We start from the raw sequence: 62,043 nt of genomic DNA on the forward strand, positions 1-62,043 counted from the left end.
AATGGGCCTCTCACTGCGTTGAATCTCCGTCTCTGTTTCTTTCGTCTCTCTCTCTGCATCGATGGAGCAACCACCAGATCGAACGAAGCGACCATGGAGATTCACCACGTTCGTCTACACTTCTTCAATCTCATTCCTTCTCCTTTCTATACTCATACTCTCCTTCACCACGCACGATCTCTACAAAACCCTACCTCTGAGATTCATCTCCACCTATCTTCAATCTCTCTCCTCCAATTCCAAATCCGATACTCTTAAAACTCCGTCCCATTGCGTGTTATGGATGGCTCCTTTCCTCTCGAGCGGCGGCTACAGCTCCGAAGCATGGTCCTACATCTTATCCCTCCACCACAACCTCAAACCCCCTAAGTTCCGAATCACAATCGAGCACCACGGCGATCTCCAATCAATCGAGTTCTGGAACGGTTTAGCCACAGAGACGAAAGAGCTCGCCATCGAAATGCACAAAACAGAGTGTAGACCCAACGAGACGATCGTCGTCTGCCACAGCGAGCCTGGCGCGTGGTATCCGCCCTTGTTCGAGACGCTTCCTTGTCCTCCTTACGGTTACTACGGAGACTTTGCGGCTGTGATCGGTAGAACAATGTTTGAGACTGATAGAGTCAATGACGAGCACGTGGAGCGGTGTAACGGAATGGATCGTGTTTGGGTTCCTACTGAGTTTCATGTAGCGTCGTTTGTGAAAAGCGGTGTTGATTCGTCTAAGGTTGTTAAGATTGTGCAGCCTGTTGATGTTGAGGTGTTTGATCCTTTAAAGTATGAGCCTTTGGATTTGGTGGAGATTGGGGATTTGGTTTTGGGTGGCTCTGGAACGAGGAGTTTAGGGTTTGTGTTCTTGAGTGTGTTTAAGTGGGAGAAGAGGAAAGGTTGGGATGTGTTGTTGAAAGCTTACTTGAGAGAGTTCTCTGGTGAAGACAATGTTGCTCTTTTCTTGTTGACTAACGCTTATCATTCAGATAGAGATTTTGGGAACAAGATTGTTGATTTTGTGAAAGAGTTGAGTCTTGAAGAGGGGGAAGATGGTTACCCTTTTGTTTATGTGATTGATAAACACATAGCTCAGGTTGATTTGCCTCGGTTGTACAAAGCGGCTGATGCGTTTGTGTTGCCTACGAGAGGGGAAGGATGGGGACGGCCGATAGTGGAAGCTATGGCGATGTCTTTGCCTGTGATTGCTACGAACTGGTCTGGGCCCACGGAGTATCTGACTGAAGAGAATGGTTATCCGTTGGTGGTTGAGGAGATGAGTGAAGTGAAGGAAGGTCCTTTTGAAGGGCATCAATGGGCAGAGCCTTCTGTTGATAAGCTTAGGGTGCTGATGAGGCGTGTGATGAGTGAACCTGATGAAGCGAAGGTTAAAGGGAGGCGTGGAAGAGAGGATATGGTCAAGAAGTTTGCTCCTGAGGTTGTGGCTAAGGTTGTTGCGGATCAAATCGAAAGAATCTTTGAAGAGAAAATAAGAAGATGACAGGATCTCACACTTTGGTTTAGATCAAATAAGGAAAGTGAACAGTGATTGTATTTTCTCATTCAAGGATTATTCACCAAACATAGTGTATATCAAGGACAGCTTATTCTCTGAGTTTGTGTTTCTTTTTCACTGGAGATGAGAGCGAAACAGGACTTGTTTGTATACTGGCTTCTTGAAGTTCACTGCCTGAAATAACTAGAATAGTAGATGAATGAGGTAGAATCTACTAAACTAAAGGCAAACTGTTTTGAGTTTAATTTGGAGCAATGCAACAACCACTTTATTCAAGAAATATAGACATAAGTGGTGAGTCTTTGCCACACTATTTTGAGACATTAGTTTGTCTAAAACTTGACAGCAGTATATGTTAGTTTAAGATTGTCTTTTGTGAAGAGAGAAGTGATTTATCAACAAGCACCAGTGGTCTAGTGGTAGAATAGTACCCTGCCATGGTACAGACCCGGGTTCGATTCCCGGCTGGTGCATTTTTGTTTTGTGATTTTTAAGTTAAATTGTTTTAATTTTAACTTCACACAAATAGTTGAGTCAGCTTCCAAGCATTAAACGGCTCTAGATCATGTCTTGAGAGATGTGAAACAGAGATTTTCCTCCAAAATTTTTAAGCTAAAACAGTCAGTGAATGGATATACGGCTTTTCGCTTCTGAGCTTTTCCAACGAAGGCTTTAACAAGAGCTTTGTAGATGGAAGTCTCCAAGAGAGTGTAAGGGATCTTTGTACCGCCCCAATGACTCGTCTTGTTAAAAGTCAATAAATCATATGATTAAAAGAGAGTTTTTTTCCGTTGACTTGGATAGATTTCACATCTATGTAATAGTTATCCTCCCCTCGTTCTCTTGTCTCCGGGATTGAGACAAGAGAAGTGGAAACCAATAACCTTCTTACATCTTTACGGTTCGGCGGGCCGATGTAAACAGGCCCGAAATCATTTCCGGGCTTAGAAGGCAAACAAAGAGCTACTTTAAAGGGAATCTTGTAAGAAGAGACCATGACCTTAACGGAAGACGTTGAGCTATTACCGAGTCCGAGAATGCCCTGAGTACCATACGGAAGCCCGGCCACGACCTCTGAGGCAGACATGCAAGCGAGAGGCAGCCTCGCCGCGAGTTTAGTTGACGGTGACGTGTAGCTTAGGACAACATCGTCTTTAACTAGAGAAGCGAGGACAGTGTTGTAGGTCATTTGGGTTTGGAGGTAAGCGTGACAAGTGTCATTTCTGCAAGGTGGTCCGTAGGTGCCCATGCAATGAAGTGAGGCACTGATTTTTAGTTTGTTTGCAGCAGTTGGACCCACAGAGAATAGGGGTGTAGTTGGTTGAGTTATAGCCAAGCTTGTCGCACTGGAACCATAAGGCTGAGCCTCTAACGTCCACAGCTAGGTTAACCACAAGCGATGGTTTGCCGACGGTCACGTTGGTGTAGTAGATACCGGTTTTGGTGTCTTTAAAGACCGGAAGTACAAAAGCATGAGAGTTTTGCTTTGGTCTTGGCTTAGGCTTTTCGGGTTGTGTTCAGTCAGAGATGTGGTGGTTGCTACTAAAACGAAGAAGACGTTTAGAATGAAGAGACGAGCCATAACTGCTGATAAAAGAAAGGTTGTGATGTTTATCTTTAGAACTCATTAGACATTTATATTAGAGTACATGTTGTAGTATTATTGACCTATTGTATTAGTATTAAACTATTTATAAATTAGGGTTAATCTCACTGGTGATGGATTTGTGAAGAAAGGGGAAGAGATAAATTCATCCGTTTTGTAAAAAGTTAAAAGTTATCGATTTTGTAAAAAGATAAAAATAAAATTTCGGTTTTGGTTAGTTGGGTTGGGTAACAAACCAATAATATAAATGGTTAAGGGCAATAATATAACCCCCAGAAAGTTAGATATATACAGAAGTTCAACTTCTGTTTCTTTTTTAGTTTAGAAAATTGTTTCTATGAGCTTTAGTTAGAGTCTGTGATCGTCTTTGTATTTACGGAGTTGAACTGGAGGCGCTGTTGGACAGGCCAAATTCTTTTTTAAGAAATTATATTTACTGTATTTAACTAAAATAGTGTAATAATAAGCTGTTTCAAAAAAAAGAAAAAGTGTAATAAGAAGCAGATGTCTTTAGATCATCTCCAATGCTTAATTTCATTTTTTTTTCAAAGTATGAAGTTCTTCAAAAATTACATTCTAAGTATATTCTACCATCACTCTATAATTAATTATTAATAACACCTTATACTTTTTAAATTTACTAATTTAACCCAATTATTTTATTTTAATAATAATAATTAAATTATAATTTAAACATTATTATATGATACAATTACTACAAATAACATAAATAATAAACATAAAATATTAGATTTATAAAGAAACATTAAATACATAAATCTCTTAAGTGATTAATTCTTCAAAATTTGAAGAAATGAAAAAAAATAAAGTGTCTTTAAAACAAATATTGTGCAGAAAGTGGAAATTGAAGAACCATTGGAGATGGTCTGATGACCATATCTATATCCAGTGAACCAGATAGTAGAATATGTGCTATGCTTTAAAGTGAATTTTTCACTAAATATCATTCGAAGAAGGAAGTCGAGCTGCGGCCAAGTCAGAGTGTTCAAGTAGCCAATAAGAAACTCTCTCCGGATGCTGTTGATTCCTAAGTACACCGGCATTTTTTGCTTCTTCGACTTCTCAGCATCGACATTTTTTTATCATGAATATTGGTCGCCATGCCAAAATTAACTATAAATATTAATCCATATTGAGGTTTAAGCTTCCACATATGATTTTTACAAAACACAATAGTATTTAAATGAGAAATATTGCCTAAGTATTTTTCTTTTAATCTCTTAATACAACTCAAATTCTTATTATCGTTATTACATCTTATGATGCTAACATAACTTTTAATTTTAATGTTGTTGTCGTACATGAGTATGTATGAATATGATGGATATGTGTTTGTATGTATAAGACAAAATAAATAAATAATTAAACAGAATTTTTTTCTATTAAAAATAAAATAATTGTATAAAACGAAAAGAAAATTAATTATAAAATATTTAATTTCCTTTTTAAAAGTATAAATAAAATAAAAATATAAAAGTAATCTTATTTTTTCTTATAATTAACTAACTCACTTTTTAATAATTTTGTGTAAAAAAATATAAACCAAAATTAACTTCAAACAATTCACATCATATGATTGTGACATCTGTCAATTAAAAAAATTAGATCGTGAATGTGTCAATAAAAACTGTCATTATCTGAAAATAACTTTTTCTTTTCCTAAAATCCTAAATAAAAGAGATTTCTAAAAAAAAAAGTATTTTCTAATCGTAACCAAGTAAGATTTTTTTTTCTTTTTTTTCTAAATCCTGACGAGAGAGAATGTAAATTTTTATTTAATAATATTTTTTACTTAAAAATTAATGATAAACCTGTTAGTACAATTATTTAATTAACAAGAAAAATTGTAAAAATATTAGTGATATTGAAAACAACAAATTTTGAAAATGCAACTTTTAAAAATAGTTAATATTAAGTGGTAATAATTATTTGATAAAACTTTTATTTTTCTAAAACCTAGAAAAAAAAAATTGTAAAAGATTATGTAATATTTACTTCCTTTTCTAAAATCCTAAAAACTGTAAAAGAATATTTGATAGTTTTTTTCCTTTAAAAAAAAAACCAAAACAATAGAAATTTGTATCATATTTTTTTGGTCTTAACCAGAAGAGAGTTGTAAAAATTTATTTGATGATATTTTTTAAGAGAGTATTTGATGATGAACATGATACTAAAAGTTATTTAATTAACAATAGAAGTGTAAAATTTGTATTCATACGAATTGTAGAAATAATACTTTTAAAATTATTAATTAATAACTAAAAATAATTATTTGATAGCGATTTTTTTTTCTAAAATTCTAAAGAGAATATAATTGTAATAGGTTATATGAGAGTAATTTTCCTTTTCTAAAATCCTAAACAAAATTGTAAAAGAGTATTTAATATTATCTTTTTTAATTGTAAATAAAAATGATATTTATAAAATAGAGTGTTTTCATTTTTTTTTTTAAATCCTAGAAAAATAAATTTTAAAGGCTTATATAATAAAACATTAAATTAGTACATAAGAAGATGTATAATGTTGTCATTGACTCGATTGGTGTATTTGACTTTCATTTCTTTTCTTTTTTCATTCAATTTCTTATTTCGGGTTGTGTTCAGTTTAAACGTTTATGTATAATATTTTCTTTAATTTTAAGTACAAAGTTTATAACAATTAATCTATACACCATGATTATAAAATACAAATATTAACTTAAATTTATGTGTGAAAAAGGTGATTGTCTTGTTACTTGCTCCTTCTCCAAGAACAAATAATACATGTAAATAATAATAATACTAATGATTACTTCTTCTTCTTTTTTAAGAAAGTTAAATATTCCATCCCTCCGTTTCATATTTAGTGTCATTGTAGAGAAAATATTTCGTTACAAAATAAGTGTGTTGTCAATGTAAACTTTATTAATTTTATTCGGCAATTTATTTTTCTTTTTTTTTTCATTCAATTTCTTATTTCGGGTTGTGTTCAGTTTAAACGTTTATGTATAATATTTTCTTTAATTCCAAGTACAAAGTTTATAACAATTCATCTATGCACCATAATTATAAAATACAAATATTAACTTAAATTTATGTGTGAAAAAAGGTGATTGTCTTGTTACTTGCTCCTTCTCCAAGAACAAATAATACATGTAAATAATAATAATACTAATGATTACTTCTTCTTCTTTTTTAAGAAAGTTAAATATTCCATCCCTCCGTTTCATATTTAATGTCATTGTAGTGAAAATGTTTCGTTACAAAATAAGTGTGCTGTCAATGTAAAGTTTATTAATTTTATTCGGCAAATTATTTTTCTATTAGTTGAAATATAGTTAGGTGTATAGGTAATTGTGTTTTTACGTAAAAAATATACAAAATTAATTGTTTCCTTAATCTGTATGCACAGACCCAAAACTATACTTAAAATGAAATTAGTTTTCTACGCTGCATTTGTTCTAACTCTAGATCGCATCCACACTTTTACTTGATCAAAATCCGATTTTACAGAGCCACGCACAGAGGGTGTGAGAGATATAAAAAGGACAGAGAGACACATCACACTACACTCATATTTTAAAATAGAAACAATTAAACAAATCTAATTTGCATTGGTAAGAAAAAAGGAAATCTAATTTGTTGTTTTTTTTACTGAGGAAAGCCAAAGCATAATAGCCTTGACTTAGGCAAATGTACGTAACTGTTTTTAAAAAAAAACATGTTTTTTTGTTTTCTTAGGCAATGTACGTGACTTTTTATTGAAAAAGAGATTGCTGATAAAATTGCAAGTTAAAAAAAAAAGCCAGAGTACCTGCCGGAAGCATTTTGTTAAAGCTTTTTTTGACTGTAGCCAATAAATTTTCAATACCTCCAAATTGCTTTTGTAAACCAATATTACGCAATAGTAAGTTATTATTATAGCGTCTTGTTTGTGATTTTGCAACGTCAAACATTTTCTGAAAATGTGAGGTTATAAGAAAATCACATTATGAAACTAAAATGAGCAAACAAAAGTAAAAGTTCAGCGACCAATAGGCTCCCTTAGATGAGAGTCTTTTGTCGATTTATTAATAATATGGCGTTTGAAAGATATTGAGCTTTATAGTAGAACTCATTATTGTGGACTACATGATGTGTTGTGACGCAAAAGAGAAGAAGTGAAAGAAAACTTTGAAGCCTCAAGATCAAACTCAACTAGATTATCTTCCATTTGATACCCTCCGATCTCGATTGGAAACAGTGACTCAAACTCGTCAGCTTCCTGAAACGCTAGACACACAACATTTTTGTTTACCTTTACAAGCGAGTTTGGTCCGTATATATCCCACTTTGCTCCTTCTCCCAACACCAAACTAATCACCGGAGTTTCCTTGCCCAACAGAGACTTTTCTCCAAAACTTTTATAGCTAAAGCAGTCAGTGAAAGGATACACAGCTTTTCGCTTCTTGGTTTTCTCCGAGAAGGCTCTGACAAGAGCTTTGTAAATGTACGCCTCCAAGAGAGTGTAAATCTTCGTGCGTCCCCAATGACCCCTCTTGTTTTTCAACAAATCATGGTCGAAAGAGAGCCTCTTACCGTTGACTTCGATAGATTTGACATCTATGAAATAGTTGTAGTCCTCCCCGTGCTCTTTTGTTTCCCGGTTCGAGATAAGAGGAGTGGAAACCAATAACCCCGTGAGGTCTTTACGTTTCAGGCTGCCGCCGATGTAAACGGACCCGGGGTTGTTTCCAGGTTTGGAAGGCAAACAAAGAGAGACTTTAAAGGGAATCTTGTAAGAAGAGAGGAGGCTACTAACGAAAGATGTGGAGCTATTACCGAGACCGAGAATGCCCAGAGTACCAGCCGGAAGCATATTCATCATGCCCTCGAAGTAACCTCTACAAGCTATACGCGCCCTCACTGGAAGTTTGGGTGCAACGTAAGCTGATGATGGAGACATGTACCTTAGCATGACATCGTCGTTAATAAGTGTAGCGATCTGGGTGTTAAAGGTTAACTCGGATTTGAGGTAAGCTTGACAAGTGGTGCATTTATCTTTAGTTTGTTCGCAGCCGGGGGACCCGCAGGGGACAGGGGTTGACGTGGTTGAGTTATAGCCCACCGTATCGCATTCAAACCATAAGGCTGAGCCTCTAACGTCTACGACTAGGTTAGCAACAACTGGTGGCTTGCCAACCGTCACGTTGGTATAGTAGAGACCACTTCTGGTGTCCTTGAAGACAGGAATTACAAAAGTATTAGGCTTTGGCTTTGGCTTTAGGTTGTGTTCGGTTAAAGAAGTCGTGTTTGCGATTAAAACGAAGATAATGTTTAAGAAAATGAAAAGACGAGACATTTTTTGATGGTGGGGAAATGGTAGAGATGTGCGAGTTATGTTGTTGCTCTGATATCACTAGACACTAGGTATTTGCATATATAAAGTTTCAATGTTGTATGGGATGTATTTTGATATGGTATATAAGAGATAAATAAATGAAATTATAAACGTGACAAAAAGTTTTTTAACTGAATTAAAGTAAACTAAGCAAACGAGGAAGACTGAAGCTAAAGATTCGTCGGTCTGCTTTGGATCCATAAAAATTGGAAAACAAGATTTTCTAACGTTTTATACATATTATATGTTTTTAGTAATTTCTTTAGAATTTTGTTTTAACTTTTGATTGCCAAGAAATAATCTTCAACACCTGCCGTACAATAAGTATATATAAACTATTAAAAACCTTCTTCATGAAAAACACTTATAAAATCATTTTAATCAAAGGAAAACTATTTTTTAGGCTAATAGTATAGTGTTATTATAATAGCAACGTCAAGAGGCCAAACAAACTCATGTATATGTGCAGATCACTAAAGAGTAACGGACACCGTACATAAAGTGCATAATTGATATGGTCGGTGATGTAGGAGACGTAACAAAAATAGAGTCGATGATTTAATTTTTTTTTTATTTATGGCAGCAAGTGATTAAGCTTGAAATCAAAGACTCGTTGGCATATGCGATGGATCCATAGCGCACCTCAACCCTTCTGCCAAGTGTCAGTTGCAACAAAATATGTAGTTAATTTTCCTTGCGTTTCATACTAAGTATTTTTAAATACATTTACGCATATTAAAAATATTAGTATATGTATAGTAATTTAAGCTATTTCTGATTTTCGTCTGTAAAGTAATTTTCAATGAATCGAATATATATATATATATATATATTAAAGCAGAATAAAATTAGTATTTATGTGTAGAATATATTAATCACAATTATTTTTAAAACAAAAATGAACTCCATTTTCATGAAAAGGATGAAATATTAGTTTTAGTATCAGTAATTATATAACAATGAAGAGTTTATTATAATGAAAATGCTAGGAGGCCCAAAAAATTCTTGAACTACCAGAAATTTATGAAATCTTTGATATAAATACATAATTCATTTTCATCACAAAATAAGAGCAAACACATTCTAATTGCACCAGCAGGTTAGATATATACAGTAGTTCTACTTCTGTCCGTTTGTATAGGTCAGTTTTATTTTATGAGCTTTGGTTTGGGTCAGTGATCGACTTTGTATCCACGGAGTTGAATTGGATGCGCTGTTCGACAGGTCAAATTCTGTTTTAAGAAATTGTATTTACTGTATTAACCTGAAATAGTGTAATAAGAAGCACCGATGGTCTAGTGGCAGTAAATACGGACCGCCACCAATGTAAGCATTCCCGGAATAGTCCTTTCCGGACTTGGAAGGTAAACTAATGAGATAACTCCTACTTAGATTAGGATAACTCTATATTTCCTGATAATGATGTTTCTAAGTTATCGTTATTTGTCCTTATCATGTTAGGACTTACATGTATAAATACCGAGCCTCTTGCTCAGAGATGGGGGACACTTCTATTCATATCTTACAAACCATTACATGGTATCAGAGCGGAAGATCTTGACCTGCTCTAATTCTTAAATTTTTTTTTTTTTTTTTTTTTTTCCTAAAACGTGTTTCTAAAGAAACATGGCCGATAATCCAGCATTGGCATCTCAAGGCGCCATCATAGAGGCTGCCAGAACCTCTCCATACTATCTTCATCCTTCGGATAATCCGGGGGCTCTTATCACCTCTGTTCTACTTAAAGGAGATAACTATACTGAGTGGGCAACAGAATTATCAAATTCAATCCAAGCAAAACAGAAGCTAGGCTTTATCAATGGTACCATCGCAAAACCGACGACGGAACCAGACCTTACTCGCTGGTTGGCCACAAATTCCATGCTGGTAGGATGGATTCGAACCTCCATCGATCCAAAGATAAGATCAACTGTGACGTTTGTCCCTGAAGCTCATAAATTATGGGAAAACCTACAACGCCGCTTCTCTGTCAAAAACGGCGTACGTATACATCAAGTCCGAGATTCTATCAACACATGTCAACAGAATGGACAGAGTGTTATCGAATACTATGGTCGTTTGACTAAACTCTGGGAGGAACTTGATAATTTAACGACAACGCGAGCGTGTACTTGTGAAGCAGCGACAGATATAGAGAAAGAAAGAGACGAGATCCGAGTACACAAATTTCTGTTTGGCCTTGATGAATCACGTTTCCGCAACATACGCTCTCAGATAATAGACGAGGATCCGTTACCAGATATCAACAAAGTTTATTCTCGCGTGATCAGAGAAGAACAACACAACAACTCCCGATCTGCAGAGACAAAAACAGAGGCCATTGGATTCTCTGTTCAAACGGATTTAACTTCATCATCTTCATCAAAACCAGATCCTCTCCAGGCTGCAGTGGTTCGCAGTCGTGATCCTAACAGAGTATGTACTCATTGCTCTCGTACCGGTCATGAGAAATCAGAATGCTTTCTGTTACATGGTTTCCCTGAGTGGTGGAATGAGCAACCAAGGAACAACTCAGGTGGAGGATCACATGCTCAGCGAGGTCGTGGAGGACGGTTTTCTAACAATCGTGGTCGTGGGGGTCGTTCCAATCCAGCTCGAGCAACAACCAATAATGCAACATCATCAACCATCAACAACGATCAGATCAATCAGATCATTCAGCTGTTGCAGTCCTCTCGTTCGAACATATCATCTGAAAGATTGGCTGGTAAAACAAAATTTTCTGATATCATAATCGACACTGGTGCTTCTCATCATATGACAGGGAATCTATCACTTTTAAGTGATGTCTCAGACGTTCTACCCTCTTCGGTCAAGTTCCCAGATGGTCGTTTTTCACAAGCTCTCAAGAAGGGCACACTTGTGCTCAGCCGTGATTACAGTTTGAAAGATGTTCTATATGTCCCGGATTTCACCTGCACCTTAATCTCAGTGTCTTGCTTACTAAAACAAACCGGTTGCATAGCTATTTTTACTGATACTTTGTGTGTCTTGCAGGACCGTTTTACGAAGACCCTGATTGGAACGGGTGAAGAACGAGAGGGGGTTTATTATTTCACGGGTGTTGTGGCTGCTAGTGTTCATAAGTCTGCATACAAGAACTCCTCTACATCAGAATTGTGGCATCGCCGGCTGGGACACCCTTCCTATAGAGTGTTATCGTTTTTACCTATTTTAGACAAGTTGTCTTTTGATTCACACCAAACAGCATCTTGTGAGATTTGTTTTCGGGCTAAGCAAACCCGCAGTGTTTTTCATGACAGTTCTAATAAAGCTTCCGATATTTTTTCTTTGATTCATTGTGATGTCTGGGGTCCTTATCGTACACCTTCCTCATCTGGCGCAAAATATTTTCTTACCATAGTTGATGACTACTCTAGAGCTGTCTGGACATATCTTATGCTTGAAAAATCAGAAGTCTCAACCTTACTACAGGAATTCTTTGCTATGTGTGAGAAACAGTTTGGGAAATCTGTTAAAAAGATCAGAACCGACAATGGATCTGAATTCATGGTGCTGTCATCCTTCTTCCGTAAAATTGGTGTTGAGCATCAGACCTCCTGCGTTGATACACCTCAACAAAACGGTAGGGTTGAACGCAAGCATCGTCACCTGTTAAACGTTGCAAGGGCATGTCTATTTCAAGCCCAACTTCCATCTACTTTCTGGGGAGAAAGCATCCTCACTGCCTCACATCTGATTAATTACACACCATCTCAAGTCCTTGACGGTCGCACTCCTTATGAGCTCCTGTTCGGCAAGAAACCTGATCTTGATCAACTTCGTGTCTTTGGCTGTCTGTGTTACGCTCACCGCAAGTCTAGAGACAGAGATAAGTTTGCTGATCGCAGCAGACGATGCATTTTCGTAGGTTACCCCTTTGGCAAGAAAGCCTGGCGTCTCTATGATCTTGACTCTCAGGAATTCTTCTCTAGTCGCGATGTAGCATTCTCAGAATCTAAATTTCCTGGCGTTGAAACAGAGGAGTATGTGACGCCACCAACAAACTCTTATGATCCGGCTATTGATGATTGGTTACTTCCTGCTACTGCATCAAGGGGGAGCACTTCTTTTCCCATGCCTGCAACGACTCCTCCTGTCACAGAACCTACTTCTACAAATCCTATTCCTAGTACTCAGTCTGAGCCCATTATGAGCTCTTCACCGGAACTGCCATCAGCACCTACTGCGATATCTATACCTGATAACACAGCACCTCCTTCTCCGACACCTCAGGAACCTTGCATCAGTCCTCCTCCGGAACCTTCTTCTCCAGGGATACCTGAGATTCTTGGTCGTGGTCAGCGAGTGAAGACACCTTCTGTTCTTCTAAAGAATTATGTCACACACTCAGCACACGTTGATAATAAACCCTCTCTTTCTCTTCCCACGACTGATCAGTGTCTTCTGCGAACATCCTCAGGTATCACTCCGTATCCTATTTCTAGCTATTTATCTGACCATGTCTTTTCAGATGGTCACCGTGCCTTTCTGGCCGCCATTGTTACAAGTGCGGTTCCTCGGTCGTATAAAGAAGCAGCACAACACAAAGCCTGGCGTGATGCTATTTCTAAAGAAGTCAATGCGTTTGAGGACACTGATACATGGGACGTCACAGACCTCCCTCCTGGCCGCACAGCTCTTGGTAATATGTGGCTTTTCTCCGACAAATATGATGCTGATGGGAATCATCTTCTCCACAAGGCTAGACTGGTCGTCCTTGGAAATAATCAGATAGAGGGAGATGACTTCAATGAAACTTTTGCTCCTGTAGCGAAATTAACTACAGTTCGATTTATTCTAAAAGTGGCAGCAGTAAAGAATTGGCTTGTGCATCAGATGGATGTTAGTAATGCTTTCTTGCATGGGGATCTTGATGAAGAAATATATATGAAGCTTCCTCAAGGATATAAAAGCGCGGATCCGAACAAAGTCTGTCGGCTTAAGAAGTCTCTGTATGGGCTTCGTCAAGCTCCTCGCTGCTGGTATGCCAAGCTCACAAACGCCCTTCTACGGTTTGGGTTTTCACATGACTACGCGGATCAGTCCTTATTCTCTAAAGTCCGTGGGTCTATCTGTCTTCACATATTAGTTTATGTTGATGACTTCATCATCGCTTGCAATGATACACAAGCTCTTCAAGACTTCAAAGACTACCTCCACAAATGCTTTCGAATGAAGGATCTTGGCAAGTTAAAATACTTTCTTGGTCTGGAAGTTGCTCGCAGCAACTCTGGTTTTTACTTGTCACAGCGCAAGTATGCTCTTGATATTATCGCCGAGACTGGTCTTCTTGCATCTAAGCCATCTCCGGTACCAATGGAGCTTAATCATAAGCTCGCCAAGGCTGAGGGTCCTTTGGCAAACGCGCAACAATACCGACGTCTTGTAGGTCGCTTAATTTATCTCACTAACACTCGGCCTGATCTTGCGTACTCGGTTCATATACTAGCCCAATTCATGCAGAAGCCACTTCTCCCACACTGGGATGCTGCAATCCGAGTTGTACGCTACCTGAAAGGAAGTCCAGGCCAAGGCATCTTCTTCAAAGCTGATGATCAACTTCGTATTAGTGCATTTTGTGACGCTGACTGGTCGGGATGTCCTCTCAGTCGTCGTTCTCTTTCTGCCTACATTGTCTTTCTTGGTGATTCGCCTGTTTCCTGGAGGACTAAGAAACAAGATGCAGTGGCGCTCTCTTCTGCCGAGGCTGAATACAGGGCTATGTCTGATACGGTTAAAGAACTGAAATGGATGAAAGGTCTCTTCTTATCATTTGGTCTCTCTCATCCTGATCCTATGCGTCTCTTTTGTGACAGTAAATCTGCTCTCTACATTGCTTCCAATCCAGTTTTTCATGAACGTACTAAACACATTGAGAGGAATTGTCATCATGTTCGGGATGCACTCAAGGCAAAGCTTATCGCCACAGAGCATGTCTCGTCACGCAATCAGCTAGCTGATATTCTTACTAAGTCACTTCCTCGCCCTCTCTTTGAAGAATTGTTGTCCAAGTTGGCTGTTCGCAATCTCACACTTCCAACTTGAGGGGGAGTAATGAGATAACTCCTACTTAGATTAGGATAACTCTATATTTCCTGATAATGATGTTTCTAAGTTATCGTTATTTGTCCTTATCATGTTAGGACTTACATGTATAAATACCGAGCCTCTTGCTCAGAGATGGGGGACACTTCTATTCATATCTTACAAACCATTACATAAACAAAGAGCGACTTTGTAAGGGATCTTGTAAGAAGAGACGAGGTCACTAACGAAAGACGTGGAGCTATTAGCGAGTCCGAGAACGCCGTTAGCACCATCAGGAAGCTCTGTCAAGGCATCAAAGAAAGATATGCAAACGAGACGAGTGAGACATCAGCAGATGTACACGTCTCGTTTCTGCATGTAGGTCTGAAGGGGCCGTAGCAAGTGTTATGGAAGCATTCGTCTTTAGGTGTTGGGCAGCAACGGGACCCACAGAGGATAGGGTCATAGGAGGTTGACTTATAGCCGGGTTTGCCGCATTGGAAGAATAAGGCTGAGCCACTAACGTCTAGGACTAGGTTAACGGAAAGTGGTGGCTGCCCGACGGTCATGTTGGTGTAGTAGAGACCGGTTTTGGTGTCTTTGAAGATTGGAATCGCAAAAGTAGGAGGCCTTTGCTTTGGTTTTGGATTTGGCTTTTGCTTTGATATTGGATCTGGCTTTGCGTAGTGTTCAGTCAAACCTGTGGTGTTTGCGATTAATATGAATATGATGTTTAGAAAAATGAAAAGACGAGACATTTTTGCTGGTGGGAATAGTAGAGATGTTTATAATTAAGGTGTGTGTTATGTGCACCTTTGGTACTCATTAGGCATTCATATAGACTTACAAAGTTGAATGGGATGTATATTATTTATCTGATTAAGAGATAAATAAATGAAATTATAAACGTGACAGAACGTAAAATATGCAAAGCATGTGAGGAAGACTTAATTGAGGTATGCATCCAGGTACAGAATTATTAGATCGCATATGCAGATTACTAACGTGTAGCACTAGCATCCACCATATATAAAATGCATAAAATATATGGATATCTCTCGATTTGGACAGTGTGTTTGAATAAATAATTGATTATATATGGCATTGTAAGAGATTAATAAATGAAATTATAAGATTTTCTTAACGTTTTTATACATATTATGTTTTTAATAATTTCTTTAGAATTTTATTTTAAATTTTGATTGCCAGGAAAAAACTTCAACATCTGCCCTAAAATGAGTATATATATATAAAATTATATACCATATGTTTCATATTAATTGTTATTTTGACTTTGTGCACACAGATTAAGGAAACAATTAATTTTGTATATTTCATATATAAAAACACGATTACCTATACACCTAATCATATTTCAACCAATAAAAAAATAAATAACTGAATAAAATTAATAAATTTTGCATTGAAAATCGAAAACCACATTTATTTTGTAACGAAAAAATTTATACAACGACACTTAATATAAAACGGAAGGAGTATAAAATTTCAAACTTATTTTTGCATTATCATATGCCCTGATAATTTTCTGAGACCGTTAATCCCTAAAGTGTTATATTTTCAATACTGCGGAGAATTTCGACGAAAGTCAATTCTTCTATCAGAAATCCGTCGAAATAAGTCATTTTTTAGTTTCCGTCGGGAATTTTGGAAGCCAAACTTTTTTTTTTCCGATGGAAATCCATGAAAAAATAATTATCTACGAATTTGTTTTCCGTCTGCCGTAGCGAATCAACTTGTTTGTTTTCTTGTAGTGAATATTTGAAATTTTCTTTTGTTGTCAGTGCACTCCATAACATAGGTAATAAAAACAAAACTTTTTTGTCTCCTAACTACTCCTTGTGATTCAGAATGATAAACTCAAAAGCCTTAGAATCTTCTTCCAGGGCGGCCAAACACATTGCCTGGTGCCAAAGCTTGTGGCTCCACTTGAGAAAACCCGGGGATATCAGACATTCCAAAAGAAGCAAGCATCTATGGAGTCTCTTTGTCGACATTAACCTCAGTAGGTTCTAATGGCTGATTCGTCGCGTCGGGACAAAGTCCATTCGCCGTTCACGCTCTTTCTCTTGTAGCTATACGGAGATTCCACGCACTGGACTTTTTTGGATATGTTTGTTCAAGTGGGTGGAGAATCAGCAATCTTGTTGCGTCGTGAAGATTTCTTCACAGTTTTGGTACGAACATGACCATCTTTCACCACTTTTTTACTTAACTACCCAATATTAAGATAACAACACGAACAGCAATAAAAGGGTCAACTATCTACAAGTTCCTTAGCAACGACGTACATTACAACTTAAGCAGAACGTACCTGCACAGCCTGGGCGGAAACTTTATGTATTAAATATACGAATCTTATTAGGGTTTCTTGCAAGGTTGACCATTATAACACGTCAAAACGCATTTAACAAACCCATTTAACCAACAAGATTTAATAAATAGGCCTTAATGTTAGGCCCATTATTTCTGCTTTAGTTCTATAAGACAATTGTATATTTGGAGTTTTATCCTTAACTAAACCCACAATAGTTAGACATTGTACGTATATAGGCTTTCATGTGATGTGACTAACAAGTTGATTACATTGGGGCCATGGGGAGTAATTCTCTAATGCAAGTTGATGACTCTTGGAAGAGGCCAAGTTCTACTTCGAGAGGTATACATAACAAAACTAACAACACTGAATTTACAGTATTTGTAATGATGTTTCTTTCTTTTAAGTCCCAATTGAGTTATTAAAAGCCTGTATTAAGAGGCTTTTCGTGGATGTTAAAACACATTATACCATATGATATATATAGTTGCACGACTTGACTTATAACTAGGACAGCTACTTTTCGACGTAACGAATGGAATAACTTTCTTTTACTTTTATTGGTGGAGTATAATTTCATATCAGATCTTGCAAGTGCCAACACTTGTTGCTATTTTAAGCATTTAATCAAAGAATCCTCAATTCTTAAAAATATTGTGGAGGAAAACAAAATTCATTTTTGTACAAATTCTATTGCGATCTTTTCTGCTATTTTACATAGAAGAAAACTTACGCATGTACATAAAAATATAGGAGTATTGATTGAGATTTTTTTTTTTATTATTATACTTGGGATTGTTATACTAGTCCCTTTCGAATAATTTTTGTTTTAGTAGGAAACAGAATATTCTACTTCTGTAAAGCGAATGTCAAAAATACAATCTCTGAGAAAGTAAAAAAGGAGGTCAATGGAAATCAAGAGACACACAGTCAAAGTGTCGACATCTTGAAAGTCATGACAAGTGGAGGCAAGCCTGTGAGTCTGTGACTATGACTCTGACAATTGACATTCACTAGTTTCTTTTTGCACAGCTTGCCTTGATTGCTACAAAAGTCGTTGATCTTTATTTTTGTCAGCGGCTTTGACTTCAATTTATATTTTACATAGTATTATTTTTTCTTTTTCTTTTCTTTGGCTAAAAGCCTAAAACACATACTTCATGGGGATACAGTTGTGAGATTATCACTGATCACATATTTTCTTGCGTTCTCTTGAGATAACATCAGATTCACCTACATACGAGTTACTGTACATATTTAAATTTAACATGATGTCAAGTAACAGCAATATATATACTTCAAACTTCCCAATGTAAAATGTCTTATATCTTATGTACCAATACGCCCTCGAGTCCTTCCTCTACTTGCCAACAAAATAACATATTGGCTGTTTTATTCATAAAAATAAACTTGTTAAACAACCCCTAGAAGTTTTTTAGACCATAAGCTTTCACCAAGTTTTGTCTACTAAAGCATTTTTCAACTCAAAATTCTGTTAATTCCTTCAAAACTTTCCACGTCTTTGAAATCAAGAGATCCATCTCCTTCAGCATCATAGCTCGCATGAACACTATAAAACACATACACGAGCACTGCCAACCCCGAGAAGAACCCGAATCTTATATACGAAGGAGCATCCAGCGATCCGAGCAAAAATATGTTCAAAAATATCGAAACGCAAGGAGTCCACGGCATCAACGGTACTCCCCAAAACTCAGGAGTTCTAGCTTGAGGCACAACACAATGGAATATCTGCACGATGGCTATAGCCGCCACACCACTGGCTCCAAGCATGAACCATTTTGGTGAACCGGACGGTGCGAGTTTCCAGACTAAGGTGAAGACAGTTGAGGTTATAGAGAATAGACAAAGGAAGGAGAGTGTAGGCCAGGGTCTGGTGTATCCAACCGCTACGTAACGCCGGAATATAACAGCGTTTGCAACCATGTAAAAGACGAAGAGGGTTCCGATTGAAACGAGGTTTAAGAGAACGTTCAGGTCTGTAAAGAGTGCGAGCGCCGCCGTGAAGATTCCTGAAGAAACAATACAAAATTAGTACTTGTGAAGAAGGATATGCTAATTAAATCCATATTCTTTAGTTAGCTCAATCATTCATATTAGTATTTTGATATAACGCAGATATATTCTAAGATGTATAAAGCTGATTATGTAACAAAAACAATCTGAAAATACTGGAGGAATTTGTTCCATTAGCTTGGTGGATAAGAGCATTTTCTTTTTCTTTTAGTAAAGATTAGAGTTTAGTTCCACGTTCAAGATCTATCCTTATGTGCTATGTCCTAAAAGACTAGATCAACGTCTCAAGATTTATAAAATTTAAAACAAAACACTTTCTCTTAAAAGACGGCTTATAGTATTTTAGAAAGTCTAAAACATAAGTATATTTGGTTTCTTAATAATTTTCGGTTTATATAATATAGTATCCAAACTCGTTAGATCAGTAAACAATGCTTACACGAACGAATATGCAAACAAAAGTAACTTGTGGGTCTAAATTCGCTACCACGACACGACTTGACCATTTCGGGAAACTTATAATTTAAATAATGATTCATCAAAGATCTTACACAACAATAATTAGCCAATTTTTATATTAGTGGCCAGACCAATGACCTGACCTAAAGATGTCATGCACATAAGTTTGTGTAAAGTTACGAAACAGAGAGCTTCAAAAGGTAACGTTAAAGGACAAAAAGAGACCAAAGAGACCCAACAATATGTCACGATCAAAACCGTTGAAAAGACTGAACTTTTTGAACCCAGTTGATGATAACACGAGCACGACATTTTGTCGGATTCTATGTTCTAAATCAAGAACCAACACCAAAACAATCACATAAGAACATAAGATATGGCCTACATTAATATAGTCACACAGTCAGAGCTAGATGACTACAGCCACAATCACAATCAAAAATTAGTTGGGAAATATTTTTTTAAAAATTTGATTTTTTGGTTTTGTTTTCTTCTTGTGTACACGTATATGTATGTAATCACGTGGAAAGTGTTGATCTACACATTACACTCAAATCCAAAAAAAGATCATAGAAACAAAAAAAACAATTGTTTTAAATTGGGTCCCCACTCATTGTCTGTTTATCACTTGATGAAAATAAAACAGAGAGGAAACATAAACCCGATCTTGACGAAAGGAAAAATCCAACGTAACGTTATATTAAATTTCACGGGATTTACGTTGTTTTTTAACCTTTTCTTAAGATTTTATTAGATTTGTTAAATATTTAATTTAATTAAATAAAAGGTTGAAAGAGTTTTAAGACAAAACCTGTTTAACTTACCAAGAAAAGCGGAAGCGTTGACTGGTGTTGATGTCTTGGGATGGACCTTAGCGAACCAAGTGGGGACCACTCTTGACCGTCCGATGACGCACATGTACCGAGCCTGACCCAACATCGCCACCAACAACGACGTCAGTATCCCAAAACTTGCTCCAATCCCAACCACCTTCGTCACCCATTCCCAACCTTCCGATTTGCTAAACGCCGCCGCGTACGGTGCTTCAGGATCTATCTGCTTACACACACACACTTGATCATTACCGTCAAATCAATTTTAAAAAATAAAATTATTTATTTTTCAACGGACCAGATCGTAAGGGAGGAGCATGGACATGGAGATAGCCATTAAGCAGTAAAGTACAATAACGATAGCGACCGAGCCGGATATTCCCATGGGGATGTCTTTGACCGGGTCTCTCACTTCTTCAGCCATCGTCGAAACGGCGTCGTATCCTATATAACTCAAGTAAACCATCGCCGCTCCGTTAAACACCCCCGAAGCTCCGAAAGGGAAGAACCCGGACGGATTCTCCGGGTTAGCGGGTCGGGTTAAATTCTTCTTGTCTCCTTTCCAAAACCCCATCACGATCACGAACACGATGAATGCAATGTGTAACGCCGTCAACACCATATTCACCTTCGAACTCTCCCTCGTGCTGTAGCAGATGATGAACGTGACGGCGAGGACGACGAGAACGGCGACGGGATCAATTTCGTTGAATCCGTTAGGGAGACCGGAGACGACGAATCTCCACTCGGAGGTGGATAGTCCGAATGCGGATCCGAGATAGGCCGTGAATCCTCTCGAAACGGCGGCGTTTGACATGACGTAGTCCATTATAAGATTCGCTCCGGTTATAAACGCCGGGAACTCGCCTGTAACGGAAAAAAACGGTTACGGATTTTGAATTTTAACGGTGACGGAGGTTTTTGAGAGTGTACACTGACCGAATGTGATACGGATGTAGCTGAAGGCGCCGCCGGCGACGGGGAGGTGAACGGCGAACTCGGTGTAACAGAAGGCGGAGAGGAGAGCGCAGAGGCCGGCGATGGCGTAGGAGACGACGATCGAGGGACCGGCGAGGAGTCGGCTAGCGCGGCCGGTGGTGACGAAGACGCCGGCGCCGATCATGCCTCCGATTCCGAGTCCGACGAGGTCGTACCAGCGGAGAGTGCGGCGCATCTGCTCGCCGGAGACGGCGCGGACGCGGCTCATCTCGTCGTACGAGGTGGAGACGGAGATAGCGCGGCGGGAAAAGCGGGAGGGAGTGTGGGAGAGAGAGTTGAGGTAGACGCGGAGGCTTGAGAAGGAGGTGTCTCCGCCGTGGTTGCGGTAATGGGCCTCCATTGCGGGTTCGAATCGGGTCGGGTCGAGATGAATCGGATTTACAGAGAGGTTGAGAGTAGTTTGAAAGAGGTGGTTTTATAATGGAGATGATAGAGTTCAGTGGCTTTTTTGTGTAAATACGACAAACTTTAGGGACACTGATTAGTCAATAGTATATTAAAATTATATTCACAAATGATCACATAAGCATAGATTAAAATAAACAAATCAGGTAAGCATATAGTCTACAAAGATACTAACCCAAAAAAGATTTGTAATCTGTTAGGTTTAGCAACTTTTATTTATATTATTAAAACATGATCACTATTTAGCCTTAGTTTTGATTTGTTGGATGATGTTACTAAATTCAAAACCTTATATTAATTATGTATGTTAAAATGTTGCCTAACAATTTAATTATATTTAACTAAATATTTAAATATTTCAAAAATAAAATAAAATATATAAATTCACACTGATTTTTAGATGTAATCTAATAATATCCTGCTATATATTTTTATAAAGACATTATAAATATCCAAATAATTAGATTTTGTAATTATTATTAATTATTATTATAAATTTATATTAATTTAAATTCTACTTATATACACAATATAAATTTTATAATATTATATGTATATATATTATACAATTAAATATTAAATTAAATAATATATATATATACACACATAATAACATTATTGTGTATATATATAATGTTATAACAATATAATTTAATTTATAAAAGTAAATATTAAATAAAAGATAATTTATAAAATAAAACTGTAGATATTATTACTTTATAAAATAAATATCTACACTTAATTAATAATATTGTGTATTATAATCGAACATGTTACAGTTGATTTCTTTTACGATTATAGATTTTTATAGGTCGTCAATTATGCAATATGTTAATTACATATGATAAAGTTTTAACAATATATTAAATTTTTAATAAATTTGACCAGTGCAACTATTTTAAGAAATGTACTAGTCCGTTTAAAATAAATAAATTATTATATAGTTTTTAAAATGATTATTATGTAGTTGTAGTTATTTTAACTTTAATTTGATTATAGAATACTAAAACACACAAACAAAATATTTTATGAATAATGTTATTCTTTAAAATAAAAATATTTTAAATCAATGCAGTACATATTAAATTTACAATGAATTTTTCTTACAAGTGAGATATCTCTTAAATTTTTATGATATTGTATTACAATACATGTTACTAGACTTTGAAAGCGCGGGTTTATTTACGAAATTAAATAAATTATTTTTATATAATTTATATATAATATAATGTATAAGTTTGAATACATTTACCCAGATGCACTAAACCGTACCCCCACTGGAAAAATAAAATAAAATTAAGCTGAATTTTATAAAACCAAGCATATCATATATATTTGGAACCGAAAAATAGAAACCGAATTGAAAACCAAATGAATACTTAAAATTTTAAAATACAAATTATCTACCTACAAATATTAATTATATTTAATTTCTAAATAATCAAATATCCTAAAAATACTATTTATAAACCAAATTATGCAAAAAAATTAATGACTTGAATATTTTTTATTCAAATAATTAATAGTTAAGTATTTATCCTTTTTTTTCAAACAACCTAAACTACCCGATTTAAAATGCAAGATATTTTACATTTGTGAAAATTCAATAAAACGTATCATATGCATTGTTAGAATTTGTAAAATAAATAAATATGTTCTATTTAAACCAGTTTTTTATTACTAATTCCATTTAAATCTCCTGCCTATAAATTCTTGCAATATATTTCTTTTGTAAGTATTCAATATTAAATTTAAGTGACTACCATATTTCAAAATACAACTAATTTATACAAGTGTTGCAATTTAATTGACTAAAAGAGTTATTAATTCTATGAAATAAATACATTGAACTTTCAATAGTATTATATAGTAACATGGTAAGTAACTAAATGAGTGAAAAAAAATACAAGAGAAAGAAATTACAATAAAGAATTGTACACAATAAATCAATATTTTTTAACAGTTAGGCATCGTCCAGACCCCCGAATAATCCGCCTAATCGTTAGTCGTCTATTTAGGTAAAAACTTTAATGGTATAAATTTTTTCCTTGCTGTAAATTCTTGCAATATATTAATTTTGTATGTATTCAATATTAAATTTTATTGACTACCACAATTCAAAATACAACTAATTAATACATGTGTCACAATTTAATTGATTAAAAGCATCATTAATGCTATGAAATAAATACATTGAACTTTCAATGCTATTATATAATAATATGGTAGGTTATTTAACGAGAGGAAAGAAATTCAAGAGAAGAAATTATAATAAAGAGACTGTACACAACATAGCAAAGTAAAGAACTCACCAAATTAGAGAGAAGATAAGCCTTATATATATTTTATTTGAGCTGGTTATTCATGACATGCATAATATAATTCTCCAAAACTCACAATACCTCTCGACTTCGTGATTTCTTATTCTGTTTTGGCAATTATGGCTGCGAATTCATGGACACAAGAAGAGAACGAGCAGTTCAAGGATGCAGTGCAGAGGTTCTCTGCGTTTTTTCCCGATCGGTTCGAGTGTATAGCCCAGCGTCTACAGAAATCGGTGGTCGATGTTAAGGAGCATTACCAGGAAATGGCCGATGATCTTCTAGAGATCAGATCGAGTCAAATAGCTTTATCTAATGGGATGTTCGATGCAGTTGAGCCGAGTTGGTGCCGGATCGAGAAACCTATATGGGACATAGAGGAACATGAGTAAGTATACAATATAATGAGTAAAGGTTTTCCATAGCTGATGAAATCTGCATTTTCATGCACGTATGAGTTTATATATTATATCATAATGTCGATAGAGTATATAATGGTGTTATTTCGTGGATCTATGTTCGGAATCAATAAGACTAACACATTCTCTTATTAGCTGCTACGAAATTCGCGTAGTGATAAAATGTTTTTTTTTCTTTTTTTCACAGCGTAGTGATAAGATGTTAATAGATGTTTTGTGGCCATAAGTATTTTCTTCTTTTAATATCATTTGAATCAGTTATGTCATTAAATAATCGCATGGTGGTGAACATGGTTGAAAGTGGATTGATCTCATACTCATAATTTGAATCTGTTTAAAATAACACAATGCAGATGGTTCCTGATCGGGTTAGAGCAGTTTGGGAGAAACTGTGACAAAATAGCGGTCTTATTGGTTACCAAAACCCCGATGCAAGTGGCTATCTATGCACGTAACTTCTTCTATTGGCACAACTCAAAGAACAATGTCTTGAAGCGGCGGAGAACCATGGACATAACTATGGGGGACCTCAGAGTGGACTCATCTGGCCAACAAAACAGAACTATGAGGGGCATCAATAGGGACTCAACTGGCCAAGAAGAGAGACCTATGGGGGGCGTCAATGTGGGACTCAACTGGTCAACAAGAGAGCCTAGTTCCTTCGCAGCCGCACGACAACAAGGGCTAGGCGCGCTGGAAACCGGTCAGGATGCTCATTTCTGATTCTGAATCAAATAACCTTCCATGAGTGTAAACAAGAACATACAATTTCGTTGTGAAACTATTTAAAGCTCAAGGACTTTTAGTGCATTTTGAATTTTGTTTTGCAATTTTTTTCTTTTATATAAACCTCCATGGTTATATATTTCTGATTGTTGAATCTGAATTCCATTTATCATAATATAAGTTGAGGTTAAAAAACAAAGACGAAAGGGAGTATAATAGGTGGGTTAGATACTAAATAAAATATAATTGGGGTCTATTTACTAAATTAAAGAAAACACGAGGGTAAATCTTGTTATTTCCCCTATTAATATCACAATAAATCCTAGAGAGAAAAAAAAAAGAGAAAACCCTCGAGAGATATCAGGTTCCCTTTGTTTTTTTTGAGATCAGAGTTTTCCCAACAACTTTCTTGTTGCTTCTATCGCAGTCCTTCTTGAGAAACCGCTTGCAAATATAAACCTTATCGAATCGGGTCGATGTCCTATTACAAATTATGCGGATGGGAGCCCATCTCAGACCAAATATATGGAGAAAGAAAAAAAAAAGAGGGGAAAATCTTGGACAGAAGAGGAACACAGGTTAGTCTTGACACTGATGATTTAGGGTTTATGTTGATTGGGGGGGGGGGGGGGGGGGGGGGGGGGGGGGGGTAGGTATGAATTAACAACTTTAAAATTTTGATTGTGGTGAAAATTTAGTTTGTTTTGGTTAGGTTAGGAGAAAGTTGATAAACGGATGATGAACTGTTAGGGTTTTATTGGTTAAGCACATCAGCATGGATAGAATACAACATATTTTGCAACTCATTTAGTTTAGATTACGATCTTCTATATATATTATATAGTTCCTGGTTTTGTGTAACGTTTATGGCTATATATAAGTCATAGTTGAATGTTAAGAGAGAAACTTCAATAACTTTTATACATTGATATCAAACTTGGTTATGGGCTTCGGTTGATTGTTTTCGATGATATTTCAGGCTTTTTCTGGAGGGACTAGCGAAATATGGGAGAGGAGATTGGAAGAACATATCGAGAAAGAGTGTGAAGACAAGGACCCCAACCCAAGTCGCAAGCCATGCACAAAAGTATTTCCTGAGGCAAGAGGCCCAGAAGAAGGCAAAGAAGCGCTCCAGTATCCATGACATAAATTCGATAGATCATGCTGCTAACAATGTATCCGCACCTCCATCCGACTTGGACTCTACGATGGGCCAGCCACCTTCTGATCAGCAGGTGCCTCAAGACCATCATCATTCCGACGAGGACTATTGGACTTCGGTGATGAATATGTAAATTCCAAACTACGCTAACTTTTTTATTAATTGGCTTTTGGTTCTTAGTTTTTCTTCTTCTTCTTTTTGTACATCTAAGTTATTAAACAATCCTAATTTGTTTATAGCCTTTGTTACTTTTGTCTAACCAGAATTTTGGAAGCCACACTAGTCATGTTCATTCTTGAGTGTGCTTAGAAAATCTTGATGTGAAATATAGGATCAAGAACACTTTCGAACGGATGTAATCTCTACTCTGTAAATATCACATAAACTACCCTCAAGCGATGATAGAGGAAACTTATTTCTTGTTTGATAACTACTCAAGGATTTTGATACAGGCATACAGCCCGTGATAATCCAAGAAATAAGTTTCCTCTTTCATCAAAGTCTTCCATTTACTAGTTTGATAGGATCGTACGTATAGTAACAAATTTCTTGGATATTATCACCGGCTGTATGCATGTATCAAAATCCTTGAGTAGTTATCGAACGATAAAGGATCAAACTAGTAATTTTTCTTATATCTTTTCCAACACAACGACACATTTACATAAATATGTTAGTACTTAAGTAATTCCATATTAATAATTAACGAGATAACTAGCCGAACTAGAGTTTTCATATGTCATTTTGGCTTTTGAATCGAAGAGTACGTGATAGGAGAGGCTAAATAGAATCTGTATATTGTTTGGAGTTTTATTCAAAAACAGGATTGTCATTTTGACTTATAAAATTTGACTTAAATGAAAACCATTTTGTATGATATTGTTAGATCCGGTTCTGTAAAAATCTAATCTATGTTGGCTTGTTTTTCAGTATACACTTAAACCAATGTAAACCAAAATAACATTTCAGTATAAACTGAATTTGTACTAAATTGAATGTGACAACATGTTCAAAAATGTAAGCGGTATCTAGGCGCTTCTTTACGCAGTAAAACAGTTATAGCCGCAACGTTTTTTTAAATCTAATTATGCTATTCAAATCGGTTTAAATTGTTTAAATCCATCTAATCGATTGTACATTTGTTTAGTCAAACAACAATGCTAGTGCAAATCCATAAATTTGTTTAATCTTTTTATTTGTATATGTTATTTTAATAATTCATCAAAATAATTTTATAATAAAATAAAAAAACTAAGATATCTAATTAAATTATAAAATATATCAATATTTGTTAATGCCTACTTACCTAGGCCTAATCCTGAATAATCCGTATAATCTCTAGTCTTCTTTCATTTAAGTAAAAAATCTTAATGGTATATATTTTTTTCCCTGCTATATTTTTTGCAATATATTTGATTTGCAAGTATTCAATACCAAAATTTAAGTGACTACCATATCTCAAAATACAATTAATTTATACATGTGTTGCAACTTAATTGATTAAAAGTATCATTAATGCTATTAAATAAATACATTGAACTTTGAATAGTATTATATAGTAACATGGTAGGTTACATGAGTGGAAAAAAATTCAAGAGAAAGAAATTATAATAAAGAGATTGTACACAACATAGCAAAGTAAAGAACTTACCAAAATTAGAGAGAAGACCCATAAGCCTAATATAAATTAATGTTAGTTGAGTTGGTTATTCATGACATGCATAATATAATTTCTTCAAAACTCACAATATTTCCTCTCGACTTCGTGATTTCTTAATCTGTTTTGGCAATTATGGCTGCGAATTCATGGACAAATGAAGAGAACGAGCAGTTCAAGAACGCAGTGCAAGTGTTCTCTGCGTTTTCACCCAATCGGCTTGAGCTTATAGCCCAATTTCTAGGGAAATCGGTGGTCGATGTTAAGGAGCATTACCAGGAAATGGTCGATGATCTTCTAGAGATCAGATCGAGCCAATTAGCTTTATCTAATGGGATGTTTGATGCAGTTGAGCTGTGCCAGATCGAGAAACCTATATGGGACAAAGAAGAACATGAGTAAGTATACAACATAATGAATAAAGGTTTTCCATATTTGATAAAGTCTACATTTTCATGCTGATTATATTATAACATCGATATAAAGAGTATATAGTGGTGTTATTTCGTGGATCTATGTTTGGAATAAATACGACTAACACATTCTCTTCTTAGTTACTACGAAATTCGCATAGTGATAACATATTAATCATAGATGGTTTGTGGCTATAAGTTTTTTTTAAATCTCATTTGTATCAATTATGTCATTAAATAATTGCATGGTGGTGAAACATGATTGAAAACGGATTGATCTCACACTCATAACGAAATTGAATCTGTAAAAAAATAACACAATGCAGATGGTTCCTGATTGGGTTAGGGCGGTTTGGGAGAAATTGTAACAAAATAGCGGTCTTAGTGGTTACCAAAACCCCGATGCAAGTGGCGATCTATGCACAGAACTTCTTCAATTGGCACAACTCACAGAACAATGTAGTGAAGCGGCGGAGAACCGTGGACATAACTATGGGGGACATCAGAGTGGACTCAACTGGCCAACAAGGGAGAACTTTTGGGGGCATCAATGTGGGACTCAACTGGCCAACAAGACACGAGAACCTAGTTCCTTTGCAGCCGCAACAACAACAAGGGCCAGTTGCGCTGGAAACCGGTCAGGATGCTAACATTTCTGATTCTGAATCGAATAATCTTCCATGAGCGTAAACCAGAACATAAAATTTCATTGTGGAACTATTTAAAACTCAAGGACTTTTAAAGCATATTGGATTTTATTTTGCGATTTTTTTCCTTTTGTATAAACCTATGGTTATATATTTCTGATTGTTGAATTTGAATTCTGTTTATCATAATATAATTTGAGGTTAAAAAACAAAGACCGAAGGGAGTATAATTAATTGGGGGGTGGGGGGTGGGGTTAGATACTAATATAATATATTTGGGGTCTATTCACTAAATTAAAGAAAAACGAGGGTGAATCTTGTGATTTCCCCTATTATTTTCTCTATAAATCCTAGAGAAAAGTGTGAAAACCCTCGAGAGATATCAGGTTCCTTTTGTTTTGTGAGATAAGAGCTTTCCTAAACAACTTGGTCGTTGCTTCTAACATATCTTATGGGTTCGAAGCAGTGGACGAGGTATGAGGACAAACTGTTTGAGAGTCTTCTGTTGAAGTTCCCAGAAAATACTCCCAATAGGTTTGAGGCTATCGCCGAACATCTTAATGTACCGCTTGAAGAGGTGAAGCACTACTACAAAGCTTTGGTCCACGATATTAACCTTATCGAATCGGATCAATATCCTACTACTAATTATCCAGATGGGATCCCATCCCAGACCAAACATATGGAGAAAGAAAAAAAGAGGGGAAAACCTTGGACAGAAGAGGAACACAGGTTAGTCTAGACACTGATGAATTAGGGTTTATGTTGATTGGGTGAAAGTATGAATTAACTATTTAAACTTTTTATTGGGGTGATAATTTAGGTTTTTTTTTGTTAGGTTAGGAGAAAGTTTATAAACGGATGATGAACTGTTATAGGGTTTTATTGGTTAGGTAATCACATCAGAATATACCATAATTTGTTACTCATTTAGTTTAAATTATGATCTTGTATTAGATTATATGGTTCCTGATTTTGTCCAACCTTTATAGCTACATACATAAATCATAGTTGAATGTTAAGAGAAAACTTCAATAACTTTTATACATTGTTGGTTTATTGTTTTGATGATATTTCAGGCTTTTTCTGGAGGGGCTAGATAAATATGGGAAAGGAGATTGGAAGAACATATCGAGAAAGATTGTGATGACAAAGACCCCAATGCAAGTCGCAAGCCATGCACAAAAGTATATCCTGAGGCAAGAGGCCAAGGAGAAGGCAAAGAAACGCTCCAGTATCCATGACATAACTTTGATAGATCTTGCTGCTAACAATGTAACCGCACCTCGATCCGACTTGGACTCTACGATGGGCCAGCCACCTTCTGATCAGCAGGTGCCTCAAGACCATCATCATTCCGACGAAGACTATTTGATTGAGAAGATGTATACGTAAATTCCAAACTATAAAATCTTTTTTATTAGTTGGCTTTTGCTTCTTAGTTTTTTTCTTCTTCTTTTTGTACATCTAGTTATTAAACAATCCAAATTTGTTTATAGCCTTTTTTACTTTTGTCTAACCACAATTTTCGAAGGCACACTAGTCTTGTTCATTCTTGAGTGTGTGCTTAGAAAATCTTGATTAAGCGTAGTACTAGTAACACTAACTAAATGATCAATGGTTATATTTAGACAATGTGAAAGGCTCTTAGAGCAGCATTAAAGCAAAGGGGAAGAGGATGGGTTCTAATTTTTTTTTTTATTATTATTTTTTTTGTTTTCTTCCATTTTTTTTTTTTAATTAAAAATGGACCAATCGCGGGCCGCGATTGACGACCCGCGAACAGTTAAAAAGCTTCACCAAACTAGCCTCTTGCAGAAGAGGAAGAAGAGGTGGGTTTTCTGATTTTTGTGGGCCCTCCACCTCTTACAAAAAGAGTGCTCTTATTGTTGTTGGGGACTAGGAACAAATTGCCCATTCACCTTTAGTCAACCATTTGACTTGCCAATGAATTTTTGACCGTGCTTGTTGCTACCTTTTCCTTTCTTATAACCTTTCAAATCTTCAGTTTTCTCGTTTTCTGTACATAGAGCTCTTGAGTAACAGAATCTCATCGTTATTCCCTTCTATCGGTCCTTCAACTATCTCAACTCTGATGTGATCACGATCAATCTTTCTTTCTGTAAGGTTTTCAAAATTTTCGGATGGATCCAAAACAATGATGGCTAGGTCCTTCCACGTATTCAATCCAGTGATCAAAATAATCTTTTTGAAGCATTATCAGAAGGATTTTTAGCTGATCGGTCTACCTGACCACTTGTTCTAGGATTAACTTCTTCACGCTGAGATTTCTGACTGTTTATTGCTAGATCATTCGAGGTGGTCAACACAGGCACAGACACCGTTGTTAATAAAATTCCCCATGTGACTAATCATGACTATTGATATTATGTCCTATCTCAGAATGCTTTAAACCTATTGTCTTTACATCCATTTGTCGTACCATTACATATAGACTCCAAATGCTTCAATCTTCCTTTCTTACAAACACGTTTCTAAAAAATCTTCCAAAGTCAAGAGCATGAATGTCACATAACTCAGTTTTTTGCCACCGTCGGAGCCATTTGATGTGGATATAATAAAGGAGCAAAAAGTGACAGTGAAAGGCAACGTGCAGCGCAGCCAGACGCAGTTGTGCAAACGGAAAAAACAGGAAATAAATAGTCTTTCTGGGACACAGGCTGAAACAGCCAAGGCCTAAAGCAGAAACAGAGCATTTCATGTGACTATTTTTGAATAAAATATGCATGGAATCCTTTTTATTTCTTCTATTTCTGCGACTTGTGGCTGAGCATTTCTCTGTGGAGCTAAATTATTTTAGTCATTGAAGTGCTATGGACATTTTTTAACGAGGCTTATGGTAATTTTCCCCCTGGACATGCTAAATCGGGCATTACCAAGCCTAAGGATTAGAGGATGGGATGACCAAAGACCGTCGTTCATGTTGTTTCGAGAGTTTCAGGACAGGATCAATCTCATTGTTCTTTTCATTATCCAAAGATTTGGTGTTATTTCCCTATAGCGTAAGAAGAATTTTTCTTAGCCTCTCGAACGTTTATTGATTTGAGGAAATGCAATCTCCTCAAAATCCTATGATACAGAGATTTGAGTGTAGCATCTTAGTTCGAACTGATTCACAAGTTCATACACAACTCATGAACGATTCCATAGTACTTGTGGTCTTTCCTCAGGCAATTGCAGCTTCCTCAACCCATGCAATACCTAGAGAGCCACGTTGTTTGTATCTTTCCAAACAACTCTAAATGTATACAAGCTATACAGACTACAGCTTCCATGTACTCATAAATGCTTGTGCCCCACACATGCATGAATCTGAAATACACGTGCTGGGTCCATGCAAGGATTGGACTAAAACGATGCCAGCAGTCATGAAGTTGATGATCAGTAAGAACTTCGTCAGATGAAACATCAACGTTGCCATTGCCAAATATTCTTTTCAGTATGGAGAAAGATACTGGCTCTGATTCTTCATACGAAGAGCAGACAAGGTAATTTTCTCATGGAAAGAAAAACAGAGGATCCCTCTGGACTAAAGTTCCACTCAACTAGGTCCCAGGACATGGGATGCAATCAGAAATAGAGCAGGAAAACAGGAGTGGACGTCAAACATTTGGCTTAAAGGGTCTGTCCCGAGACACTCTTTTAATTTCTAGATTGATTCTCCTCGATAGATTACCAACAAGGCAAAGGCTTGCTAGCTGAGGTATCTTGATTTATGATTCTTGCTGCCTATGTGACATGGTCCAGGAGTCAAGAGACCACTTAAGTTACTTCTTCGCTGTGAGATCAGTGAAAGCATCTGGAAAATGTCCCTTCATAGGCTAGGTGACACAGGTCCTTTTTTCCATACTTGGACTTCTTTTATGCATTGGCTCTCCCACAGAGATTCATCTTTGCCCACTCCTGGTTAAAAGGCTTGTGGGACAAGCTGTTGTGTATGCGTTGTGGACAGAACGCAACCGAAGACTCCATGACGGTATATATTGCTACCACTCCAACGGCAATATACAAGCAAATCGACAGATTTATATAAGGGACGCTATCCTAGGCAATAGAAGACGGAAACATTTCCATCCTCTTATGCAACACTGGCTTCTTTATGAGTAGCTGATCTAAGCTTCCTATTAGCTTCTTTTTGGAGTTTCAACCTTGTTTTTAATGATTTTTGCCTTGGTTCGTTCTAACATTTTTGTAAATTTACAAACTCTGTCTCATATTATTTATGGAATTCACATATTTGGCAAAAAAGAAAGACAAAACAAAAGGTTTTGTGTTGTTTGACTAGCATGCATGCATTGTACGAATTTATTGATATGTTTGACAATAAATGTAAATTTTATACTAGAAGCCATAACTTCTTTTTCACAAAATAATTTTTTCGTCATCCATTTTGAGGTTACGTTCGCCTTGCATGTCTCCAAAGTACTGTAAGAGAATTAATAGTATTATATCTTGTTAATTACTTGCTAATTACGGAATATTTGTTAAATTTTCCCTAGTCTCTTTAATTTCTCGGCGGTTTCAGCAGAGGGGACCTCTGATTGTAAGAGCATCTCTATTGGTTAGAGCCTTTAATGGGTTCTTAAAATTAATTTAATAATTAATTGTGTATTTTATGAAGTTTAGAACCTTTATTAATGTAATTAGTTGTGTGAAAGTCCAATGGGAGAACCCCTATGAAGTTCTTAATTTTTTTTTTTTTATAAATTGAATTATTAAAAGAGAATTTCAACACTAATGAAGAGACCATTAAAGCAAAGAGGTTTAGGAACAAACTTGGGATAGATGCATAGAACGCGTCATCGTAATGATCCTTGTTGTTCACGAGATACGCAGCTTGTCCGCAGTACGATAGAAGAAGACAAGGAAACACAAATAAGGTGAAGGCGAGCTGTATCGCTAGTAACGGGAAGTAAGAAATGTCTGCGTATAGAGCCTCAGTGCCTGTTATGCTGAGAAGAATGCCGCCGAGGGAGATCCAACCATCTCGCCCTCGTCTTTTGAAGTAACCACAACAATGTCTGCAACAACAACAACAAGTAGTAAAGTTAGAAAGAACTAACTAGCATAAAGGTGCAGTGAATGGAGTGATCGAGAATGGAGGGGGAATAGAAACTGATTTCTTTCGCACAAACGCCGACGAAAGAGAGAGAGAGACATTAAGGGGGTCCAATAGAAAACCGCCACGTAAGGATTTCTTACCAATTCTAGTATGCCCAAATTAGACAGCGGTTCTCTGTTATTTTTGAATTTTTCATTTTTTTTTTACTTTTGCTTAAAACTCCTATTAGAAGACTCGCGATGGAGTTGGTCTAAAGGAGATGCTCTCATGTGTCCCCAATTCTACTTACATTAAGAGGACTTGGGGGATTTCCAACTCACTAAAAACCTCACAAGAACATCATTATCCAGAGTTTTTAGGGCAAGGTTCTTAGGAGAATATGAGAAACTATTTCTTAATTTTTAACTAAAAAATTAAGAAACAGTTTCTTATATTCCCCTGAAAACCATGCCATGAGAAATCTTGGATAATGAATAGCAAAAGAGAGAGTGTACATCTCTCTTTATCGCGCAGACAAACTCTTCGGGACATGGCAAAGGGTGGTCAAATTTGCCATATGTACGAAAGGGTGGTAAAATTTTACGCATTTCCTGCGAGCCTTGACTCAGCCAGGTTAATTCATATTAATTATCTAGCTAGTTACTCAAAACTTTGCATCTCACCTATTAATGTTAATATTGTTCTTTCTTTTTGGTCTAAATATTGTTCTTTCTTTCTTTTTCAGACTGATACAATCACTCTTCCCCAAGGTTACTCATTCTAGAACCAATTCATGTCCTAGTAACCTTAGAGCATGATTATTGGGAGGGGTTCTTAAGGTAGAGTTTTTAGCGGAATATAAGAACCCGTCTCTTAACTTTTAACTAAAAAAACTAAGAATCGGTTCTTAAAATTCTTATTTAAGAGCCGGTTCTTAGCTTTTTTAGTTAAAAGTTAAGAGACGGGTTTTTATATTCCGCTAAGAACTCCACCTTAAGAACCCCCGATAATCATGCTCTTAGAGCATCATTATCGCACAAACCCTTAATGGATTTCTTATTTATTTATTTTTTTTTGTTTTTGTCTGATTAAAAAAATAAAAAAAGAATCAATCGTGGGCCGCCACGTGTCAGTGGGTCCCGCGAACAGTTGAAAAAACCCACCGAAAACGTCTCTTATTTGGCGACTTGGGCATACGGTTTTTGTTATTTTGTGCCCCTCTTGTACTTTTTGCTTAAGATACCTTTTTTTTACAGGGATAAAGATGCTCTAAGATGATTTTATTTTTTACCAACATAATTGGTAACCTACCCTTTTCTTGTCTTAAAATTGTTCTTTTTGTTCACTTATATATATATTCATTCACTCTTGTTTTTCAGGCTCCACTCTGAGAAAGCATCCCTTGCATGAGAAAGGCCAAAGATCACCAGAAAGGTTGGATACTCTGTCATGTATCTTTTTTCTGATCCTTATCTTTGTGTTGGATATGTATTTACTATTTAGCTGTCTTGTTCTTTTTTGTGTTGGATATGCCATCGCAGTGAAAGACTTGATATCCAAAAAATAGGGTGGGGCACATGCCACACCCTCTAATACACTAACACTGGGACTGCCCCTGGTTTTGATCTTCTTCTTTTTTTTTCATATTTCCCGTGAGAACAATGACAAGACAGATTTGTTGGCTAAAGAGACCACTTATGGGAATAGTGCTTATGAGAAACTTTTAAAACATATATGGGATTTCCCGAATGTATTTGATACATATTCCAGATTAGAACTCGTCTTTGATGTTTTACAATTTACAACCAAATTTTATAATACGACTGTTAAATATTATTGACTCTAATTTACCGAAATTGTTCGCTCAAAACAAATAAATAAAATAATAGTGATTTTATAAAATCGATACTGAATTAATTTATATTGATAAAAAAAAATATAAACCATATAGGAAAAGGAATGAGGAAAAAAGTCGTATATATTAATCTTGTAAGAGTGAGCAAACGAAAACCCTAAATAACAATTCAAGCCACCATCTTAAGACTCACGATGATGAGAAAAAACACATTAAAGATGTCGGACCTTCCATGTGATTTGATAGAGGAGATACTTTGTCGCGTTCCGGCTACATCTCTGAGGCATTTACGATCTACTTGCAAACAATGGAACTTATTGTTCAACAACCGGAGATTCACAAGAAAGCACTTCGATAAATCCCCAAAGCAGCTTATGACTCTCATGTTGAACGAGTCTATGGTTTGTTCGACGAGAGTTAATCTCAATGGAGTTCCAGAGGTCACAAGCGAACTTAGCCTAGTTGACCCTCTTTATAGTAGTTTAATAGATCATGAGTTCGATAGTTATGAAGTCTTTCACAGCGACGGCTTATTATTATGCATCAACGAAGACAACACTAGACTCGTGGTCTGGAACCCGTGTACTAGTCAAGCTAGGTGGATCCAACCCAAAACACGTGTCAGCAGCCATGCTCTTGGATCCTACCATGGTAATAGCTATAAAGTATTGAGCTACCACCCTGACTTCGCAATCTTTGATGATAACTCTAATTCATGGAAGAGTCTTGATATCACCCCCGACTGCACCATAGCAGATTCTGAACAGTTCATGTCTTTGAAAGGAAAAACTTACTGGTTTGCTTATGATAAAAAAGATGAGCGTCCCATCAGCATATTCTTACTCAGTTTTGATTATACAAGTGAAACGTTTGAACGTCTACGTCTTCCGTGCCAGAGTTTTCTCTATGAAACTATGTCTATGTCCGTTGTTAGAGAAGAGAAGCTTTCTGTGTTGTTACAGCGAGATTATACGTCAAGGACAGAGATATGGGTGACAAATAAGATTGGTGAGACCAAAGAAGTCTCGTGGAGCATGTTCCTAGCACTGGATTACTCGCCAGCTGGACTTCATCTTCGGGATACCGTAAGTTTTTTGGTCGAAGAGGAGAAGAAAGTCATCGTGTGTTGTGATAGATACTTGGAAGATGAATTCCACGGCAAAAAGTTGATTCACATTGTTGGAGAGCAAAATCAAGTCAGAGAATTTGATTTTGGAGAAGCCAAACGGTGCCCGATTTTGTTTAATTATGTTCCAAGTTTGACACAAATCCACCAAGGTGTAGGTGTGGGAGGGAAAAGAAAAAGAGATACAATTAACAGACAATATGCTGGAAGATGGTCCAAGCTTTTTCACAGAGTTTAGTGGTTTTGTTTTTGATGGGCACAAGTTCTGTTGATTTTAGTTTAGTGGTATTTTTTTATACTACGAAATGTTTCAAGTGAGTTATACATACTTGTTGCTATTGCATTACTTTTCATCATTTTTTTGTAACGTTATATGATCAGGATTCAGGAAAGATCTCTCAGGTTCCAGATCTTTCTTTGACATAATTTACATGCAGGTTTGCATGCTTCTTTAGCGTAATAAATTCAAAGATATAGAACACGACTGACCTAACTGAATTATGTACAAGAATTAATGAGACCCAAAATAAAAAAAAAGACACAAAGAACTTTTACAAATAAGTTTGTGGGGTTTCTCTCATAACAGAAAAGTCTACCAAGTGGCAAAAAATAACGTGTGCAAGAATCCAATTAAGAATAACAACAAGTCTAAAAAGAATGATTCTGTCATGAAACTCCGTAAACAACATGAACCATCGTCACTTTGATCATCTCGTCCTCTGCATTAGTCATTAGTAATTTTTTTAAACATGATTACCAAAAAAACATGAGCGAACAGTTTAAACGTATAGATGTGGAGAACTCGCATGTTAAACCAAGACCAGCCCATTTAATTTATGTCCAGCTTTTTTTTTTCTTCCGTTCCATACAAATACGTTGGAAATATGCAGTTTACACGAGATTGGCAATATTTTTGTTCGTGGAATCTATATATATATATATATATATATATATATATTAAATGGATGAGAAGACAATGGGTTTTGAAGCATTCTAAGACATAACGTGAACGTAACATCAATTATCAGTGGACGTGACTGCTGACATACCAATTGTTGATATTGATCTCATCTTGCAGCAACAAAATGATGAAACAGTCACTGCAGGAAGTCTCCCTACAACTTCTGTTAGTGTGCCTCATGTTAACTCTCAACCAGAGTTGAACATGAACATTCAGGATGTTCCACGCTTGCAGTCGGACTTGATAGCGGATTCTCAGGAACCATATGTTTCTACACATGCCCCTATGGAATGCCAAGATATTCAAGTCTCAAAGATCACCACTAGTTCCTCTACCCCACAGGTTCAAGAGGATAACCAAATAGCATCGCCAACTTTAGCCAAGATTTTATCGCCATTAGTAGATATTGAATCTACTCCCATTTCAGCATCTATTATGGAGACTTCTCCATCCAACATTATCAACAAGGAGGTCCAAAAAACTTTGATTGTTGATCCTTTACACACATTGGCTCAAGCAAGTGGATTTGAGAGTCCTTCTCGGTTCACTGCGTTAGGTGATGTGGAAGAGGCCCCAGATGAACCAATGAGCTCGCTCGGTTTGACAAAGGGTTTGAGGGAGATTAGACCTCCTAAAAAGTTCCAAGATTTGGAATGGAAAACTGCACGAGGGAGAGGTAAGCGCTGCTGTCGCGGCCGTGGTAACACTCGCTAGTAGCTCTTTTTCATTTCTTTTTTGGTTTTGACTCTCTCATGCCTTGAATGTTTCATAGGTTTGAGATGTTATTCGTCATGAATTGTATTCATGCAAATTTTTTCTCACTATAAGGTCTACAACCTTATTATGTAAACGTTTTTATTTTAATTGAAAGCCCTTTGTCAAAAAAAAAACATCAATTATCAATAGTTTATGATTAGTCACAGAAGAGGTAACGTTCCATTTATCGGATGAATCTTTTCACAGCTCCAATACATCCCTCGCATGACCTAGCCACTCACAGAACAAAGGAATACAACAGAAAACAGAAAAACTAAGTTAGCGCAACCGTACAACAAAGTTTTTACAAGAACATTTATTAATAAGCATATCACATTGCTTTCGATCTAAAAGAGTTGTGTTCTGTATATTTTTCTCATGTTGTAATTGCTTCTTCTTTATATTAAATACAAAATATTTGAAAAAAAAAATTGCTTGCTTTAATTCATCCTTGATTAAAAAAAACTTTGAAAGTGATATCAGTATGTATATGTTTTACCGCCGTCGCATTAGAAACAGACATCACCACGTGCATCACGTGACGACCTTTATCCGGAATTTTACCGTAGCATCAGGTGACACCCACGTGTCGTCACAGCTTACTAACCGAGTAGCAAACATCGAATCGTACACGTGTCATAGCGGCCACGAAACGGGAAGGTCCTTCTAGTTCCAACAACAGTAACGACGCAGCAAGCAGAGGTAATTATTGCTTCGTGTTTAATTGGAGCTATTTTCGATTCGAAACGTTAATGATAGCATTTGTTGTGAGTTGATTTTGTCATGTGAGAAGAAAACAACTAGCTCTAAACACCTGACACCACAAAAATATAACAAAATGATGTGTTTATATAAGAAATTGTCAAATATTCAGTAGCTGTGTTGGTAAAGTATGGTGACTGAACCCTCAAAACCCAGATTTGAAACTCACCAGTGTCACCCACGAAGTTTTAGTGAGCCCTAGCTAGGACGAAATTTTGAAATAAGATTATGTCCTATCCGTGTACTGCAAACATAGCATATAACATTCTTCAAAGAACATGGTTCCTGAACTTGTGGTGATAGCAAATACATTACCATTCCCAAAACAGAAAGTAATCATTTTGTCCATACAGCAATCAAACATACCAAAAAAAAATGAAAAGGGTAAATGTTTATTGGTGGTCTCAACTCAAGTAGAAAGTACAAATGGACGATCTAATACATAATCTTTATGCATGTTACCAAAGAGTAACAAATAAGATATGAGACTAGATTCTTTGTTTTTGTGTAATTCCAAAAGAAAAGCTTTATTCCCCCGTTTTAGTTGTTGGGAGATCCTTCGTATGAATCGATCAGCTCCTTGAGTTTCTCAAATCCCTGAAATATTTATTATTTAAACAAAGTTACTCTCTAAGCAATCCTAAGAATTCAATAATCCTCTGAAAAGTCTTACCATGCGGGTTGTAAATTCTCCAAATGATTCCTTTGCTTGTCTCCCAAGTTTCCAGTTGTAGAACAATGGTTCAAAGACCTTCTCCAAGTCATGAATCTTCACCTTGTCCATGAAAGCCCTCGCTATCTGCGTCTGGTTCGGTGTTCCCCCTAACCAAACCTGCATGAAACAGCAGCAACACAAAGAACCTCCAATGAGCTTTTTCTTCTTCTGTTGGAACTCATTGAAAGAAGCTAGCCAGAGAAGCAATTAATTTACCTGGTAGCTGTTTGGACCATCCCCTACTAGACCGACCTCAGCCATGTACGGTCTAGCACATCCATTAGGACAACCAGTTACTCTCACCACAACGGATTCGTCATAATCAAGACCAACCTGATACAAGAAAGAGTTTACACATCAACAACCATCGTTATGGCATAAAAAACTGAGTGGATTAATCTTTTTAGCTATCATACCTTCTCAAACATTGCTCTCACTCTCTTTAGAATGCTGGGGATTCCACGCTCTGCCTCGGTTATAGCTAGAGGGCACAAAGGAAAAGCTGGACAAGCCATTGCGGTCTGGTTGAGAGGGTCTACAAACTCTGGTTGCTGCTCAAATTAATAGACTCTTGTCAATAATATCAAAAACTGATTTCGTCTACCATGACGAAAATGAATTACTTACCAGTAGGCCAGCCTGAGCAAGCACTGTGGTGATAGGACGCTTCCATTCACTCTTGATATCACACAACACAATGTTTTGATTAGGTGTAATACGCACATCAAGTTTGTACTTCTCGATGACTTCTCTCAGTGTCTTTTTCATGTTACCGCCAACACGTCCACTGTCTACATGAAGCCCACAAAACCATGCACCATCTCCCTGCTCATGCCATCCCAAATAACTCTTGAACTCCCACTCTGGCAAATCACGTGAAGCCTCAAACTTTTTACCATAATATTGCTCAACCACGTCTCTAAACTTTTCAATTCCCCAGGAACTGAGCAGATACTTCATTCTACTGTATTTGCGATCATCTCTTCTCCCGTGCTCTCTCTGTGTGACAACTATGGCCTTCACAGCATACAAGATATCCTCCTTAGGTACATAACCTAGCGGTTCTGCAATGCGTGCAAAAGTAGACTCCATTCTGTGTGTTCTTCCCATACCTCCACCAACCTGAAAGAGGACAAAAGAGTTATTACCACTAGGCATAACACATTTATAGGTTCGTTGAGGTTTGGATCCTATCAATTAACCGAACGAATCATATATCTCTAGAACGAAAATACTGAAACCAAACCGGAAACGAGAACCGAGTGGATACGAATTTCTATAATACAGTCTATGTACTTATAAATATTAGCTATATTTAGTTTTAAAATAATCAAATAGTTAAAAAATATTATTTATAAATTCAACTACCCAAAAAACCTAATCAGAATATTTTTTATGCGAAATATAAAATTATCCGAACTATCCAAATTTCATCCGAAAATTCGAAAAAAAATCTGATATTTAATCCAAAACGAATTTTCTGACTTTTTAACCCAAAAAAACGAAACTCAACCGGAATGAGATCCAAAGTTACCTCGGATATTAACCGCTTCCTTTGTTACATGAACCAAAACAAACCAAACCGAAAATCAAATTAATCAAACCGAAACTAAGCCAAAGCTTCTAAATGTCCGAACAGGTCCTAAACCTCTATAACCGAAGATTCGAACCAGGATCGAGAGTTAAATGCTCAGGGCTACTATGAAAGAAACTAATATAATGTGAGATGATGAAGCAAGTGTAGACACTTACATATATGTTGAAGCCCTGAGGCTCCCCATTGTCATCAGAAACAACAACAAGACCAATGTCATTGGTCAAAAGATCAACAGAGTTATCCGTAGGCACAGTCACAGCGATCTTAAACTTCCTCGGCAAGAACTGAGTGCCATAAATAGGCTCAGGAGAGTCGACGAAGTTAGTCCCATGAGAGTTATCATTCCTCGCCTCGACAACCTCCGGCGGCTCGGCCGTCATAAACCGCTCACCATCCACCCACATGTCATAGTAAAACCCCGACTGAGGACTGAGAAGCGCCGCGACGTTATCAGCCGTCTCCTGCGCGAATAGATAGTCTTTCCTCGCGTAAGGCGCGGCCGGAGCAAGAACGTTCCTGTTCAGATCACCGCAAGCTCCAAGAGTGCTCCCCATGTTTCTGATGATCGAGCTCATCACGGTCTTGAGATTGTGTTTTAAAACGCCGTGGAGCTGGAACGTTTGCCTGGTGGTTAAACGGAGCGTGCCGATGCCGAACTCGTCTGCTAAGTCGTCCATGGTGAGGTAGAGCTGGTTGGGGACTTTGCCGCTCGGGTTCTTGGTGCGGAGCATGAAGGAGTATGATCTTCCGCCGCGTTCCTCACGGTTGTACTGTTGGTAGCTTCCGTGGAACTTGATGAGCTGCACGGCGGATTCGTTGACATTGGGGGCTTCTGTTAGGAGCTCCTCGTTGAGAGGGTACCTGATGAAGTTACTCTTCTCCTTGATGATCTCGACCTTACTCCTCTTGGTGGCTTTCGCTGCTGCCTCAGGCTGGAGAATAACAGTCACAGAACAACTTTAGAGAAAGTCTCTACGACGTCGTTTTTAGATTAGAACTAATATCAAAGAAGGGATTAGATTCTTACAGTGGATACGGCTTGGATTGATGATGAAGATGACGACGATGGAGGTAGAGAATGAACACCACCACGAACGTTTCTTCCGAGGAAAACAGAACGAGAGGATCTCAGAGCGTTGAGAATCTTCTGATCGGAGGAAAACACAGTGGCGGCGCCCGCCGGGGATCGAAACGACGTCGTCATGGGTTCAGATAGAGAGAGAGACTGAGAAAGGCTCGGCTTTTCAGTGGTTCATATAAGAAAGCAGAGCAAAAATTGGCATGCGTTGATAAAATATTTTAATACGAAAAAAAAAAAAAAATTTGAGACCATGGTCAAAACTAATGTGCGCAGTCATGTGCTTGACACGGGACATTAAATCAGAGATGGCTAACCAAGAGAGCGCGTGAATGACACAAACAGTCGAAAGATGAGGAGACTGATGCGCGTGTCGGACGATTGCTGCTAAATGGCGCGTGAGGGTAATTTTTGATTATATACTGAAGAACCTAACCGGTTTTTGGTACAGGATACAAAGTTGATGGTGAACTCGGGTTATTCCTACAGAACAAAAGCTGTAATCTTATGCGAGTTTATAAAACCTTACGTGGCTGGTGTGGATTGGTTAGTTGTTGAATCTTATACACACGTGCAAAAAAGCTGTGTACAGCGACTCTCACCTACTTGGCTGCTCGCTAGCACGAAAGGCTAATAGGTTCCGTGGTGGGCACAGGCAATAATTTGTAGTTAGTTTGCTCAAATATTAATTTTTACTATTCAGTTATGATTATAAATACTATCTAATATTTATCACAAACCCAATCGTTATATACTTAGAACATGTGCATCGCAGGCTTTTAGCTAATCCTTAGCTTTAGTCCTTAGCTTTTTAGGAATAAAAAAATATTAAAAAAGAGGGAAAAGCTAAGGATGAATCCTTAATTAAGGAGAAGAAGGATCAAGTCCTTAATATGCTGGCGCAACGGGATTGGTTCGAGCTTTCTATTTTTTTTCCTTGATACAAAAATAAAAAAATACAGATCTTTATCCGATTACGGGAGAAAGCTAAAAACTTTGTTAAAAGCTATGGCGAAGAAGATGGGAGTGACAATGGAAGTAGGGAACGATGGCGTTGCTGTGATCACCATTTCGAATCCTCCTGTTAACTCTCTGGCCAGCCCAAGTATTAAAAAGCTCCTTACTTTTGATTAATTTCACGATGTTGATTTGCTTTCTCTTTTAAGCTGATTTTTTATTTTGTGGAATTGTTTAGTTATTTCTGGGTTGAAGGAGAAGTTTCAAGATGCGAATCATAGGAGTGATGTTAAGGCCATCGTCTTGACAGGTAAACAAACAAAATTGAGTTTCTTTTGTTTAGATTTTGAAGGATTGTATTCGGATCATGTAGCGTTTAATCTCTATCGAACTTAGCGTTGGTAAAAATTGTGAATTGTCAAAGAAGAGTTTGAAAGTTGAATCCTTTTTTTGGTTTGGTTAAGGCCCTTGATTGTATTTTGATCATTTCAGAGAACGGTGAAAGATTCTCGGGTGGTTTCAACATCAATGTTTTCCAGCAAGTGCATAAGACTGGTACACAAGCGGCATTACTGGTATTAACAAAGACGACGCAGTTCATCTCTTCCAGTCCATGCTTCGGTCTCGTCCCCTCCCTACCGTCATTGACTTCAATAAACTGTCAGCGCCGTCGCCAAGACAAAACAGCACAGCCTCGTGTTATCCCTCTCCAAGCAGATGGAATTCAACGGTATTGCCTTTGACCTCTACACTCTCAACATAACGATGAACTGCTTCTGCCGCCTCCGGAAACTCGGTTTAGCATTTTCTGTTTTGAGCAAGATCTTGAAACTCGGCTTCACCCCTAACACGATCACGTTTTCAACTCCGGTAGAGTCTCGAAGGCAGAGTCTCCGAAGCCGTGGCTCTAGTTGATCGTATGGTGGAAACGAAAGTCAGACCAGATCTCATCACGCTCACCACTCTCGTCAACGGACTTTGTCTCAAAGGCTATGTGTCTGAAGCAATGAGTTTGATAGATCGGATGGTGGAACACGGCTTCCGACCTGATGGAGTTACCTATGGAACGGTTTTGAACAGATTGTGCAAGTAAGGGGAGACTTCCATGGCCTTGGATTTGCTCAGGAAGATCAAGCACCAGGAAGCCGCTTGTTGCTGCAGTTGAAGGATTAGCTCTTGGTGGTGGTTTAGAACTGGCTATGGTGAGACTTTTCAAGTTTATTTTTAAAAGTATCTTTTTGTTGTTGTTCTTGTGTTGTTGATTGTACTACTTGTAAAAAAAATATATATCTAAGGATTTCATATTGGATAACACCATTGAACCTACAATTATGATTAGAGTTCTTAACTATTCAAAAAAAAAAAACATTATTATATTGCTAAGGATTCTAATGGTGGGTAACACCATTGGAGTTGCTCTTATATACTGTTAATGACATTATAGATAAAAAGAAACCAGTATGACTTTGAAAATAAACATCATTGTCTAGTAGACTCACCCCACCATTAGCACTAGAGTAGATTTTAGCCCCCAAAAAATGGTGGTCTGAGTTGATGGAATATTTCATTTATTAAAAAATTAAGGAAGATATAAATTTGCGTAGGACGGCATTTTAAATATATGGAGAAGAAAATTGAGTAATTTCGGAATGAAGAAGAGGCAGCATTTTAACAAGCTCAGTCATCAGTGCAAGATCCCCTGAGAAATAAAATAGACTATACTATCAAGTATCAAGCAAGGATGTTTGTTAATAACTGTTCATATCTATGGTTTGATCGATATTGATGTTTCACAAGCTCTGGAGAAACACAATAAATTATATAACTATATGTATTAATGTATAGATATAGTTTGAATTGTGCATCATGCATATCGTTTTCACGTACCACTACTTGATATTGCGGTGTATACATAAATAAATAAAAAAGAATCCTCACCAACTACAACTTTGGATCGGTCCCTCGTAGTTTATGGAAATCAAGAAATACACCAGCTTTTAGAGTACACAAAATATGATATATACGACAAGATCTCTTACATACGGTATGGAATAAGTAGATGATATTTGTACAACCAGGAAAGCATATTACATGAATATAAATTTGAGACACAATAAGTTGCATAGTATAAGTCAACCGATCGAAACCTCGTGCTTTCGATGCATCATGCATGTGAGGTTAAATACAAACAATTTTTTTACTAATGCACTTTAGAGTGGATAATACATGTATTTACAAGATTTACATAGCATTTTAAATCGGTTTTTCCTTGTAGTCATATGAAGTATATATATGAAAGCATTAAGCAACCACGGCTTGTTTTTATTAGGAGTTTAGAGCGGTGCTCGTTGGCCTCTGGTGAATCTGGAGATTATAAACCAGTCAACCAGACGCATTACATTTAGTTTTAACGTCTCTTTACCTTCACCAAACAACAGATTCTGGATGTCTTAGTCTCATTTTCCTTTTTTTTTGTAGTATATATGTCGCTGTTGTCTTGTTCTAAAAATTCAACAAATGAAGAATGGTTTTGGACTTTTAATCCGACTTTGGATTATCCAAGTGAACCTTTTATATATTTAATACAACTCAAATTGTTGATAAAACACCTGTACGTAGATAGTTTCATAGTTTGTTGTTAAGACCGTGGCAACTAGAGATAAGTTCAACCGTCCAAAATTTAAATTTATATAATAAGATGTTTATACATAACAGAAAGAGACTCAAATCAATAATTTTTAACATTTATAATTGGACAATTTTCTCAAATAACTATTTTTAATTTTTATAATTTGAAACTCTATCTCAAAACTTCACCCATTAACTCTAAATCCTAAATTTAGATTAATTAACCTTGGGTAAAAATACATTTTTACTCTTTAATAAAACTTATTTTGGTCATTTTTTTATTGAAAGCTATTTTTATGATAAAAACTTAAAAAAACTATCCTATAAAATTTCTCTTCGTTAATTTCATATACTTATTATTTATTGATTTTCATCAAATCTAAATTTATATACAAAGTATTTCCTTTAAAATTAAATAAAGAAATCTTAACTAAATTAATTTTGTGAATTGACCTCAGTTTTTTTTTTGCCTTTGGACTTTTGTTTTTCTATAATACCACAAATTGAATTATTAATAGATAACAGAACCAAAACAAAAAAAAAAAAAAAAACGACAACGCAGTACCAAACTGTGTCGTATTATTGTTGTGGGGGGAAGAATCGAATCCAGCGTGACAACAATTGATCGGAAGGTGAAGAAGCTCCGTCACCGTCTCTTCTCCTTCATCTCTCGTTCTCAATGACGCCGCCGAGACCACCGTCAGGGAGACAAAGACCGCTGCGTTATTATTCAGATTCAGAGAGGACCGAAGGAGGTAGCGGTAGTTGGGACACCCTCGAATGGAACAAACTCGATGTAAGCTTTCTCCTTTCACCTACAATTACACAAAACATCACGTGAATTGCGTGTTTCTATCGATTTTTTTCAAAAAAGTTCATTTTTTGTGGAATTAATTGCTCAAAATTTTTTAAAAAGTTCTCTTTTTGGATTTGATTAAGTCGCAGCAGACAGCTTCAGGTTCAAGTTCAACATCCTTCGCGAATTTGAGTTGCTTGCTCGAATCCGAGAGGGTCATCGTTGAGGTATGTCTATTGAAATCCAACATTGGTTTTGTTTTTGTCTGAGTTTGGACCTTTTTTTGTTGTACAGGGTTATGGAGTTGTACTTATCAACACCGATGAGGCAGGGACCTTGTTGGTGACAAACTTTCGTATTCTCTTTTTGGTATGAAACATTGTGTCCTTTCCTCTGTTGCTTACATGTGTTTCTCAAGCCACTTGTGATGGATATATATTCTTTGGTTTTATTTTTGTGAAGAGTGAAGGTACTAGGAAGGTCATCCCACTAGGAACAATCCCGTTGGCGACTATTGAGAAGTTTAACAAAACGGTCAGTTGCTATATCCCCTGTGGCCTGGACTGAGATGTGTCATTAATACTTACCTGAGGTTTAATACTTTAATGCTACTTTTTGTATGTACCTTAGGCGCTGAAAGTTCAATCAAACAACCGTCAGTCCGACAAGAATCCACCGAGACGTCTTTTACAGGTCACTGGTATGTTTCCAAATCTAAATTATACACAAGAGCTGATCTGGTTAATAAGAAGTTATATTGTGATGGTGACGTTATATGGTGTGATCACTTGCATTTTGCAGGCAAAGACATGAGGATCATTGTTTATGGCTTTCGTCCTAAAACCAAACAGGTGAATCTCTTACTTCTTCTTATTCTAACACATTCCTTTCTCCTTGGAATAATCTGTATAACCTTTATGATGATACTGTTGCAGAGGCGTTCTGTGTTTGATGCGTTACTGAGGTGTACCAAGCCGGAGAGAGTATGGGATCTTTACACTTTTGCTTGTGGGCCTTCCAAGTTTGGTAACGCAAACCCAAAGGAAAGATTGCTTAATGAATATTTCCGGCTTCTTGGAAAAAGTTCGGTACGAGCATCGATGGATATGATTGAAGATGGATCATTCACACTGGAGAATGAGCTGTGGCGTATAAGTGACCTGAACTCCAATTATAACCTGTGTCAGACTTACCCGTTCGCCTTTATGGTTCCGAAATCTATAAGGTAGGACAGGGGAGTCTTTTACGAACTTACCAAATTAAAAAAAATCATTTTCACCATCTTTCTAGTGAGCATTGATTAAAAGGTCTAACAAATCTCTGTTGTTGATAGTGATGAAGAGCTGCTCCAGGCGTGTTCTTTCCGGGCAAAATGTCGCTTACCTGTGATCACGTGGTGTCAGCCAGGTGAAAATGCAGATGTTCTGTCTGCTGCCATTTTAATTTTTGTGGTATTGCTTACACACTGACATGCTATTTTTTGGACTCTTTTGCAGGCAGTGGAGCTGTAATTGCACGCTCATCACAACCTTTAGTGGGTCTTATGATGAATATGAGGAGGTATATCAGACTTCCAACTTCTTGAGGATACATTTGGATAATAGTTTAGTGGATTTCGAAGTCTTGAAGCGATTGATTCTGAAGTTTCATTTGTTTTCACATGTCTCAACAGTAATTTTGATGAGAAGCTTGTTGCTGCATTCTGCACTCAGCTTGGTGCTAATAAGGGAGAACGAAGGTGAGCTTCTGGCGTCCCTGTGATCTGATTGGCTCTTACACATCATGCACTTATCTCATCCTGTTATATCACTTTGCAGGAAGCTTTATATTGCCGATGCGCGACCTAGGAAAAATGCATTAGCAAATGGAGCAATGGGAGGCGGCTCAGAATCATCTTCAAATTATTTTCAGTCTCCAGTTAGTAAATGATCTTCTTGGTTTGATGTTCAACATCTTGATCTTCTTGAATTGCTTGATTTTTATTGACGGTGTTCTTTTCTTCAGATTGTTTTCTTTGGCATTGACAACATACATGCGATGAGGGAGAGCTATTCCCGACTCAGAGATTATTTAGATATGCACGGTGCAACATCTTCTGATGGGAGATCATCGTTCTTGGTGAGTACTGAATGTACAGAAACTTTCTGTAATTAAAGTTAGTATATATATATTAAAATTTTCCTCCAGCACATCCATGAACTTAATTCAGAAGAACTTAATTTTATAATGTATTAGCTTCTTTTTGATAGGGCTCCTTTAAGAGGATGCAGTATGATTTATTATACTTTTGTTTCTTACTCATGTTGCTAACCATTAAGATATGTGTGTGGAATCTGCAGAGACATACTGGTTGGACTTGGGGAGGAGGTAACCTTAGTAGCATGTCTGCTTCCGTGTCTTTACTTGGAGACAGTGGTTGGTTGATACACATCCAGAACGTCTTAGCTGGTGCCGCATGGATTGCTGCACGTGTCGCAGTGGAGTCGGCTTCGGTTCTTGTGCACTGCAGGTTAGCTATAAGTTACATCACCACCCAACTATTCTATCTTTGTGGCAATATTAAGATGCATCTGTTTGAATCGGAAGATTCTATTTACTGTTATTAGCATTTGTTTGTTATTTCATGACTCTTAAAGTCTATGTCATTGCGCAGTGATGGATGGGACAGAACAACTCAGCTCGTTTCTCTTGCATGCTTGATGCTTGATCCATACTACAGAACCTTTGCTGGGTTTCAGGTATTGTATTTTCGTGTTTACTGGTTCCATTCTTGTATGTGGCTAATTATGTGAAAGCCTTTATCTAGTTCAGGTTTTAGTTGAAGCTTCCTTTGATTTCTCACAAAATATAGCTATGTAACTAGACGTGTTTGTTAATGGTTACATCTGTAGCTAGGAGTAACTTCTAATTGTGCACAAAAATTCTATATATGATTCTTGTTTGCTACACCCTCGTCTTATGTAATTTTTTTTTCATTTCCCTCATATCAGGCTCTTGTGGAAAAAGATTGGCTTGCTTTTGGTCACCCGTTTTCAGATCGTGTAGGAATGCCTAACATATCAGGATCTGGTAACTTTGACTTTCCAAGGCAGTCTTCTTCTGCTGGAAGCTACCCTTCATCTCCAGTGCGTCAGTCCACGCAATCAGGAGCCTCACAATCTCCAAGCTCTTCCCATGCACAGAACAATTATTCTCCTATATTTACGCAGGTGAGCGAGCAGCTATTCTTTGCAACTATAGCAATCCTTTTGGTCTGTTTAGATCTCTGTTTCAGTACGTTGGCAGACAAAGAGTTAATACAATGTTCACAACTGTGTTTGCAGTGGGTTGATAGTGTTTCACAGCTAATGCGGATGTATCCTTGTGCTTTTGAATTTTCTCCGGTATGTATAAAGACTAACAACTTCATGTTTAACTTCTTCTAGTAACTAATAGTACTCACTGGAATTTAAATTTGGTATTGCAGACTTTCCTTGTAGATTTCATGGATTGCTTGCTTTCATGTCGTTTTGGGAACTTCTTATGCAACAGGTACATCCAAACAAAAATGATTGTGAAACCACTTAATTGGTATTATATGTTTGACTAAAATGTGAGATTATGTAAATTTTCAGTGAAAAAGAGAGGCAGCAATGTGCGATTGCTGAAGCATGTGGATGCATATGGGCCTACTTGACTGATCTTCGCTCTCTCGCTACAACGTCTCATGTCCATTGTAACCCATTCTACGATTCTCTAAAATACGATGGCCCGTTACTACCTCCAGCAGCATCTCTAGCTCCAACCCTTTGGCCTCAGTTCCATCTCCGGTGGGCTTGTCCCGAGGAAGCTAAAGCTGCAGATATCGAGGTCCAGTGTAGAGCCATGAGGGCGAAGTATTCAGAAATGCAGAAGGTCAGTTAATTAAACTCATCTGCTTCCTTATCGTGGTTTTAAAATTCTAACACATTCAAATGTGTTTGAAACACAGGATAAAGAGGCAACAGAGAGAAGAGTGGATGAGATCTCTTTTGCAATGGAGTCATTAAGCGCAGAGCTGCTAAGAGAGAGGCGTATGAGTTGGTCCGCTAGAGAATCAGCAAAACGAGCCACTAAGGAGTACAGAGCTTTAACCAGAGCAGTGCAATCACTCGGCTGCAAGGTTAACTTCACCACATCTGATGTGGAAGACGCCCCTCTGGAGACTAATAACAATAATAATAATAATAATTCTAGGAGGCGAGACAGACAGGGAAACAACTCCGATGTCTCTGTATCAATCTCGCTAATGTCGGAAGAAAACCGAAGTGAAAACCAGGTGGGGAGAGTTTGTGAAGCTTTGTGTCCGTTGCGGACAAGGGAAGGAGTGTGTCGGTGGCCTGAAGCTGGATGTGCTCATCTCGGAAGTCAGTTTGTTGGTTTAAAAACTAACTTTGATGCGTTTGATAGGCTTTCCATCCATGAAAGCTATTTCAAATCTGAATGAAGGGATCAAGAACTCGATGGAAGATGTAACTTTTAACAGAATAAAAGGGGATGGAGGACATAAGTATCATCAAACCGTCAAAAGGCGGGAGCATAACGGTATAAACTGACACACAGAGTTTTTGGAACAAGGGAGAGTCTGGTCTTCACTCTTGAGTATAGCTAAAAGCAGGAGGATGTGTACATCTCTCTCGCTGTTTTATGTTTTTACTTAAACCACTATTTGCTTTAGATTTATTATTCTTTTTGGTTAAAATGAATAAGGTTGAAAAGTGTTGTACATACAGTTCAGTATAAACGATTATTCATAATCATAACAAAAAAAAAAAAAAACTAATATTCCTCTTTAGTTGTTCAAATAAAACAAAAAAATATTCCTCTTTGGTTATACTCTTCATTCTAAAAATATATTTATAGAACTTTTGTTGTTAAGATGTTTGCATCTTTCTAGATAAAATTTAGCCAGTCATATTTTAGTCTATTTGAATAGTTGAATATAATTAATTTGTTTGGTTCTAATGATATTTTTTATATAAAAAATAGTTTTCTTAATATGTGTGTTTTATCTAAAAAAATCTTATATTTAGGAATGGGGAGTATAATTAATTATGTTCATGCAATTTCTGGCAATTTCGCAGTCTGACTGACAATATCAGAGAAGATGTCTTGTAACCAAAATAACAGATTCGTAAACTAGATCATGTCAATATAAATCTGATGAAAGAACTGAGTGAGAAAGAAGAGAAACTAATTCAAAACTTAATTTGAACACAAACTTATGGCTCAAGAAACTTCCTTGAATGCAGAGAAGACTCTTCTCTAAGCATACAACGAGATATAGTGATCGTTATCAATTAAGTTAACAAAAAAAAACACAAAGAAAAAAATAGAAAAATGGGAATCAATTGACACCATATCATGCATCAGCCTATGAGTCTCAACGGTTTTGAAGAGTTTCAATTGCCTTTTTCCACTGCAAAGCTCGTTGTTTCGAGTCTTCAAACGATAAAACCTTCTTCGGCTGCCAACAAAGAATCAAAACAGTCAAGTTTCATCACCTAGAAGCAACAAAAAGAAAAAGAAAAAGATTGTGCGTTACTGTGCAAATCTTGAAATGAGAAGGACTTGAGACTTGAACATTGAGGTCGTTAGAGTTATCAGACCAGATGATATTCCCTTTCACAATAAGCTTCGATGGATCCACGTAGATCAGTCTCGGTTTGTTAGTGAGTATTAGCTGCACCTTCTTGCTTGTGATCTTCTGTAGCTTCTTCACTGCTGATATCATCAGAACCGATTCTCCAGGTTCAAGAAACTGTTGCCTGATTTACAAAAGCCAACGTTAGGATTTTGAATACTGGTTCAGTGAAAGCCTAGTAGTAGTGTCTCACCATCTCGAATCAAAAGAGTCTATAGAGGCAAGCCTGGTTATGGAACCTGAGGATTCAGAAGCTGCAGAGACGCCACCGTGTCCATCGTTCTGCGTGACTGAAGCATCTCCAACATGTGTTGGGTTCCATGGAGAACCATCCCTCTCTGGAGATGCTGATTGAGACTGCACAAGACATAACAGGATCAAGAGAAGGACGAGACGGTTGGGAGTATAGTGTAAGGAGGGGTATATACCGAAGGATCTGGAGCTAGTTTTGGTGGAGTTTGCGATCTAACGTTCTTCCAGTCAACACCATTGAAGAAAGGATGTCTCTTGAGAGAAGCATAACCATCTGATCCAGCTCCTGGTCTTCTACTAGGATCTGTATCCTGAGAGAGAGAGTACTAGAGGTCAACACTTGTGTTTTAGTGTTAAAGTGGAGCATATCTTACAAGTAATCGGTCGATGAGGTCTCTTGCTTCTTCTGAGAAATGATTTGGGAACTTTATATCTCTGGCTATAATCCTTTGGAAAATTAGCCATTCACTTGCATCCTTGAATGGAGAAGTTCCTGAAAGCATTTGGTATAGAGTGCAGCCGAGTGCCCAGAGATCGTTTCTGTGTTGAATATGTTCCAAAAAAATACCAATAAAATGTTTTTAAGTAATCCACATAATCAAAAAGCTCTCAAAAGTTTGTTCTAACACAACAATCTTACCCGAAAGTTGCTGGAGAGGAGTTGAGAACTTCAGGAGGAACGTACGCCGCCGTACCGACAAAAGTGCAAGCCTTATCATCTGCATAAGTCACCAGTTTACATACATGCTTACAATAGCTACCAAAGTCTCAAGAATATAGAAAAAGGACATGAAACTTCATATTTTTACCGGAAGCAGCATTGGGAAGAAGAGTGATCTGGCTGTCTTGCATAGGCTTTACACTACCAAAATCAGCAATCTTAATGTGTCCATCTGAAGTCAGCAACAGATTCTCCGGCTACTCATTCAAAAAAACTCAAGTTAGCAAACAATGTACTTGTTTGAGTCAAATGCTAATCAAAATAAGAAGCTTACCTTTATATCTCTATGTATGAGTCCCATCGTATGTATATACTCAAGAGCATCCACAACTTGTGCACTGTAGAACCGAGCTTCATCCTCTGATAAGCGACCTTTCTGCCAAAAAACACAAAACACACAACATAAACGAACCTCACAGATTCTGAATATAGTAGTATTAATCTTACTCTTGTGATCTGGTCGAAAAGCTCCCCACCTTCACAAGACTCAAGCGCCATATCTATAAAAGTAAAAGGACTAAAGATCATTTCATGTTCAAGCACAGAGAGTCTACGTGCGGAAGACCATTAGTTTCTCATTATTATCTTGATTACACCGGCCTTCCAAACTGATTTGCGATAAGTAGATTGAAGCTAACCCTTTATATATTAGTTAATTAATTCTCCAACTACCACCAATGTGAGTACTTTTCAATCATTTTCATCAAACAGTCTAATACTCTATAGAAGAAGCATACACAGTGAGAACGAATCTTGAAACGTGAAGAAGAGTTTAACAATCCCAGGATGATCGAGCTGATCAAGAACAATCCTCTCAAGCTTAACATAAGCTGTTTTATTCTCCTTGGTGATAAACTTCTTGTCCATGATCTTCAACGCGTACACAGCTCCGTTCTCCTTCTTCTTCGCCCTAACAACCTGTGTATATTCGATTAACACACCCATAAGCACAAACTTTATGTAAAGTATCGATTTTTAGGGAGAAAGATGAGACCTTTGAGTAAGAGCCAACGCCATAGATCTTGTCGAGCTCGAAATCCTGGATGGTGAAATTCTCCTGAGGAGCTTTGAACGCGAAGCTCTTGCTTCTGGATATGCTCGCGCCACCGTCGTTGCCGTTGTTGCCTTGGAGGGTGAGCTTTGAATCGAATTCTTTCTCCATTGTCATCGACTTTGTTCTTCTTCTCTACATGTCGATGATGAGACCCATCAGAAATTCGATGAAGGAGAGGACGTGAAGAAGAAGAAGACGAAGAAAGAATCGGATCGGAGAGGAGAGGAATGTGACACTTTCAAAAAAAAACAAAAAAAAAATTGAGGAAATTAATTATTTCTATTTTTATTACATTAGAGGTAACATGTTCTGTAGGGCCTGGACCAATGGAACCGAACCATTGGGCTAACGAAACAGCTGAAAGAACATAGAGGAATGTGACACTTCCAAATTTTTTTTACTTTTTAAAAAATTATTTCTGTTTTTATTTTGTTAGAGCATCTCCGAAAGAAACTCTATAACTTCAAATATAAAATTTTTTTGTTTTCCAAAAAGGAATTTCAAAATTTCAAATTTGAAGTTTTGAAGAGTGAAACTCTATATTTGAAATTTCACAGCTCAAAACTTCAAATTTGAAGTTTCATATTTTTATTTGCATTTTGGTCTCTACAATCACACATCATTTTTATGATTCATAAATATTTTCATGTTTATTGTTTTAATCCTTAAAAAAATTATATCTCATATATATTTTAATTTTTGTTTACAAAATTTAAACAAAAAATTTTTGATTCATAAATATTCTCACATAAAATTACATATAACTTTAAAATAAGATTTAAAATATTTTAAATTAGATTTAGACAACAATAATATTCCAAAGAAACTCAACAAAGAAGATTTTTTAAAATTACATGAAGACATAACTATTACACAAAATTAAACATTACAACACTGATAGTCATGTAAGTTTGATCCGGAACCTTCAAAAATTTCAAATATTTTCCAATTTTTTTTGTTATACTGAAGATGGTTGTTGTTGTTGTTTTTGACATTTTTTTCGTACAATTCTTTATTGTTCATATAGAATATATTCACGACTATTAATATCATCAAAAAGAAATTAGTCTTTTAGCAATATTTTATGTTTATCTTTTACTTTCTTTTTCTGATCTTATGTATTTACAAGTATCAATATCACCCGATTTCAACAAATTTTAGCTCGTAATCTACAAAGTAAAAATGAGGAGAGCCATTTTTACTTCGAAATGCACTAATAGATCATATATGCATTACGAAAATCATTTTATGGAATTATATGGTATTTTGTTTGAAGTTTAATATTAATTAAGTTATTTTATTTAAATTTTTATAGAATATTATATTTATTAATATTATTGTAATATGTTTATATATGTGTTAGTTATTTACAAAATTTTTATGAATTCAAATTAGTTATGAAAAATATAAGGTCCATATTATAAAATACAAATAGTTTTGAAGTTAAATTTGAAGTTTTGCTTTTGGAGAAAAACACCTTTAAACTTCAAATATAGAGTTTTAGAAACTTCGAAATAAAGTTCCTTTTTGGAGATGATTTTAGAACAAGTAACATGTTCTATATCGCTTGGAACCAATGTACAGGGCTAAGGAAACATTGACTTGTATGTTGTTCATAGGTTTGGGCATATAAACCGAGAACCGAAAACTAATTGGAACTGAACTGAACAGAAAAGAAAGTGAATCCAAAAACGAACCAATGTTTACAATCCCCAATAGTAGAACAGGACCTGAACCCATTGGTTTGAAACATTTGAATGAGCCCCACCATATATAGGATCCCCAATTTTTTTTAAAAAATGTTTAATTCCATGTACTAATCTATGTTAGGGGGTGTTATTGGATTGGAAATTAACAAAAAGTTATATAGATTTAGTTGTTTTGATGATTCTAAGGTTATTCATTTACAACTTTTCAAAGTATATTAAAGTCTAGTGTTATGGGTTTATAAATTTGTAATGAGTAGTTAAAAGCTTATAGAAATCTAGAGTTATTGGATTCAATATTTTACAAAGTCAATAAAAGTTTTGTGTTATTCAAAAGAAATGAAACATGTATGGGGCTCTACTTCTGATTGCCGTAAGTGAAACCTGTCAACAAACCACAAGCAGCTGAAAGATCTTGCTTCCGGCTCTTCATATGATGCTCCTTAGATTTTTTTTCTTATCTCTGTTGTTTGCATTATCATCACTTGCTCATATTGCTTTTAGTTTTAGCCCCTGATGCATACATAATTTTTACTAGGTGGTTGCCCGCGGCAGATATAAATATTGTATGAAAATATATATTATGCATACAATGTCATATAGTTTGAAACATTAAAAATATAATTTTTAACTTCGAATAGTTTGAAAATCAGTCATAAAATTTCCATAAATTTGATGTAAAAATAACTGATGAATATTTAGTAATAAAAATACTTGTGAAATTATATATGTAATTATCACAATAACTTCTCCAACACATATTATGCATATTATTCGGTATCTTCTTATTTTTTCATTATCATTTCGTTCTTTTTATTAAATTATTGCTAATGTTTTCCTACATTTTTACATATTTTTTGCCAAGTATTTATTTCTCTCTCTAAATAATAATACAAAACATACAATCAATAAACAAAAAATCCATCTTATAATTCTAATCAATCACAACATTATTATTTTCAATCATAATATTATCTTATTTACTATATTATATGACTTAAATGAAAAATATTTTTAAATCAAAATTCTCGCATGTTCCGTTAAATATAATATGTCCAACCTTCAAAGCCTAATTATTTATAAAGCATATAAGGACATTATAAGAGATTAGTTAGTATTACAGATATGACTATATTTTTATATGAATATGAAATCATTATATCGATTTCTATAAAAAAAAATTATATTCATTATTTTATTTAGTATATAAATATAAAAAGAATTGATCAAACATTATTACACTTTCTATAACTTTGAAAATTAGCTACTATTAATTTTTATTTGTAATATCATTTAGGTTATTGTGCAAGTGATAATAATTACTTTTAGACTTATCTTTTATTTTAGATCTAATAAAAATAATTAAAATTATAAAAAAATTAGTTCATTATATTATTTAGTTTATAAATATAGAAAAAGTTATCAAACGTTTTCAACAATTAGTTCCATAAATCATTATTTGTAATATAATTTAGATTATTTAGCAAGTGATATTAATTGGTTCCAGATTTTTTTAATTTTAATCTAAACGAAAATAAATAAAATTAAAAATTATCGACCAAGCAAATCATAACAATTTTCTTAAGACTTCACAAATGATCGACATGTAAGCAAAAATTATTTAAGTGACTTCTCGTTTAATAGTAGAATTTTTATTTTTAGAAATGTTTTATTAACTCATACAAATAATTTAAAATTAAGATTAAATAATTTTGTAAGCCATGATAGATAGTTTTATAAATGTTTTATTTTTTAAGAAATGACTTATAAGACATATATGGACATTATAAGACATTAATAATTATTATAATTTTTATATACGAATATAATGTTTTATATAAGAATATGAAATCATTATATCGATTTCTATAAATTGTGTTCTAATAATTATTTTGAGTAGTATAAAAATATAAACAAATTAATCAAATATTATTACATTTTCTATAGTTTTGACAATTAGTTACCATAAATTATTATTTTTAATATCATTTAACATATTTGGTAAGTGATATTAATTAGTTTTAGACTTACTATTTATTTTAGATCTAACTAAAATAAATAAAAATTGAATATCTTTCGACCAAATACATTCTTTCTTAAATTAATATTATGATTTTTTCATTTAATATATAGGAGGATTATTATGATTATGTGCGTGCTATAAAAAAGAATAACTTTATTGTGATTATTCCATCGATTTAGGGAGTATTTTGAAGTTTTATTAATTTATTTGATAAAAACTATTGAAAGATGCTCATTTACCATGAAAAAGAGCTTAGCATACATTAATACAAATGTAGAATATGGTAGAAATTTCAAAACAACACTAAAGATTATAGGCTTCAGTATATAAAGTATTTACCAAAAACTCAATATTTTTGTAAGGGTTAGCCCATAGATTTTGAGAAAATTTCAAAAAATATGACAATATTGTTTTAATGCCTAGTTGCATCCTGCACTAACATATGATGATGTTCAAAGAGGTTTAGAGCCTTTGTCGTCTCCGTTTATCAAGAAAATAATAATTTTATAGTGGTTATTCCATCGATTTTGGGGGGTATTATGAAGTTTTACTAAATTATTTGATAAAAACTATTGAAAGATGCTCATTTACCATGAAAAAGAGTTTAGCATACATTAATACAAATGTAGAATATGGTATAAATTTTAAAACAACACTAAAGATTATAGGCTTCAGTATATAAAGTATTTACCAACACTAAAGATTATAGGCTTCAGTATATAAAATATTTTTAGCCCATGAATTTTGAGAAAATTTCAAAAAATATGACAATATTGTTTTAATGCCTAGTTGCATCCTGCACTAACATATGATGATGTTCAAAGAGGTTTGGAGCCTTTGTCGTCTCCGTTTATCAAGAAAATAATAACTTTATAGTGGTTATTCCATCGATTTTGGGGGTATTATGAAGTTTTACTAAATTATTTGATAAAAACTATTGAACGATGCTCATTTACCATGAAAAAGAGTTTAGCAAACATTAATACATATGTAGAATATGGTATAAATTTTAAAACAACACTAAAGATTATAGGCTTGAGTATATAAGGTATTTACCAAAAACTCAATATTTTTGTAGGGGTTAGCCCATAGATTTTGAGAAAATTTCAAAAAATATGACAATATTGTTTTAATGCCTAGTTGCATCCTGCACTAACATATGATGATTTTCAAAGAGGTTTGAAGCCTTTGTCGTCTCCGTTTATCAATAAAAGAATAACTTTATTGTGGTTATTCCATCGATTTAGGGAGTATTATGAAGTTTTATTAAATTATTTGATAAAAACTATTGAAAGATGCTCATTTACCATGAAAAAGAGCTTAGCATACATTAATACAAATGTAGAATATGGTAGAAATTTCAAAACAACACTAAAGATTATAGGCTTCAGTATATAAAGTATTTACCAAAAACTCAATATTTTTGTAGGGGTTAGCCCATAGATTTTGAGAAAATTTCAAAAAATATGACAATATTGTTTTAAGGCCTAGTTGCATCCTGCACTAACATATGATGATGTTCAAAGAGGTTTAGAGCCTTTGTCTTCTCCGTTTATCAAGAAAATAATAACTTTATAGTGGTTATTACATCGATTTTGGGGGGTATTATGAAGTTTTACTAAATTATTTGATAAACACTATTGAAAGATGCTCATTTACCATGAAAAAGAGTTTAGCATACATTAATACAAATGTAGAATATGGTATAAATTTTAAAACAACACCAAAGATTATAGGCTTCAGTATATAAAGTATTTACCAACACTAAAGATTATAGGCTTCAGTATATAAAATATTTTTAGCCCATGGATTTTGTGAAAATTTCAAAAAACATGACAATATTGTTTTAATGCCTAGTTGCATCATGCACTAACATATGATGATGTTCAAAGAGGTTTGGAGCCTTTGTCTTCTCCATTTATCAAGAAAATAATAACTTTATAGTGGTTATTCCATCGATTTTGGGGGTATTATGAAGTTTTACTAAATTATTTGATAAAAACTATTGAACGATGCTCATTTACCATGAAAAAGAGTTTAGCAAACATTAATACAAATGTAGAATATGGTATAAGTTTTAAAACAACACTAAAGATTATAGGCTTGAGTATATAAAGTATTTACCAAAAACTCAATATTTTTGTAGGGGTTAGCCCATAGATTTTGAGAAAATTTCAAAAAATATGACAATATTGTTTTAATGCCTAGTTGCATCATGCACTAACATATGATGATGTTCAAAGAGGTTTGGAGCCTTTGTCATCTCCGTTTATCAAGAAAATAATAACTTTATAGTGGTTATTCCATCGATTTTGGGTGTATTATGAAGTTTTACTAAATTATTTGATAAAAACTATTGAAAGATGCTCATTTACCATAGCATACATTAATACAAATGTAGAATATGGTATAAATTTTAAAACAACACTAAATATTATAGGCTTTTGTATATAAAGTATTTACCAAAAACTCAATATTTTTGTAGGGGTTAGCCCATGGATTTTGAGAAAATTTCAAAAAATATGACAATATTGTTTTAATGACTAGTTGCATCCTGCACTAACATATGATGATGTTCAAAGAGGTTTGGAGCCTTTGTCGTCTCCGTTTATCAAGAAAATAATAACTTTATAGTGGTTATTCCATCGATTTTGGGGGTATTATGAAGTTTTACTAAATTATTTGATAAAAACTATTGAAAGATGCTCATTTACCATGAAAAAGAGCTTAGCATACATTAATACAAATGTAGAATATGGTAGAAATTTCAAAACAACACTAAAGATTATAGGCTTCAGTATATAAAGTATTTACCAAAAACTCAATATTTTTGTAGGGGTTAGCCCATAGATTGTGAGAAAATTTCAAAAAATATGAAAATATTGTTTTAATGCCTAGTTGCATCCTGCACTAACGTATGATGATGTTCAAAGAGGTTTAGAGCCTTTGTCGTCTCCGTTTATCAAGAAAATAATAACTTTATAGGGGTTATTCCATCGATTTTGGGGGGTATTATGAAGTTTTACTAAATTATTTGATAAAAATTATTGAAAGATGCTCATTTACCATGAAAAAGAGTTTAGCATACATTAATACAAATGTATAATATGGTATAAATTTTAAAACAACACTAAAGATTATAGGCTTGAGTATATAAGGTATTTACCAAAAACTCAATATTTTTGTAGGGATAGATTTTGAGAAAATTTCAAAAAATATGACAATATTGTTTTAATGCCTAGTTGCATCCTGCACTAACATATGATGATGTTCAAAGAGGTTTGGAGCCTTTGTCGTCTCCGTTTATCAAGAAAATAATCTACTTATAGTGGTTTATTCCATCGATTTTAGGGGTATTATGAAGTTTTACTAAATTATT

The 62,043-nt window shown here is 35.7% G+C and overlaps 11 protein-coding genes and 1 non-coding gene across 15 annotated transcripts; 8 read left to right on the forward strand and 4 right to left on the reverse strand.

Moving 5' to 3' along the window:
• The first annotated feature begins 12 nt into the window (after nucleotides 1-12).
• On the forward strand, nucleotides 13-1,654 carry LOC103847384. Its single transcript, XM_009124460.3, has one exon. It carries the CDS (start codon nucleotides 62-64, stop codon nucleotides 1,487-1,489), a length of 1,428 nt encoding a protein of 475 aa, XP_009122708.1. The 5' UTR covers nucleotides 13-61; the 3' UTR covers nucleotides 1,490-1,654.
• Nucleotides 1,655-1,906: 252 nt separating this feature from the next.
• Nucleotides 1,907-1,977, forward strand: TRNAG-GCC. Its single transcript has one exon. It is a non-coding gene; the product is annotated as a tRNA-Gly (tRNA).
• Nucleotides 1,978-7,226: 5,249 nt separating this feature from the next.
• On the reverse strand, nucleotides 7,227-8,450 carry LOC103848583 (probable aspartic proteinase GIP1). The gene has a single exon (XM_009125465.1). The coding sequence runs from the start codon at nucleotides 8,448-8,450 to the stop codon at nucleotides 7,227-7,229; it is 1,224 nt and encodes a 407-aa protein (XP_009123713.1).
• A 9,699-nt stretch (nucleotides 8,451-18,149) lies between these two features.
• Nucleotides 18,150-21,788, reverse strand: LOC103847391 (cationic amino acid transporter 7, chloroplastic). The gene is made up of 4 exons (XM_009124472.3): nucleotides 21,144-21,788; nucleotides 20,503-21,071; nucleotides 20,196-20,427; nucleotides 18,150-18,908 (listed from the first exon to the last, which is right to left on the reverse strand). The coding sequence occupies exons 1-4, from the start codon at nucleotides 21,541-21,543 to the stop codon at nucleotides 18,355-18,357; spliced, it is 1,755 nt and encodes a 584-aa protein (XP_009122720.2). The 5' UTR covers nucleotides 21,544-21,788; the 3' UTR covers nucleotides 18,150-18,354.
• A 498-nt stretch (nucleotides 21,789-22,286) lies between these two features.
• On the forward strand, nucleotides 22,287-30,682 carry LOC103847402 (transcription factor DIVARICATA). 2 transcript variants are annotated; one of them, XM_033274291.1, is made up of 3 exons: nucleotides 22,287-25,652; nucleotides 26,054-29,685; nucleotides 30,033-30,682. In XM_033274291.1, exons 2-3 carry the CDS (start codon nucleotides 29,405-29,407, stop codon nucleotides 30,346-30,348), a joined length of 597 nt encoding a protein of 198 aa, XP_033130182.1. In that variant the 5' UTR covers nucleotides 22,287-25,652; nucleotides 26,054-29,404; the 3' UTR covers nucleotides 30,349-30,682. The 2 variants fall into 2 exon arrangements, with proteins under 2 accessions (XP_033130182.1, XP_009122731.1); XM_009124483.3 differs by lacking the exon at nucleotides 22,287-25,652 and having other exon boundaries at nucleotides 25,694-29,685.
• LOC108871578 lies at nucleotides 24,049-25,071 on the forward strand. The gene is made up of 2 exons (XM_018658141.1): nucleotides 24,049-24,317; nucleotides 24,702-25,071. Exons 1-2 carry the CDS (start codon nucleotides 24,049-24,051, stop codon nucleotides 25,069-25,071), a joined length of 639 nt encoding a protein of 212 aa, XP_018513657.1.
• LOC103848599 (transcription factor DIVARICATA) lies at nucleotides 28,029-28,990 on the forward strand. The gene is made up of 2 exons (XM_009125479.1): nucleotides 28,029-28,291; nucleotides 28,633-28,990. The coding sequence occupies exons 1-2, from the start codon at nucleotides 28,029-28,031 to the stop codon at nucleotides 28,988-28,990; spliced, it is 621 nt and encodes a 206-aa protein (XP_009123727.1).
• Nucleotides 30,683-35,366: 4,684 nt separating the features above from the next.
• On the forward strand, nucleotides 35,367-39,988 carry LOC103847422 (probable F-box protein At5g47300). Its single transcript, XM_033274261.1, has one exon. It carries the CDS (start codon nucleotides 36,065-36,067, stop codon nucleotides 37,232-37,234), a length of 1,170 nt encoding a protein of 389 aa, XP_033130152.1. The 5' UTR covers nucleotides 35,367-36,064; the 3' UTR covers nucleotides 37,235-39,988.
• Nucleotides 39,773-43,078, reverse strand: LOC103847432 (assimilatory sulfite reductase (ferredoxin), chloroplastic). The gene is made up of 7 exons (XM_009124516.3): nucleotides 42,815-43,078; nucleotides 41,943-42,719; nucleotides 40,818-41,312; nucleotides 40,607-40,741; nucleotides 40,407-40,523; nucleotides 40,149-40,307; nucleotides 39,773-40,072 (listed from the first exon to the last, which is right to left on the reverse strand). The coding sequence occupies exons 1-7, from the start codon at nucleotides 42,989-42,991 to the stop codon at nucleotides 40,016-40,018; spliced, it is 1,917 nt and encodes a 638-aa protein (XP_009122764.2). The 5' UTR covers nucleotides 42,992-43,078; the 3' UTR covers nucleotides 39,773-40,015.
• Nucleotides 43,079-43,808: 730 nt separating this feature from the next.
• Nucleotides 43,809-44,768, forward strand: LOC108870118 (peroxisomal fatty acid beta-oxidation multifunctional protein AIM1). Its single transcript, XM_018655337.2, has 3 exons — nucleotides 43,809-43,970; nucleotides 44,061-44,132; nucleotides 44,315-44,768. The coding sequence occupies exons 1-3, from the start codon at nucleotides 43,874-43,876 to the stop codon at nucleotides 44,563-44,565; spliced, it is 420 nt and encodes a 139-aa protein (XP_018510853.2). The 5' UTR covers nucleotides 43,809-43,873; the 3' UTR covers nucleotides 44,566-44,768.
• Nucleotides 44,769-46,924: 2,156 nt separating this feature from the next.
• LOC103847443 (phosphatidylinositol-3-phosphatase myotubularin-1) lies at nucleotides 46,925-52,059 on the forward strand. Of its 3 annotated transcripts, XM_009124527.3 has the most exons (19): nucleotides 46,946-47,246; nucleotides 47,390-47,473; nucleotides 47,541-47,615; nucleotides 47,709-47,780; nucleotides 47,877-47,946; nucleotides 48,048-48,097; nucleotides 48,182-48,471; nucleotides 48,580-48,653; nucleotides 48,743-48,806; nucleotides 48,919-48,984; nucleotides 49,064-49,163; nucleotides 49,251-49,364; nucleotides 49,586-49,755; nucleotides 49,900-49,984; nucleotides 50,237-50,455; nucleotides 50,570-50,629; nucleotides 50,713-50,777; nucleotides 50,861-51,140; nucleotides 51,217-51,711. In XM_009124527.3, the coding sequence occupies exons 1-19, from the start codon at nucleotides 47,130-47,132 to the stop codon at nucleotides 51,709-51,711; spliced, it is 2,550 nt and encodes an 849-aa protein (XP_009122775.1). In that variant the 5' UTR covers nucleotides 46,946-47,129. The 3 variants fall into 3 exon arrangements, with proteins under 3 accessions (XP_033130045.1, XP_033130029.1, XP_009122775.1); XM_033274154.1 differs by having other exon boundaries at nucleotides 46,925-47,246; nucleotides 47,396-47,473; nucleotides 48,048-48,471; nucleotides 51,217-52,059; XM_033274138.1 differs by having other exon boundaries at nucleotides 46,933-47,246; nucleotides 48,048-48,471; nucleotides 51,217-52,059.
• Nucleotides 52,060-52,437: 378 nt separating this feature from the next.
• Nucleotides 52,438-55,191, reverse strand: LOC103847461 (3-phosphoinositide-dependent protein kinase 2). Its single transcript, XM_009124543.3, has 11 exons — nucleotides 54,876-55,191; nucleotides 54,619-54,799; nucleotides 54,329-54,381; nucleotides 54,156-54,257; nucleotides 53,970-54,078; nucleotides 53,801-53,879; nucleotides 53,535-53,700; nucleotides 53,337-53,471; nucleotides 53,102-53,265; nucleotides 52,810-53,032; nucleotides 52,438-52,731 (listed from the first exon to the last, which is right to left on the reverse strand). Exons 1-11 carry the CDS (start codon nucleotides 55,047-55,049, stop codon nucleotides 52,648-52,650), a joined length of 1,470 nt encoding a protein of 489 aa, XP_009122791.2. The 5' UTR covers nucleotides 55,050-55,191; the 3' UTR covers nucleotides 52,438-52,647.
• Between the last annotated feature and the right edge of the window lie 6,852 nt (nucleotides 55,192-62,043).

The sequence above is a fragment of the Brassica rapa genome, chromosome A01 (assembly GCF_000309985.2).
Source record: "Brassica rapa cultivar Chiifu-401-42 chromosome A01, CAAS_Brap_v3.01, whole genome shotgun sequence".
Lineage (NCBI taxonomy): Eukaryota > Viridiplantae > Streptophyta > Magnoliopsida > Brassicales > Brassicaceae > Brassica > Brassica rapa.

Bases quoted from the DNA above. Each gene is read 5' to 3' on its own strand.
- LOC103847384 (XM_009124460.3), top strand. From the start codon at position 62: ATGGAGCAACCACCAGATCGAACGAAGCGACCATGGAGATTCACCACG.
- LOC103848583 (XM_009125465.1), bottom strand. From the start codon at position 8,450: ATGTCTCGTCTTTTCATTTTCTTAAACATTATCTTCGTTTTAATCGCA.
- LOC103847391 (XM_009124472.3), bottom strand. From the start codon at position 21,543: ATGGAGGCCCATTACCGCAACCACGGCGGAGACACCTCCTTCTCAAGC. The intron at 21,072-21,143 runs GTCAGTGTACAC...TTTCCGTTACAG, and splicing joins CTACATCCGTATCACATTCG to GCGAGTTCCCGGCGTTTATA. The intron at 20,428-20,502 runs GTCCGTTGAAAA...GTGTGTAAGCAG, and splicing joins TGCTCCTCCCTTACGATCTG to ATAGATCCTGAAGCACCGTA.
- LOC108871578 (XM_018658141.1), top strand. From the start codon at position 24,049: ATGGCTGCGAATTCATGGACACAAGAAGAGAACGAGCAGTTCAAGGAT. The intron at 24,318-24,701 runs GTAAGTATACAA...AACACAATGCAG, and splicing joins TGGGACATAGAGGAACATGA to ATGGTTCCTGATCGGGTTAG.
- LOC103848599 (XM_009125479.1), top strand. From the start codon at position 28,029: ATGGCTGCGAATTCATGGACAAATGAAGAGAACGAGCAGTTCAAGAAC. The intron at 28,292-28,632 runs GTAAGTATACAA...AACACAATGCAG, and splicing joins TGGGACAAAGAAGAACATGA to ATGGTTCCTGATTGGGTTAG.
- LOC103847402 (XM_033274291.1), top strand. From the start codon at position 29,405: ATGGGTTCGAAGCAGTGGACGAGGTATGAGGACAAACTGTTTGAGAGT. The intron at 29,686-30,032 runs GTTAGTCTAGAC...ATGATATTTCAG, and splicing joins TGGACAGAAGAGGAACACAG to GCTTTTTCTGGAGGGGCTAG.
- LOC103847422 (XM_033274261.1), top strand. From the start codon at position 36,065: ATGATGAGAAAAAACACATTAAAGATGTCGGACCTTCCATGTGATTTG.
- LOC103847432 (XM_009124516.3), bottom strand. From the start codon at position 42,991: ATGACGACGTCGTTTCGATCCCCGGCGGGCGCCGCCACTGTGTTTTCC. The intron at 42,720-42,814 runs GTAAGAATCTAA...GTTATTCTCCAG, and splicing joins CAATCCAAGCCGTATCCACT to CCTGAGGCAGCAGCGAAAGC. The intron at 40,308-40,406 runs GTAAATTAATTG...TGTTTCATGCAG, and splicing joins ATGGTCCAAACAGCTACCAG to GTTTGGTTAGGGGGAACACC.
- LOC108870118 (XM_018655337.2), top strand. From the start codon at position 43,874: ATGGCGAAGAAGATGGGAGTGACAATGGAAGTAGGGAACGATGGCGTT. The intron at 43,971-44,060 runs GTATTAAAAAGC...GGAATTGTTTAG, and splicing joins TAACTCTCTGGCCAGCCCAA to TTATTTCTGGGTTGAAGGAG. The intron at 44,133-44,314 runs GTAAACAAACAA...TGATCATTTCAG, and splicing joins TAAGGCCATCGTCTTGACAG to AGAACGGTGAAAGATTCTCG.
- LOC103847443 (XM_033274138.1), top strand. From the start codon at position 47,130: ATGACGCCGCCGAGACCACCGTCAGGGAGACAAAGACCGCTGCGTTAT. The intron at 47,947-48,047 runs GTATGTTTCCAA...TGCATTTTGCAG, and splicing joins ACGTCTTTTACAGGTCACTG to GCAAAGACATGAGGATCATT. The intron at 48,807-48,918 runs GTATATCAGACT...ATGTCTCAACAG, and splicing joins CTTATGATGAATATGAGGAG to TAATTTTGATGAGAAGCTTG.
- LOC103847461 (XM_009124543.3), bottom strand. From the start codon at position 55,049: ATGACAATGGAGAAAGAATTCGATTCAAAGCTCACCCTCCAAGGCAAC. The intron at 54,800-54,875 runs GTCTCATCTTTC...GAATATACACAG, and splicing joins GCGTTGGCTCTTACTCAAAG to GTTGTTAGGGCGAAGAAGAA. The intron at 53,880-53,969 runs GTAAAAATATGA...TGACTTATGCAG, and splicing joins TCTTCCCAATGCTGCTTCCG to ATGATAAGGCTTGCACTTTT.